General features: G+C 37.3%; 1 protein-coding gene across 1 annotated transcript; it reads left to right on the top strand.

Moving 5' to 3' along the window:
• Positions 1 to 15,291: 15,291 nt before the first annotated feature.
• On the top strand, positions 15,292 to 48,929 carry LOC127677636 (vomeronasal type-2 receptor 26-like). Its single transcript, XM_052172675.1, has 6 exons — positions 15,292 to 15,506; positions 16,673 to 16,970; positions 25,821 to 26,630; positions 33,468 to 33,692; positions 37,906 to 38,029; positions 48,037 to 48,929. The coding sequence occupies exons 1-6, from the start codon at positions 15,292 to 15,294 to the stop codon at positions 48,927 to 48,929; spliced, it is 2,565 nt and encodes an 854-aa protein (XP_052028635.1).
• Positions 48,930 to 72,089: the final 23,160 nt, after the last annotated feature.

Here is a 72,089-nt window from a genome sequence, read left to right as displayed (position 1 = left end):
ACTACTTTTAGTCTCTGCTCTACTTTTCCCCCCTTCCTTTCCTTTGGACAGTCACATTTATGGGTTAAAAACTTTGAGATTGGTGGGTGGCCCCTTCCTTTGACATATCTACTGCAGGTGGTCTCTACAGGTTCTCTCTCCCATTTTCTGTGCATTTCGGCTATAGTGATCAACTTTGGGTCATGGGAGCCTCTCAGTTCTCTGGCGTCTGTGATCCTCCAGTGTTCTGCTTTCATTGAATGCTAGAATGTCTTCAAATTCCTTATTTTTCACCTGAACAAGCGATAATAAGTAGAGAGTTGTTTAATTTTTCTGAGTGTGTAGGATTTTTCATGTTTCTGTTGTTCGTGAAATTCAGCTTTAACCCTAGATGATCTTATAATCTACAAGGCAATGTTTCAATTTTCTTCTCTCTATTGAGGTTTGCTTTGTAACTATGAGGTCAGTTTTGGAGAAGGAACCATGAGGTGTTGAATAGTGTTTGTGTGAAATTTTCTGTAGATATCTGTTAGGTCCATTTGATTTATACTATCTGTTAGTTTCATTATTTCTGTTTATTTTTGTCTAGATAACCTGGTAATTGGTGAGAGTGGGGAGTTGAAGTCTCCCACCATTTATGTGTGGAGTTCAATGTGCAACTTAAGCTTCATCAATGTTTCTTTAAAAATGTAGGTGTCCTTGTGGTTGGGATTTCAGGGTTTAGTACTGAGAGTTCATTTTGGTAGATTTTTCCTCTGATGAGTATGATGTGTACTTCTCTGTCTCTTTTGATTAATATTGGTTCAAAGTCTATTTCCTTAAATATTAGAATAGCTACTCCAGCTTGCTTCATGGGTCCATCTGCTTAGAAAATTTTGCTGTAGCCCTTTACTCTGAGGTAATTTCTATATTTATTGCTGAGGTATATTTCTTATATGCCACAGAATAAATCCTTGTTTTCATATCCATTCTAGTCGCCTCTGTCTTTACTAGGAAATTAAGTTCATTAGTGTTGAGAAATATTAATGACCAGTGATTGTAATTTTCTCTATATTATGATGGTTTTGGTGGTTGTGGTGCTGGTGCTGATGCTGGTTGAGGTAGTGATGTGTGTGTAAGTGTGTGTATGTGTGTTTCTTTATGTTTTGCTTCCTTGGTTTTGCTGGTATAAAATTACTTATTTACTGGGTTTTCCTGCATACAGTTATATTCCTTGGGTTAGAGTTTTCCTTCTAGTATTTTCTGTAGGTCTCATTTGTGGAAAGATACTCCTTGAACTTAGATTTGTCTTGAAATATCCTGTTTTCTCCATTTATGGTGATTGAGAGTTTTGCTGGATATAGTATTCTATGTAGTCACCTATCATTTTTAGAGGTTGCAAAATATCTGTTGAGATCCTTCTAGTTTTTAGAAGCTCTGTTGAATAGTTAGGTAAAATTCTGATAAGTCTGCCTTGTATGATACCAGCCCTTTTTCCCTTGCTGTTTTTAATATTCTTTCATTGGTCCATATATATATATATATATATATATATATATATATATATATATATATATATATATATATATATATATATATATTGGTTATTATATGGTAGGAAGGTTTTCATTTCAACCATTCTCATTGCTGGTCTACATTTCTTGTATGTTTATAGGCACTTCTTTTTGTTTGGAAATTTTTCTTCTATGACTTTGTTGAAAATGTTTTCTGGACAATGGCGGTGGGATTCTTCAAATTCTTTTACTCCTATTGTTCCCAGGTTATGTCTTTTCATGATATCCCAGCTTTCCTAGATGTTTCCTGCCAGGCATTTTTTTAGATTTAACATTTTCCTTGGCTGATATATCATTTCCTTCTATTGTATCTTCAATGCCTGAGATTTTCTCTTTCATCTCCTATATTATATTGTTTATGCTTGCATCTGTTTTCCTGTTCTCTTCCCTAGTTTTTCCATCTCCAGGATTCCCTCAGTTTCTTTTTTCTTTATAGTATCTATTTTCACTTCCATGTCTTGCACAGTTTTATTTATTTCATTCACCTGTTTATTTGTATTTTCCTATTTGTCATTAAGAGATATTTTTTCCTCTTTAAAGAACTCTGCATGTTTGTATTTTTCTGTATTTCCTGAAGGTATTTATTCATTTTCTCTTTCATGACTTCCATCATCTTTAAACAATGGGTTTAAAGTTATTTTCTTGGGCTTCAGCTGTGCTTGGATGTAGAAGAGTGGCTGGCCTCTTAAACTGCCATAATTGGTGAGAGTGGGGAGTGGCTTTATGATTGTGTTCTTTCTGGATCTTTGGCAATTTTTTTGTACTTGGTTCCTGGATGTTCCTGCTATAGTATGTGTGGAAGAGCGTTTAACGTTGATGGCCCTGGTGTGTCAGGCCTCTGATGAGTACTTTGAGTTATTTGGTTCTAGATGTGCAGGCATGCGTGGTTCTAGCTCATTGTGACTGATCAGAGTCAGAAGTATTTCCTGCATGTTATGAAATGATCATGTAATTTCTATCTTTGAGTGCATTTAGCAGATAAAATGTCATTTATTGATTTATGCATGTTGATTTATCTCTGCATCTCTCCATCTTCGTCAACTTGACCATTGTGAATGAGTTTTTGATATGATCTTAAATTCTGTTTCCAAGTATTTCATTGACAATGATTTTATCTGTGTTCAGCAAGTAGATAATACTCTATTTTTTGCTTTTCTGTTGTCTTTATGTAGGCATGTTATGAGGGTAATGTGGTCTTCATAAAAGGCTTAGGAAGGATTATTTCTCATTTGAAGTGATTTGAATAGAATTTCATATCAACTAGTCCTTGAATTTCTCATAGAATTTACCAGTGATCTATGTGTTCCAAGGCTTTCTTTTGCTTGAGAAATGTGTTTTGTTTTTATTATAATAGCTTCAAGTTTGCTTCTCATTATTGATTTATCTACTTGTTTAATTTGAGTAGGTCATATACATCTCAAAATTTATCCATTTCTTTTATCCCACTTAGTGGCATAAAATTTTGGAAATATGTCCTTGTGGTTTTCTGAATATCATTGGTGTCTGTCACAATGTCTAACTTTTCATCTCCAGTGTTGTTCAGTTGAGTCTCTATTTTCTTTCTTTTTGTTAAATTGCCTAGGAATTTGTCAACCCCAATTTTCTCTTCTATGGAATTTTTTTTTTCTGTGATAGTTATTGTTACTATTTTTCACTAATTATAACCCACCCTAACTCTTTGGGCTCTTGTTTGTTTTTGGTTTTCCAAGGACTTAATAATTTTCATTAATTTGTTTATTGAGTTCTTTCAAATATTTTGATATGGATAGTTTGTGGTATAAACTTTCTTTGTCCTCTTTGTGTCATAAACTTTTGAAGTATTTTTTGGTTTAATCAGTTCTTGGAATTTTTAAATATTTATTTATTTATTTTACATGTATGAGTGTTTTGCCTGCATGTATGTCTATTCAGCATTTTGTGCTGTTTTCCACAGAAATCAGAAAGGGTGTCAGACACCCTGGAACTGGATAATTTGAACCAACCTCTCGGTGCCAGCAACTAAATCCAGGTCCTCTGAAAGAGCAAAAAGTGCTCTTAAGGGCTGAGTCATCTCTCCAGCCCCAGTTCCAGAAATTTTATAATTTGCTTCTAGTTTCCTCAGTGTCTCATCCTGCATTCAAAGTTTTGCCATTTATTACCCTTGGGTTTGTCTATTGTCTGCACATTCTATGGCTCTTGTTATCTAGCTTTATGTTGTTAGTGACCTTTTTTAAGTGTGTATCAGGTTTTCTATTAATCCTGCTAGCTTCCAATTGAGACTAGACAATTATGTTTATTTAACAAGCTGTAAGGTCACAACTGTGCAGTATTACTCTTGTTTAATCTTCTAACCTACTATTGCTATCTCCAAGTCAACATCCCAGCAGTTCAGAACAGATTTATCCTTCTGTGCTCCACGTGTTTTCTCATGACTTCTCCTGGATTCTCTAGCTTTGGTTTATCTCCACCTCCCCCCCCTCACTTTCTTTACCCTCCCCTTGGCTAGGAGGAATTCCAGCCCTATTTTCTTCCATGTTTAATCACTGACTGACCAGCTAGCTTTATTTACCAATCATGGCATAAGCGAGGAGCAATATTCACAGAACATTGAAACAAAAGATTCTCAGAATAAGGATTGAAAGAAGATATGGGGTCACACAAATCAGTATTTGAATAATAAAAAGGATAATATTTACACAGGGCATAATAATATTATGCCTACATATATTTGTCAGATAAATGCCAGGATGCAAGTTCAATTTTCCTGTATGTATTGAGGCTTGCTTTATTTTCTAATATGTGATGATTTTTTCCAGGATATTCAGTGAGCTGCTGAGATCCTATGTTCATTACCATTTAGTGAGATGTTCTTTAGGTTCTTAGGTTTAAGTCCATTTTATTCTGATATAATTTAACTTTTATTTTTCCTAGTTTACATTTTGTCTAGATAACATAACTATAATTGGCAGTAAGGTATTGAAGTTATCCACTCTTGTTGTGTCAGGATTAACCTTTGGTTATATAATTGTTATTTTATGAATTTGGCTATATTTGTGCTTAGAGGAGATGTTCTAAACTTTTAATAGCCCCACTATAGACTTTTCCTTTAAGGAGTATAAAGAGACCCTTCTTATCAGTTCTGAATTGTTTGGTTTGGTCTGTCTTATCAGCTATTAGATTAGCCATGCCTGCTTGATTCTTATTTCCATTTCCTTAAAACTAATTTTTCTTCCCTTTACTCTAAGATGGTATCTATCTTTGGTAGATATTTTGTTGTTCTAGGAAGGGGATAAATTCTGTTTTCTAAGCTATTCTGCTAGTCTCCTTTTTTTAAAATTGGACAATTGAGACCATTAATATTTAGGGATACTAGTGGAGAAGGTCTTTATATTCCTGTCATTTTGTATTATTGATTTTGTAATGTTGATTTTCTATTATTTTCTTGGATCTTTTTTTAGTAACTTTCCTGATAGTGTCATCAGGAGACACTATCTCCTGATAGTTGGAATTCATCTTCTAGACGCTTCAGCTTTAAGTGTTTCTACTTAATGTACACTCTGTTCTTTTTCTGATGGGCATGTCTTATAAGTGACTTTACTTGTGTCTTTTACAGTTTTTTGTGTCCTTTATATTATACTTCAAGTACTTTAGCCATAGTATGTCATGTAAAGTTTCTTTTCTGTTCCTCTTTGTTTTCTGTATGCCTCTTCTACTTAACATCTCATTATGTAGATTTGGGGGCTTAACTTATATGATGTTATTGATAATAATTGCTATGCTTTTATTTTGGTATTATTCTCCTTCTTTGAATCTAAATATACAGATTGAGTGTTTTTATTGTGTTACAAAGCTCTCCCCTTTCTACGCACACACACACACACACACACACAGACACGACACACACATAACAATAAATTATATATATATATATATATATATATATATATATATATATATATATATATATAATTTATTGTTGACCATTATTAAATGATAGAATTTCTCTACCTTGTGTTTCAGTCCAGATATTGCCTCTTTAACACAATATACTCTTTCAATGAACTTTTCTACTAGGCTTAGAGAGTTTTTCATTTCCAGGTTCATTTCAACTTGACTGATTTTTCAGCAATTTTATTTCTTTATTGAACTCTATTTTCACATTTTTATTGATTTTCCTCCTGTTTTTATCTTTTTGTTTTTATTGCTATTGTGTAAATTTGTGTCTTCTTTTAGATGTTTGACACAGTTTTTTTATCTCTAGCCTTATTTTCATATTGTTTTAGTCATTTATATTCCAAATGTATGTCACCCCCTTCATAGTGTCTCTTCCAATATTCCTTTAACCCTTCCTCCTACTCTTCTTCCTTATGTAATGTTGTTGTCTTACATCTCCTCAGCAACTGGATAAGGCAGCTTGGGGAGGCAGAATATGGGGAGTTTGACTGTGCTTATTCCAGGCACCAACCTAGGGTGGGTGCTGGGCCTCAGGAAGAGCTGAGGCACTGCTAAAGTGGTAGGAAAGCACAGTCTGAGATATGGGAAAGTCTGTGCTGGCTTGAGGGTCCCTGGGCTTGTGAAGAGGCAGAGGCTATGAAGTTCTCAGGCTCTTGGACATACAGGTGGTTCTGTGAGTCACAGAAGAGTCAGGGTTGGAGGGGCTGATGCCTGGTGAAAATCTCTAGTCCAGGGCCAGGGGAAAAAGGGTGTTCTGGTTCCTAGTAGCAAGGATTGCTTTTACCTTGGCAGAAGCAGACTTGGTGGATATTGTGCCTAGAAGTGCAGAGAGACCTTCTAATGGAGATTAGGCTGCTATTCTGTAGGCAAAGGCTTTCATGGCTCCCCACAGAAAATCTTGGTGAAAAGAAAGATTCCTGGTTCTAATCAGTTTATTGTCATGTGGAAAATGCACTTCTAAAACCATACCTGACTTCTCACAATGGGCCAGATATTAAATACCTGTTGCAGGGAGGGATATCTGGGAATGGAATCTTATTGGCTAAGCCCTCTGGGCCTCATTATCATGGAGAACTCTGGTTTGAACCTACCTGACCATAGGACACTTCCTTTCCCTTGAGAACCATGGCACATGTTCCAAGCCAGGAGTCTGGCAGGCAGCTGGAAGTCACCTAGGTTTCAGGTGTATGCACACCCAATCAAGATCTGCTCTACCTTACCAAACTTCCAGCATGGTTTAATGTCCCACATGCTCCCATAGTTTTACATTTTTTTTTGGGGGGGGTGTTGAGACAGGATTTCTCTGTGTAGCCCTGTCTGTCCTGGAATTCACTCTGTATACCAGGCTGGCCACAAACTCAGAAATCCTCCTGCCTCTACCTCTGCCTCTGCCTCCCAAGTTCTGGGATTACAGACGTGCGCCACCATGCCCGGATTACCATTCTTATAAATATTTGCCTATATTCTATCAAATTGTTCACATTGGGAGCAATTACTCTAAAATATTTTTGTTGTTGATTCTTTAAGCCACTTGTTTATTTTTCAGTCAGGTATTTATAATGTTCAGAAAGTTCAGAGAGTTGAGTTAATTCTGAGATCTCCTTCTCCTCCCTGGGAGTTGTGTATATATATTCAAAATTGAGTATATATGATTCAAAATTCTACCCCTAGTTTCTCTGTGAAGTTAGCTACTGTCCTGTTTCAGTTCTCCCCTCCTTCCTGGTTCATACTTTCTGGCATTAGTTGTAGGTATCCTTGTGCCTGTATATCTAGTCTTGCTTCAGCTCTCATCTTTCTCATTGGTCCACAGCTTCTGATCTGATTTGAATCTCTATTGCTATACCTGGATCAATGTCTCTCTTCTCCCCAGGTTCACAATTTGTTATGTATAACATATGTATAAAATATGTTATGTATAACAATGTGTTATAGAACTCTACAGTCCTATATGCACTTCTCTGAGTCAGCCTCAGTTTCCTCCCTGGTTCTGCACTCAATTGAATTGTAGACCTTCCCATACCTCTGAAGTACTCACAATTGATCTACTCTTTATCATCTGGCTCCATAGCTTCCCCTACTAATTTCGAACTCATCATACCTAGATGCCTTACTCTGGCTTAGTTTGCTTCTCCTCTCTAGGTTTGCAACTACTGCCATTTGTTACTGAATCCCCCAACTCTGACACCTATTCCCTTTACCTTAGGTCAGCACCCTTTCTTTACTTGAGACCATGGCTTCTGTCTCCTATTGGTATGCATAGTCTTACAAGGGTCCTCTAGCCTGCATCAGCATTGAATTCACTTTGAGTTGTGGAACATGCTTACCTGAGTCTTTGCTCTGGATGGCCTCTGTCCAATTGCCAGACACTATGCCTTTTCCAAAAGTATGTTCATTTTATCTTACAGGTTCTGGTACATCCCAATATCTTTCTGCCCAGTTATTTTTGTTGTATTCCATTTCATGTTCTGTACTTATATAATTATTCATTTTAGCTTCCTACTGTTGCCCTTATTAATTAATTTGGATATATTTTTAATCCTTCTTTAGAATTCCTGTTCTAAAATTTTTTTTCTAAATCATTCTCACCTCCCTTGTGTTTTTGCATTGGGATTTTTGCCTCTGGATAGGGCCTTTTTGGCCATTTTTCATCTTCTAGTGGCAATGTTTGCAATGTTTTACAATGCGATTTATAGAGTTGAATAATAAAGGAAAGGCCTAGCATTAGGAAGGGAAGTAAAACTATCCTTATTTGCAGATGACTTTATTTCATATTAAAAAACCCTAAGGTTCCACATAAACAAACAAACATCCATACATGCAAACAAAAATCCCCTCCTAGATCTGATAACTCATTAAGTTCTAAAGTCAATATACACACCAGTAACTTGTCAGTTATAAGCATATTTGAGAGATAAATAAGGCAAACAATTCTACGTATAATCTTTTCAAAACAAACATGCCAAAATTTTTGTTACAAAGGCATCAGAAGCAGTAAAATATTGTGGATTTGGTGTTTTGTTTAATCAATTTACTAATTATTGTACATCAATCTTCTATCTCTTTATTTTTTTTTTTTCGAGACAGGGTTTCTCTGTCTAGCCCTGGCTGTCCTAGAAATCACTCTGTAGACTAGGGTACATTCAAACTCAGAAATTTACCTGCCTCTGCCTTCCAAGTGCTGGGATTAAAGGTGTGTGCCACCACTGCCAGGCTCCTATCACTTTCCTCCTCCCAGTTTACTCCAACCCCTACCTCTATCCACTCCTACTTACTTTTTGTTAGAAAAGGTCAGGCCTTCCATGGTTATCAACAATCCATGTCATATGAAGTACAGTAAGAATAGATACCTCCTTTTCTACTAAGGCTACACAAGACAATTCAGTATGGGGAAAGTGTCCTAGTGGTAGGCAACAGAGTCTGTGTCATCTCCTGCTTCCACTGTTAGGAGTCCATAGGTGATGAAGCTACACAAATGGAACATATGCAGAGAGCCAAGGACAGTTCCTTGCAGATTGCTTGGTGTTTTGTTCAGTCTCCGTGAGCCTATGTGAGTTGATTCTGTGAGATTTTTATTATGGTATACTTGTTCCCTCTAACTTACCATCCTTCCTTACCTTCTGTAGGATTCACCAAGCTCCTTCTATGCATTGGATGTGGATCTCTGCATGTGTTTCCATTATGTACAAGGTTAAGCCTCTCTTATGACAACTGAATGTACATTAATCTTTGTATATAGCAGATTATCATTAAGAATGATTTTATTGACTTTGGGTTGCTTTTTTTTTATTTGTTATTGGGGTTTGTTTGTTGGCCATTTCAATTTGTTTTTATTGTTGTTCTCTAGGCTATACAGTCTCTAGATCATGTCTCTCTAGGAAGTGTCAGGAATGGGCTGCCTCTGATGGCATAGGTTTTAACCTTGACCAGTCATTGGTTGGCCCCTCCCATAATTTCTGTGTCATGATTACGCTAGCCCATCTTCCAGACAGGATAAATTGTAATTTTAAAGGTTGGTGACTATGTTGGTGTTCCAATCCCTCCCATGGAAGTCTTGATTGGTTATAGGAGATAACCAATCAAGACTTCATATCTCCCATTGCTACGAGTCTTAGCCAGGGTTACCCTCATTGAGTCCTGGGATTTTCCATTGCTCTTGGCTTCTTTCTTGCCTCAGAGACACCCCTCCCTATTTTTACTCTCTCATTTACTCTCTCCTTCTGCCCTCCTAACACATAGTCCCTTGTATTCCCCTTAAACAGAAAATTATTAAATCCCTTAAATATATCCAGCAAAATACTAATAGATGAAGGAAATTAATAAGATTTTCAAAACCTGAAAATGGATATAAAAACAATAAAAAAACCACACAAAATGGAAAAATACTTGAAATGTAAAATTGTGATAACCAAAAAAAAATTTCAGATACAATCATCACCAATAGATTCAACAAATGGAATACAGAATCTAAAGCATAGAAGGTATGATAAAAAATTGGAACATTGGTCAAAGGTATTGTTGAATTTAAAATGTTTCTGACAAAATTTCCAGGAAATCTAGGACTAAATGAAAAGACAAAACCTAAGAATAATAAGAAGACAACATGGAAAGATTCCCAAATAAAAGGCCCAGAATATATTTTCAATAAAATCATGGAAGAAACTTCCCATTACCTAAAGGAAGAGATGACTATGTGTGGGATCTGTGCCCTACATGGGGATTGGCACAGTGAGTCACTCCCTGACATCATCTCTACTGCCTGACAGAGCAGAAAGGCAGCACCAGGTACTGATATATCCTGAGTTTAAGATCTCTGGGGGTACAAACCACTAGGGGTCTGCCTGTGCCCAGGATCTGGGTAGATAGACGGTTCATCTGTGTGTCAGCCTGTCGAGGAGCCTGCTCCCTACGTGGTAATCAGCATTTGTAGTGATTCCCCACCACCATCTTTGCTCCATGCCAGACCAAAAAGGGAGCTCCAGGATCACTGAGACAACCCAAGGATTCAACATTGCTTGGGGCAAGACACAACAGGGATCCAATGGCACCCAACAGGAGGGCAGCACATCAGCAATCTGTACCAGGGGAAACCAAGTCATCCAGTGTTGTGGAAATAGCCTTAAAGGCTCACAGTCGGTTGAAGCACCAGACAGTGACAAAAAGACCAACTAACATCAATGAGAACTAGATGGCTAAAGGCAAATTTAGGAATGTAACTAACAGAAATCAAGGCAATATGGCAGCATCTGAACTCAATTCTCCAACAACAGAAAATCCTGGATACCCCAACGCACAAGAAAAACAAGATTCGAATTTAAAATCACTGGTCATGGTGCTGTTAGAGGAACACATGAAGGACATAAATAAATTTCTTAAAGAAATTAAGGGGAAAATGAATTAAAATTTAGAAGCCCTTCCAAGGGCAACACAAAAATCATTTAAAGAAATTCAGGAGAATATGGGTCAAAAGATAGAAGCTAATAAGGAGGAAATGCAAAAATCACTTAAAGAAATACAGGAGAACTTTAGTCAGGAGGCAGAATCCATGAAAGAGGAAATAAAAAAATCTCTTAAAGAATTACAGGAAAACACAAACAAGCAAGTGAAGGAGCTAAGCAAAAACCATGCAGGATCTAAAAATGGAAGTAGAAACAACTAAGATATTGCAAAGGGAAACAACTTTGGACATAGAAAACCTTTGGAAGAAATCAGGGGCCATGGATGCAAATATCAACAACAGAATACAAGAAATAGAAGAAAGAATCTCAGATGCCGAAGATACCATAGAAACCATGGACACAACAGTCAAAGAATATGCAAAATGCAAAAAGCTTTTAACCCAAACCATCCACGAGATCCAGGACACAATAAGAAGACCAATCTTAAGGATTATAGGCATAGATGAGAGTGAAGGTTTACAGCTTAAAGGGCCTGCAAATATCTTCCACAAAATTATGGAAGAAAACTTCCTTAACCGAGAGAGATGCCCATGAATATACAAGAAGGCTACAAAACTTCAAACAGACTGGACCAAAACAGAAATACCTCCTGTCACATAATAATCAAAACCCCAAATGTACTAAACAAAGAAAGAATATTAAAGGCAGTGAGAGAAAAAGGTCAAGTAACATATAAAGGAAGACCTATTAGAATTACACCAGACTTCTCACCAGAGACCAGGAAAGCTAGAAGATCCTGGGCAGATCTCATGCAGACTCTAAGAGAACACAAATGCCAGACAAGACTACTCTAGCCAGCAAAACTCTCAATCACTAGAGATGGAGAAACCAAGATATTCCAGGAAAAAAAAATTACACAATATCTTTCCACAAACCCAGCCCTACAAAGGATAATGGGAAAAACACCAATACAAGGAGGGAAACTCTATTCTGGAAAAAGCAAGATAGTAACCTTCTTTATCAAACCCAAAAGAAGATAACCACTCAAATATAAATTTAGCATCAAAAAATGACAGGAAGCAATAATCAGTACATCTAAATGTCTCTTAATATCAATGGACTCCATTTTTCAATAAAAAGACAGAGACTAACAGACTGGATAGAAAAACAGGAACCTACATTTTGCTGCATACAGGAAACACACATCAGTGTCAAAGACAAAAACTACCTTAGAGTAAAAGGATGGGAGACAATTCTACAAGCAAATGGTCTCAGGAAACAAGCCGGAGTAGCCATTCTAATATCAGATAAAATTGACCTTAAGTCATCAAAAGAGACAAGGAAAGACACCTCTTGCTAGTCAAAGGAAAAATCCACCAAGAAGAACTCTCAATTCTAAACATCTATGCTCTAAATGCAAGGGCACTCACACATATAAAAGAAACTTTACTAAAGTTCAAAGCACACATTGCAACTAACACAATAATTGTGGGTGTCTTCAACACTCCACTCTCCTCAATGGACTGATCAGGAAAACAGAAACTAAACAGGGACACAGTAAACTAATTGAAGCTTTGGACTAACTGGATTTAACAGATATATATAAAACATTTCATCCCAAAGCAAAAGAATATACCTTTTCTCAGCACATCTTGGTACCTTCTCCAAAATCAATCATATAATTGGTCACAAGACAGACCTCAACAAACATAAGAAGATCAAAATAAACCCATGACTCTTATCAGATCACTATGGAGTAAAAATGGTCTTCAATAGCAACAAAACCAAGAGAAAGCCCACATACACATGGAAACTGAAAAATATTCTACTCTATGATAGCTTGGTCAAGGAAGAAATAAAGAAAGAAATCAAAGACTTTTAAGAATTTAACAAAAATGAAGGCACAACATACCCAAATCTATGGGACCCAATGAAAGCAGTGCTAAGAGGAAAACTCATAGCCCTGAGTGCATCCAAAAAGCAAATGGAGAGAGCATACGCTAGCAGCTTAACGACACAACTGAAAGCCCTGAAAAAAAAAAGAAGCTAATTCACCCAGGAGGAGAAGAAGACAGGAAATCATCAAACTCAGGGCTGAAATCAATCAAGTAGAAACCTAGAGAACCATGCAAAGAATCAACAAAACCAGGAGCTGGTTCTTTGAGAAAACAACAAGATCAATAAATCCTTAGGCAGACTAACCAAGGAGCACAGAGACAGAATCCAAATTAACAAATTAGAAATGAAAGGGGAGATATAACAACAGAAACTGAGGAAATTCAAAAAATTATCAGATACTACTACAAAAGCATATACTCAACAAAACTGGAAAATCTGGAGGAAATGGACAATTTCTTAGACATATACCTAATACCAAAGTTAAATCAGGATCAAATACATCATCTAAACAGTCCCATAACCCCTAAAGAAATAGAAGGGGTCATAGAAGGTCTTCCAACCAAAAAAAGCAGAGTACTAGATGGTTTTAGTGTAGAATTCTATCAGTCCTTCAAAGAAAACTTAACACCAATACTCTTCAAACTATTCCACAAAAGAGAAACAGAAGTAACACTACCAAACTCATTCTACAGAGCCACAATTTCAATGATACCAAAACCACACAAAGATCCAACTAAGAAAGAGACTTTCAGACCAATTTCCCTTATGGATATCGATGCAAAATTACTCAATAAAATTCTTGCCCACTGTATCCAAGAACACATTAAAACGATCATCCTCCTTGATCAAGTAGGCTTCATCTCAGGGATGCAGGAATGGTTCAATATCCAGAAATCCATCAATGCTATCCCCTACATAAACAAACTCAAAGACATCTTTACAGATTCTCTAAAAGTCAGAATGGCCTGGAAAAATGTCAGTCCGATTCTAAGAGACCACGGGTGTTAGTCAAGACTCAAAAGTTTCAACCACCACAATTGAAGAACAGAAAATAATTTCATGAGAAATCTAAAATTAAACATCCATCTACAAATCCATCCTTTCAGAATGCACAAGAAGGAAAACTCTAATCCAAGGACCTTAACTAGTGCATGAAAATGCAGGAAATAGATAACTGCATGCTAGCAAAGCCAAAATGGAAAAATCATGAAAGTACACACACACACACACACACACACACACACACACACACACACACACACACTCACACACACGCACGCGCACACACACACACACACATACACACACATGTGCATACACACACAAAGAAACACACACCCATATACAAATCTACACACTATTACCACAAACATCACAATAAGATGTAACAAACAGTCAACAAATGCAGATACTATTGTGGATGCCACGAAGCACATGCTGACAGGAGCTGATATAGCTGTCTCTTGAGAGGCTCTGCCAGAGTCTGACATGTAAAGAGGTGGATACTCACAGCCAACAATTGTAATTCTCACAGGATCCCTAATGGAGGAGTTAGAGAAAAGACTGAAAAAGCTAAAGGGCTTTGCAACCCCATAGGAAGAACAACAATAAAAACCAACCAGACTCCCCAGAGCTCTCAGGGACAAAACCATCCAGCAAAGAACACACATGGAGGGACTCATTGTTCAAGCTGCATATGTACCAGATGATGACATTGTCTGGCATCAATGGGAAAAAAGGTCCTTGGCCCAGAGAAAGCTTAATTCTCCAGTGTAGTGGAATGACAGGTCAGTGAGTGGGAGTGGGTGGATCAGTACACTCATAGAAGCATGGGGTGAGGGAATGGGATAGGACAGATCTGGTGGGGAATCTGTGAAAGCGATAACATTTGAAATTGAAATACATAAAATAGCCAATAAAAAATACACAAGTGGATATTTGACCCAATATAGTAATCAGAAATAAAGTTTTCTAATGTAAACCTTTTTCTTTTCCTTACAGAAATACTCTAACATGAAACTGATGTTAAATAATTAAGAGTCCAGTCCTTCTCACAAACACTGAGCCCTTTGATGCCTCCTTCAGATGACTCTTCATGACTTAATTTTGTTTACTCTGGTTAGTTTCTCTTTACCCTGAGAACTGGACAAGTCTCAACTCAGTGAATGTACATACCCCAAAGGTGTTTTACAAGACTTCACACTTTTTCTTAAGTGTGTGTTTTCCTGGGAATCAGGATTCCCTGGTGCCAAGAGAGAGGTTCCTGAACCCTTGGAGACTCACAGTGACTCTGTGAAGGGGCCATAATCTAGGGCTAAGAAGGCATAAAATAGATTGGACTCCAGGGAACTGAGGGAGTGTTTGGATACTGGTGGGCCTGGACCAGGACAAAACAATACTTTATAATCTTGATCCACATGTATCAGCCAGACATATTTTACCAGTTTGTTCATGTGCTCTCGGGGATGATTAGTACAAGATTCTCACCTGAATAGATATCGGGATTTTATCCATTATTTATCAATGCAATTATGAAATTACTCATTGCTTTCTCTCTCCTGATTTTTCTCATTGTATTCCAGGAACAAATTTCTTGTTTCTCCTTAAGTATACCAGGTTCACCTGGTTACTATCAAGATGGACATTTTGTTATTGGAGGAATCTTTTCCCTCAGAGTAACTGCTAGAGATAGTAGAATTAAATTTGGCTTTAATGATGCAATGAATATACCTGAAGCTGTTATTTTGTAAGTACTTGGCTTCTCTTTTTTAAAAAAAAATATTGTTTCAGGATTTCATAGATGTAAACAACATATGTTGATCTCACCCTACTCTACTGCTTCCCTTCCAATGTCTCCTGCCTTCAACTTCATGGGGTCTTTCTGTCTGTCTTTCTTTCTCTCAGTCTCTCTCAAACTTTAACCTACTGAGTTTATTTAGGCATGCCAATACTGCAGGAGTATAGGGCATTATCTAGAGTCTAGGTAAGCTACTAGACAAACCTCCTAATGAAACTGACTGTCCCTTCCCTAATAGCCACCAAATGCCAATAGCTACTCATCCATGACTGTGTGTCTCTCCCATACACATGCTGAATTCTCTTAAACATGTAAGAATTTTTTGAAAGCACTTTGGTTGTAAAAAAAATTTTTATTTTTAGTTGTTTAGTGTATTGTATTGAGAAGATTTTAGTTTTCCTGTTTTTAGTTACGTTTGATACTATTTTTTCAACTGATATTGGTGATCAAGTGCTATGTATTTTCCTGAGGTTTATTCTATTCTTTGAAGACTGCATGAAAAACTAAGAGTTAATGTTTACTATTTCCCACATGCTTTACTCTTCCATTTTATTTTTCAGACACAAATTCTACAGTAAATTTTGAAAAATGTATATTTGATAGTATATGGTGGTACAAAACTTTAAACCTAAAACTTAAAAAGCAGAGGCAGGTAGATTTTTGTGAGCCTGAGTTTAACCTAGAATACATAAGGAGTATAAATTAAACCTTGTTTGAATAAGTGAGAGACTGCCTCAAAAAATTCAAAAACAAAAATAATGTATTTAATAACAAGTTGTACTATGAATATTCTTTTTAGCACAATTTTCTCCATATTTGTAATATTAAATATACTTACTGTTTCTTGGAATATCATGTAAAATTTTTATATGAATTATGTGGTTATAAATAACAATGCGGAATTTGAGAGGTAGAATCGGGGGAGCTACATAGAGAAAAGAGAGGGAGGTAAAGAATGTAATTGCATTTTAATTATAATATTAAAATATATAAATTAATATAAATATTTATATTCTATACATTAATATAAAAATACAAAGTAGTTAAAAGAAAGAATTAATATAATTAATTAACATAAAAACACAAAAAATGATCTTTCCAATTTTTTCTCCCAGGAACTTAATCAAAAATTATCAGCACATGTTGGCAATGGTTTTTGCTATAGAAAAAATCAACAAGGACCCAAATATTCTATTCAATATGTCCCTGGGATTCTATCTCTTCAATGTTGACTTTTTTGAAACAAAGGCTATGGAAAGTTCTATGGCTTTGGTCTCAGGAGAGAGCCCCCCAATTCCTAACTACAGCTGCAGGCCTGAGAAGACTGATAAGCTAGTTGCAGTGATAGGAGGCATTTCAGCAGGAATATCAACTCAGATCTTCAGAGTTCTAAGTCTCTACAGTGTCCCACAGGTACACAAAGCATGCTGCTTCTTAGGTTAAAGATAGTAAGATAGTAATAAATGCTAATTAATCCAGTTATTGATTGTTGATGAGGTATGGGAGTGCTTAATAATTTACTATCTTGTTATCATTCTTAACTCGAAGAATAATTTCCTCTTAAGATGAAATAATGTTTGTAAAATAAATTTAATTTCAAAACCTTTAAAATTAAAAAAATAAGTAAAAGTAATAACAACCTGTATTCTTACCACTCCAAGAATATTTCTTTTGCTATTTGCCATTTTTAATACTGTCTTTCTTTTGTATCCAGTTTTAGAGCCTCACAAATTATGAGGGTTAAAATAATTCTATGCACATATGTACACAATAACTACTATGAACATATTCCTGATTATTTTACTGTGGTATCAGCTCATATTGCCACAGAACATTCATATATAATAAGAACCATGGGTCAGACTTACTCTAGTTGAACATTTGTACTGTTTGTAATTTTCTCCTGTTAATAGGAAAGTGTTTAATTTTGTCTTTGTTTAAAACTCGTTCTGTTGATCAATTATGATTTCTTATAAACAAGGCTACAGAGGTAACATTTATAAGTCAATTGCATATTAGTCATAAATTTGGAAAAGTTTATTTAGAAATACATTAGTTAGCAGATAACAGTGATCCAGTGGTTAATGTTTCCTACTACCCTCAGTGAAGTAACATAAATCTTAGTAAAATGAATTAGGCTACCATGCTGTTTCATTTTTATTATTAATTTTTACTTAGTTGATTATTTTTGAGACATTCTCACAATGAAAATTTGCCCAGTCTTGAACTTCCTTTGTAGCCCAAGGTAGCATTAGAAAGATCCTCATGCCTTAGCTTGCCCAGGGTTGGGTTTAATATCAGACTCCATCATGCTTGACTAGATTTTTATTTTTATAAGATTTTTATGAGTTATTTTTAAAATATTTGTCTTTATATTTATTTACATTTCAAATGTTTTCTCCCTTCCTCGTCTCACCTTCCCAAACCACCTACAGCATCCCCCTTCCCCTTTGACTCTAAGGGGGTAATTCTGCAACCACCTACCCACTCTGCCCTCACTCCTCTAGCATCCTCCTTTCCTCGGACAACAAGCCACCACAGGACCAAGTGCCACCCCTCCCTTTGGTGCCAGATAAGGCATTCCTCTGATACATTTATAGTAGGAGCCATGGAGCTACCATGTATATAGCTGTGTCCATGGGATATCTCCAGAGTCCAATAAGTTGATACTGTTCATATGGGGTTGCCATCCCTTTCAGCTCCTTCAGTCCTTCCCCTAAGTCTTCCACTCTGGTCCCCTGGTTCAATCCAATGGTTGGCAGTGAGGTTCTTCATCTGTCTTCACCAGGTGTTGGCAGACCTTCTCAGAGGACAGCTGTACTACCTCCTGTCTGTAAGCATTTGGCATCAGCAATAGTGTCAGGTTTTGGTGTCTACAGATGTGATGGATTCCAAGGTGAGGCAATCTCTGGATGGACTTTGCTTCAGTCTGTGCTCCATTTTTGCTTTTTTGCCCCAAATTTCCTTTATACAGAAACAATTCTGTGTTAAATATTTTGAGATGGGTGAGTGGTCCCAGGTCCCATCCCTCAACTGGTAGCCATACCTATCTTCTAGAGGTAGTTGCTTCAGGATCAATCACCCCCTCCCTTGGGTATTGCAGCTAATGTCATCCCAATTAGGTCTTAGGAGCCTTTCACATCCCTGGAATTTGGGACTCTCTGGTGGTTCTTCCCTTCCATGGAATATTCTGAATTTTGGGGCTAATATCTACTTATCAGTGAGTGTATACCATGCATGTCCTTTTGGGTCTAGGTTATTTTACAGAGGATGATATTTTCCAGTTCCACCCATTTGCCTGCATAATTTGTGAAGTCATTATTAAGAGCTGAACCGTATTACATTTTGTAAATGTACTACAGTTTCTGCATCCATTCTTTCAGTGAAAGACATTAGGGTACTTCCCTGCTTATGGCTATTATAAATATGGCTGCTATGAACATAATGGAGCATGTCCTTTTATATGTTGGAGCATCTTTGGGGTATATGCCTAGTAGTAATATAGCTGTGACTTCAGGAAGTTTATTTCTTCTTTTAATATATTATTTTTGACATGTTTATTGTGACATAATGAATACAATTATTTATAAGAAATGTGTATATAACTGTACTTGGCTCGTTTTGGCCACAGATTTATTTATATTCTAAATGCCCTTTTCCTGGTCTCCCCCTCACCAGAGTTTTTAACCCATTACCCCTTGGCCTCTGAGATTGTGCTTATCCATTCTTACCACCAACATCCTATACCCCATCATCTCCCTTCCCTCCAGCATCCAGTCTCTACAGGAATAAGAACATCATCTCCCACTGAGGCCCGAGTAGGCAGTTCTCTGTTATATATTGGATATGGGTCCATAGACGAACCCATGTATGCTCTTGGGTTGGCAGCCAAGTCTCTGGGAGTTCCCAGGGATCTGGGTTAGTTTGTATTTTTAGTCTTCCTATGTTGTTGCCATCTCCTTCAGCTCTTTCACTCCTATCCCTATCCCCTCCATAGGGTTCGCCAATCTCAGTCCAATAGGTGGCTGTTAGTATCTGAGTCTGTCTCAGTTAGCTATTGATAGAGCCTCTCAGTGGATAACCATGCTCGATTCCTGTCTGTAAGTACAACAGAATATCACTAGTGTTATGGTTTGGAGGCCAACTCTGAGATGGATCCCTTGTTGCCAAATCACTGAATGGCCTTTCCTTCACTCTCTGCTGCATTTTTGTCCCTGCCTTTCTTTTAGACAAGCGCAATTCTTAGTCAAAAATTTTGAGGGTAGTTTAGTGATGCCATCCCTCTACTTGGGACCCTGTTTCTTTGGATAATTCTAATTCAAAATAATTCTGTACTTTTTGGCTAATATCTAGTCATTACTTGGTATATATCTTTTCAGTATGTTCTATTGGGTCTGGGTTACCTTATCAAGGGTGAATATTTTCTAGTTCAATCCATCTTCCTGTAAAATTCATGATGTCCTCCTTTTTAATAGTTAAAATTCAAATTTTTCCTTTCCAATGATGGCTACCTTGCTGCCTGTGGCTATGGAAGTTAGGCACGTAGCCTAACACAAGTTCAATATAATTACAATGTCCTGAGACATTTTTATAATTTCTTTTAAATGAATAATACCCTCACACACTTCTTAAGCATGAACTGTGGAGCTGGCAGTGCTGTATTGTTGACCGTATTCTATTCACTTTTCTTTGGTTTTATCATATTGGTATTTTTGTTACAGTTTTTCTGTGTAGAATAAGTACACCATCTCTAGTGTAGGTAAATGAATCCCTAGTATATATAAATCATTCCAACTTTACCTGTGACAGATAATCCCTTCTTTCAATTTCTTGTCTTCTCCAGCCTAAGTGCTGTATGTCTGTTCTCAACTAGTTCTAGGTGTTAGGTCCTCTGTATGCTGAGTCTTACATCTTTCTTTCTTGATTAACTTTCACATTTTCAGAGCACATTCTTGAGCTGAAGAAAATTTACAATGGTTGTTCTGTAGTGGGTTTTCATTTGACTTACTTGAAAAGTAACTTTCAGTAGGTTTATTTAGTTATCTCTTTTTACTTTCAGTTTTTTATCCACATTTTAAAATTTCTCCACCTAATGCCTGTTTGCTAAGTTCTGTTTAGGTTCAGAATTGATTCTCTTATTGCATGTACCTGTTTATGTGAGCATTGTTTATGATGTTTTATGAATATTGGTTGCTCTATGTAAGAAAGTAAGTTATGCCATTTTTCTTACTCTCTTTGATTTTTAATACTGAGGAATTATGGCCTCATAGTGGTGTCATAGTTGTTTGTTCTGTCTTGCTCTCTGAGTCACCCTCTCCTCCTTTCTGTCTCTGTCTCATTTTCTGTCTCTCTCTTTCAGTATGTTTGCCTTTTGCTTGTGTATGTATGCATGACTGTGTGCTTGTGTTTGACCACAGGTATTAATATTTGTGTGTGTGTGTGTGTGTGTGTGTGCATGCTCATGTGGGTGTACATGAGTGTATTGTGTTTGTGTGGCATATGTGTCACATATGCTGTATGCCAGTAATGCGTAGGTAGGCATGTCAGCACACCTGACATTCTTCCTTCATTACTTTCTCCACTGTTGTTGGAAATCAGGGCACTGAATCTGAAACTTAAGATTCTGAGCTGACTAGTCAGAAAGCTATAGGGATTTGCCTGTCTCCACCCTACTATGTTAGGATACAAGCACACAGAGCCAAGTCTGACTTGTTATGGGGATGCTGAGGATTCTATTGCAGGCCCTTCTGCTTGTAGAGCTAGCTTTCAAACCCACTTAGCCAACTTTCAGCCTAATGATTATTTAAATATACATATTTATGTATATATATATGTATGTATAATATCATACAATATAATGAATTTGTCATAATATCTTCATGTATGTATAGCATTATATACATTATTCTTCAGTCTCCTCAACGCTGGCTTTGGCCTGCTGGACTCTATAGTTAAAATGTTGAGGTTAGCTCCTATACACCAAAACAGTGAACTAAATCTTCCCTCCATAAACTACCTGACCCAAAATTCTTCTTACCTAACTATTCAGTTTCTTGGCATTGTGACCTTCCATTTTGACCCCTTCCTCTGCAGCAACCTAATCTAGGCCTGTTCACTTTCCTGCAGACTCTGTGAGGTACTGTTACTCAACATTCTCAGCACCAACAGTAGGTCAGTGTTAAATGATCAGTTCTCTCCTGAGAGGACAGTCAGCCATAGACCTCTTAGTCATAGGGAATGACAAAGTATAGTTCTTCAGTCTTCTCAGCCCATCTCCCTGATGAACAGCATCTTCCTGAGAGTCACACCTGCATTGGAAGCCAAAACTAGCCTGGCCTTGTCCTGTGAGCAGGACAACTCTCTCCAGCATAGACACTTGCCATTTTTTTTTAAATGTCATCTGTCACAATCCAGACATACTTTTTAAATTTATGGTTTAAAAGTAGTACATTCAGATTTTTAGAAAAATGTTGAGTTAAAATATTTTCTTAATTATGAAAACATAAATCAAATAATGTTTTATTAATTAATTTGTTTTTAATACTTACTAACTTGTTATCTGATTTTATTAATATAAAAATTGTATTGTCATGATTCATCTATTTAAATTTCTTACTTTTGTGCATTTACTAAATATTGAATATTTCTTTATGCAACTGTTTCCTTCCTCAAACTACTCATATTGTGTTTTGTGATTTCTTGTTTTTATTACTTTTTCTTCTCCCCATTCACTCCTCTCTCCCAGTTAATTAACATATATATTGAGTGTCTGTATTCGATTATCAAGATTTTGGATTCAATAAAGTGAAATGTTTACTAAATATCTAAACTCAGATGCCTGGGTAGAAGTCAGTGTATAGAACCAGTGCATGAACTATGGTTTAGGGTATGACCTAGTGGGCATCTGATTTTAGGAGATTATTTTTAAGGGAATTTGTGTGGAAAGGAGACCAAGTTCCAGTCTGAGCCATGGATACCAGGATATTCTTATATCAAGTGTAGAGAGATCGAAGATTCAGTAAGCCAGACTGTTAGTGTTGGCCAATCCTTGGAACTCATAAAAGAGGACATATTTAGGAAAAGGACTGTTTTATGCCAATATTAGATTAAGAGAAGTGAGTAATTTTGTTTTTTTTCTTTTTTTTTCTTTTTTTTCGATGTATTTTTATTTTAATCGATATATTTTTATTTACATTTCAAATGATTTCCCCTTTTCTGGTCCCCCACTCCCCAAAAGTCACAAAACCCCCTACCCTCCCCCTGTTCTCCAACCCACCCCTTCCCATTTCCCTGTTCTGTATTTACCTTATACTGCTACACTGAGTCGTTACAGAATCAGGGGCCACTCATTTGATGTGTGGTTTTTGTTTTGGGTATTCCAGTTTTCCAGGCTAATATCCACTTATTAGTGAGTGCATACCATGATTGATCTTTTGAAACTGGGTTACCTCACTTAGTATAATCTTCTCCAGCTCCTTCCATTTGCCTAAGAATTTCATGAATTCATTGTTTCTAATGGTTAAAAAGTACTCCAGTGTGTATATATACCACGTTTTTGGCATCCATTCTTCTGTTGAGGGATATCTGGGTTCTTTCCAGCTTCTGGCTATTATAACTAGGGCATCTATGAACATAGTGGAACATATATCCTTATTACATGCTGGGGAATCCTCTGGGTATATGCCCAGGAGTGGTATAGCAGGATCTTTCAGAAGTAACATACCTAGTTTTCTAAGGAACTGCCAGACTGATTTCCAGAGTGGTTGTACCAATTTGCATCCCCACCAGCAGTGGAGGAGTGTTCCTTTTTCTCCACATCCTGGCCAACACCGCTGTCTCCTGAGTTTTTAATCTTAGCCATTCTGGATGGTATAAGGTGAAATCTCATGGTTTTTTTGATTTGCATTTCCCTGATGACTAATGAAGTTGAGCATTTATTTAAAGATGTTTCTCCACCATCCAAAGTTCTTCAGGTGAGAATTCTTATTTAACTCTGTACCCCATTTTATAATAGGGTTATTTGGTTTTCTGGGGTCTAACTTCTTGGGTTCTTTGTATATATTGGATATTAGGCCTCTATCTGATGTAGGGTTGGTGAAGATCTTTTCCCAATTTGTTGGTTGCCGATTTGTACTTTTGATGGTATCCTTTGCTTTACAGAAACTTTGTAATTTTATGAGGTCCCATTTGTCAATTCTTGATATTAGAACATATGCTATTGGTGTTCTGTTCAGTAACTTTCTCCCTGCACCACCATCATGGCCACATGACAGAAACAATTAACAGTCATAGCCCATGGGGAACTTTGCATGGGCCTTAGCCTGCCAGGCTTTTGCCTAGATTCAGGGCTTCAGCAGCTAGGCTTGCCTTGTGTTCACCAACCAAGTTGGGAGATCGCCTGCCCAGCAGAGTGTCCAGCACTCTGAAAAGGTCCTGCAGAATAGTCCATCAGCACTCACTGTAGGAGCAAACTGGCATTGTCTGGTTCACACAAACAACCTGGGGCAAGGCACACTAGGGCTCCAAGAGCACCCAAGAGGAGGACAGCACATCAGCAATCTGTAACAGGGGAAACCCAGCCACCCAGTGTTGCAAAAATATCCCTACAGCCTCACAGGAGGCACAAATACCAGCCAGAGACAAGACCAAATAATGCCAGAAATAACAAGATGGCAAAGGGCAAATGCAGAAATGCTACTAACAGAAATCTGGGCAATATGGCAGTGTCTGAACCAAACTCTCCAACATCAGCAAGTCCTGGTTACACAATCACACCAGAAAAATAAGATTTGGATTTAAAATATCTACTCATGATGCTGCTGGAAGAACACAAAAAGGACATAAATAAATCTCTTAAAGAAATACAGGGGAACATGAATAAGCTAGAAACCTGTATAATGGAAACACAAAAATCACTAAAAGAAATTCAAGAGAATAAGGTTCAAGAGATAGAAGCCAATAAACAAGAAACACACACACACACACACACACACAAACCTTAAAGAAATTCAGGAGAAAGTGAATCAAAAAGCAGAAGTCATGAAAGAGGAAACACAAAAATCTCTTAAAGAATTACAGGAAAACACAAACAAGCAAGTGAAGGAGCTAAGCAAAACCATCCAGGATCTAAAATCAGAAGTAGAAACAACTAAGAAATCAAAAGGGAAGACAACTTTGGCGATAGAAAACCTTGAGAAGAAATCAGGGGCCATAGATGCAAATATCAACAACAGAATACAAGAGATGGAAGAAAGAATCTCAGATGCCGAAGATACCATAGAAACCACTGACTCAACAGTCAAAGAAAATGCAAAATACAAAAAGCTTGTATCCCAGAATATCCAGGAAACACAGGACACAATGAGAAGACCAAACCTTAGGATTATAGGTATAAATGAGAGTGAAGATTTATAGCTGAAAGGGCCAGCAAATATCTTCAACAAAATTATGGAAGCAAACTTTCCCAACTTAAAGAGAGAGATGCCCATGAATATACACAAAGCCTACAGAACTCCAAACAGACTGGACCTGAACAAAAATACCTCTTGTCACATAATAATCAAAACCCCAAATGTACTAAACAAAGGTAGTAATTTCATATGGCAGATTAGGTAATTAATGCTCTAGCCCAAAGGTGATGCCCTACATCCATAGGAAAGACAGTGTAGACACATCAACTGATGTATTCTGCTAAGAAGCATAGCAATGTGATGTGGTTACCATAGGGTCCTGTTTAAAGAGACTTTATAACAATCACTGAGGTAGACAGTCAGCCTTCTAACCTAAGCAAGCTTATTTTAAGATACTTGACTACAGATTAAAAAAGGCAAAAGACTTAGGAACTTGAATAGTGAATTTTACAGTGCTCCATAGATTCGTCATTATTATTTCATTATGTATTGGTGACATCAAGTAAATGGCCTTTATTGTTAAGGTTTCTCCACTTCTATTATCAAGAAGATGAAAGTTTCGAAGTGAAAGAGTTGCAAATTGTTCTGTGTTTGACTGGTATTCTGTGAGTGGAGATCAGGAGATAGACACTTTGTGGCAGTTTTTCATATGTTCTATAAAACACAAAGGAAAAGTTACATTTTTTTTGTATGCAGTGAAGTGTAAGTAACATAGGTAAGAAATTGGTATTACTTGGTAAAGTTGTTTAACTGTTCAGTTTCTCCTAGAGTGCATAAGCAGAAAAGGTAAACCAAATCATTTGAAAATAAATCTAATTGTGTTGACTTATGTAGGAACTTTCTTTCTTTTCAGATCAGCTATGCTCCTTTTGACCCGAGTCTTGGGACCAGAGTCCAGCTCCACTCTCCTTACCAGTTTCCTGTGCACACTGCAGCTCTGTACCAGGGAATTATTCAACTGCTGCTCTACTTCACTTGGGTCTGGGTTGGTTTGGTGGTTCCAGATGACATTAGAGGAGAACTCTTCATTAAGGAAATCACACAGGAGATGAACAACCACAGAATTTGTGTTGCATTTGCAAAAAAAGGTCCAGTATATCCTTCTGGTGGTGGAGTAGGCTGGTACCAATTAATAGCAAGACTCATATTGACACGTGTTGTCATTGCATTTGGTGACAGTCATGATTTTTTGATGCTTGTCCCTCTCATCATTTGCTGTGCTACTTTTGGTAATATCTGGATCACAACTTCTGATTGGTATACTACCACATTACCATTAAAAAAAAATCAACTTTATACATTCTTTGATGGAGCATTATCATTTTCGGTTCACAAGGATGAAATTCTGGGATTCAAGGATTTTCAAAGAAGTGTTAATCCTAGAAAATACCCTCATGATATCTTTATCCAGAATGTGTGGTCAAATTTCTTTGAATGTCTACATTTCTATGAGCATGGAGTCAGGAAGCTAAATCAATGTGAGCAAAATCGCAGTGTGAGCACAGAATCTCTGAATATTTGGAATATGAAAACTTCACCCTTGAGCTACAAAGTCCATGTAGCTGTGTATGCCATTGCCCATGCACTCCATGAGGAGCTGTCACTCAGAGTCAATGGAGACTCATTGGATAAAGGTGGACTCCAGGCTCCTCTCCCATGGAAGGTAACAATAGCTATGTTTATTCTTTCTTAGAGTATTGGGCCCTGGCTTTTAATTTCTGCATTTTGATTCATAATCTATCATATTTAGTGTTAGAAAAACATTTCTTATGATAGCATGCTTCTTTATGTTACTATCTCCTTCTCAAAGTATTCATGTTTTTCAGGAGCATAAAGTAGCATAAAATTAGCTAGAAAAACATGTCATAGGGTTTAAAGTTGAGCTAACATTTCTATCAGAAAATAATATATGCATGATGCTGAGAAAATGGTATTCCTAGTTTAAGCAAATTCAAACAATAATAATTATGCTATTTAATTTTCACATCTCTTATTACTGCATTTAATATTCTGTGAAGTAATAATAACACACAACAGAAGAGACTTGTAAGATTATAAAAGTGGCATATTTTAAGGATTTTAGGTACATTTGATGCCAATAGTTTGTTTTGTTTTGATAAACATACCCTAGAAGAAGATATAGCATTTATGAGAGTAGACAATATCATCCTTGACTGTTTTCCAGCCTATGGGAGGCTGAGGCAGAAGGATCAGGAGTTTGAAGCCAGTCTGGATGAACATGCTCCCCTTTGTTTAAAGATGAATTCTCTGTGATGAAAACTGGACTAGGAACTGCTCTATGACTATAGCAGAATATCCTTAGAGTTCTGTTCTTTGACTTCTTGCTGTTGTGGTAGTCTGTTGTACTTGGTTCTACCTTAGGTCTCTGAGCCAACAGCCTACAATTCCTGGCAATCCAGGCAGTGTCTTTCACGGGTTGCCTCTTATGTCTTGAACCTCAAGTTTAACCAGTCATTTGTTGGTCAATCCCACACATTCTGAGCCACCATTTCCCCAGTACATCTTGTAGTCAGGACAGATTGTGAGTCCAAGGTTTGGTGAATGGGTTGGAGTCTGACATGCACAACTGGAAGCCTTGCCTGGTTACAGAAGATGGCAAGTTCAGGTTCCATATCCTCCCTTACTAAGTTCTCACTAGGTGACCCTCATAGGTTTCAGGAAGTTCCATTTCACTAGGTTTGACATCTACTGTAAATGCCCTAGTATTCCATCTCTCTCTGTGTCTCTCTGACCATACCCTCTCCCTCTGTACCTCCCTACACAATTCTTTCCTTCTTGTTCCCATCTCCACACACCCTCTCATCTACCCAACAATCTTTTGCATTCCCAGGGATATTCATTTTACCTGTCTATTCCCTACCCCAAGAACACACCTTGTTACTTACTTTCCCTGGAGTAATATTCTATTATGTTAATGTACCACATTTTAATTATCCATTCTTTCATTGAGAAACACCTACTATTTTTCTAGTTTCCTGATATTTTAAACAAAGACACTATGAACTAATTGAGCAATTATCTTTGTGGTAAGATGTAATATCCTTTGGGAACATGCTCACTAATGATATTGATGTGTCTTGAGGTAGATAGATTCCCAATTTTCTGAGGATCCCTCATAATGATTTGTCTAGTGGCTGTACAAGTTTGCACTCCCTCCATCAATGTAATTGTGTTCCCTTTGCTCTATTTCCTTACCATAATGAGCTGTCACTTTTATCATTGTTTTTAGCCATAATGACATGTATACAATAGAAGATCAAAGTAGTTGTGATTTGCATTTCCCTAATGGATAAGCATGTTGAATATTATTTTTATATGTTTCGCACCCATTTGAGATTTCTCTATTGAGAATTCTCTGCTTAACTCCATACCTAATTTTAAAAATTAGATTGGTGATTTGTTGATTCCTTGTGTCTTCAGTTCTTTATATATTATGTGAATTATATCTCTGTCATATTTAGAGTTGGTAAAACATCGTTTTCCATTCTCTTGACTGCCATTTTTTCCTATTGATTTCCTTTGCCTCTCAGAAGCTTTTTGCTGTCATGAGGTCCTAGCTGTGTTCTGTTTCGAAAGTTTCTCCTGTACTAGGATGTTTAGAATTAAATAATTAAATACATTTTGGCAGCACATTCCACAGTTCCTTCGCTAAAGCTCTGGGTTCTCAAATAAAAGACACACACTCAGCCTTTATAATTTAATATGCTTTAAACAGCTCAATGGTTGGGCTACTTCCTAATCTCCAATTGGCTAATCCACCTCCCTCTGATCATCCAGAGTCATAAGGTTCACTACGTTTTCTTCCATCAAGTTTTGGTTTCCAGCAGCTATGTACATGTGAATTTTCTTATTTAAGGTGTTTTTTGGGAACACAATTACCATTCTTAATATCAGAATATATAAATTTTCCAATGCTAATGCCTAATTATCTTCCATAAAATTTAGTGTTGCATCAAGTGCATTTTAATGTTGTGATCATCATTTGGCCTTGGTTTTTGAACAGGGCTAATATAGATCTAGTAGTATTCTTCAACTTGAAGATAGCCAGTTAGATCAGCACCATTTTTGAATATGCTATCTTTTTTTCTATTTTGTGTTTATGGATCCATTATAAAAAATAAGGTGTCCATATATGTGTGCATTTATGTCTGGGTTTACAATTAGATTCCATTGCTCACCATGTATGTTTTTATGAGAATATTTGTGGTTTTCATTACTATAGCACTATGGTACACTTTAAAATTAGGGATGGTGTTACCTCTGGAAGGTAACCATTTATTATATTATTCTACCGATCCATGAACATAGGAGATCTTTCCATCTTCTGATATGTTCCTCATTTTCCTTCAAAGACTTAAACTTTTTTCATACTAGTCTCTTGCTTCCTTGATTTGGCTTTCCCAACGTACTTTATATTTTTTGTAGTTATTGTGAAGAGTGTTGTTTCCTTGATTGTTTCATAGTCTATCATTTATATAAAGGAAGGCTACTAATTATTTCTTTGAGTTAATCTTGTATCCAGGCACTCTGCTGAAGGTGATCACAGCCATCAAAGTTTCCTGTAGAATTTGGGGGTTTGCTTATGTACACTATCACATTATCAGTAATAATGATGTCTTAAATTTTTATTTTCTTGTCTGCATCCTTTGATCTCCTTTGGCTAACTTATTGTGTAAGGCCCAATTTATTAATATCATCTCTTAGCCCCAGTATTTATTAGTTTTGTCTGGTTGACTCATGCATTTGTGATAGTGGGTTATTATAGTCCCTCACTATCAATATGTGTGACTTGAGGTTTCCTGGTGTTTCTTTTACAGACTTGGGTTTAGATGTTTGTGACATAGTTGTTAATAATTGGGATGTTATATTGGAGGATTTGTCCTTTGATGAGTTTGAATGTTCTTTCCCATAAATTTTGAGTAATTTACATTTGAAGTCTATTTTGTGAGATCTTAGAAAATCTTCTCAAAATTGACTTTTAGGTGCATTTGCTTAGAAACACTTTCCCCAACCTTTTACTCTGAGTTAACAACTATCTTGATTTTCAGATGTGTTTCATATATGCTTTAAACGGTTGGATCTTGTTTTTAGATCCATTCTGTTAGCCTTTTGGTTTTTCTACTGCGCGGTTATGTATTTCCTATGTTTTCACTGGTATACTTTATCTACTAGGTTTGGATTTTTCATTTTAGCACCATCTTTAGCAATGAATTTCTGCATAGACATTATTTAAATTTGTGTTTATCACAGAATATCTTGTTTTCTCCATCAATGATGATTGAAAGTTTTACTGGGTACAATGATCTGGCCATCTGTGGTATCTTAGAGTATACAATGCAATTGCTTAGAACTTTCTGGCTTTTAGTCTCTCCAATGAGATGTTTGTGCAATTTGAATAGATCTACCTGTATATGTTACTCGGCCTTTTCTCCTTGAAGTGTTTATTATTCTATGTTCTATATGTTCAGTGTTTTGATTATTGTATAGCAAAATGAGTTTATTTTATGTTCCTATCTATTTCGTGTTCTATATACTTCTTGTACATTTATAGGCATTTTGTCTTTATTCTTTTTCCTTTTTTTAAAGGAATTAGGTATTTTTTCTTTTCTGAGTGTGTTAAATGTGGGCCTTGGAGCTAGGATCTTCTTCTTGTTCTACTCCCATTATCTTGAATTTTATTTCTATTAAATTTGTTCTTTCTCAAAAAACATTGTTCATTCTCAATGCCCCATATTTCCTGCATGTTTTGTGTCAGGGACACTGACTCTCCCTGTGGATTTCATGGTAACTATCACAAAGTCACGTCTTGTCAGCTTTGTGTGTGTGTTTGAGTCTAGTGTTTTACTCTAATTTGTTTCTGTTTTACATTTATGTATTTAGTGAACTCACCTTAAATTCACCATTAATCTTTTTAATAATGTCTATTATGTGAGAATTTTCTACTTGGGGCAGTTGACCCCTTTTGTTCATCTTTTTATCTGACTTCTTTAGATTCAATTGGATATGCTCCATTCAACATTTTCTCTAAGAATATCAGTTATACTTAAAATATTCCGTTGTTTTTCAAACATGTTCTAGACTCATTTACAAATACTACTTATAAGTAATGCTGGCACATCAAGCAACTCTTCTGCTTCCTCTTTTCTATGTGTTGAATAAGTGTTGTCAAGTGTTTCATTCACCTAAATATGCACCCAGGTGTTATTGCATTCACTTTGGGGTTTTGAGCAGATTATTGCATACCACAAAGATAAGGAAGATACAATGCTCAATTTAGCTGTGTTATTCTGTTTCTTTGCTGTTCTTGTCTATATGTCAATTTATTTTATAGATAACAGAATTTTCCTTTTCTGTGAAAATTTCCTTCAACTTTTCTGCAAGGACAAAACATGAATAAAATTTTACTTCCGAGTATTTTTAAATGTAATCATATTCATTTTGCCATCAGTTTAAGAGGAGAGAATTTTGCTGATTCAACCTTAAAAGTAAATTTTCCTCCTCTATAAGGATGGGATATTTTTCACTTAATTCTTCAGAGAATCAGTTTTTTGTTTCTTTGTTTTTAGTTTAAATTATAAGGTATATGTAGCTTTTTTATATCCACCGCATATAATCTATTAATGTATTCTTTCACAGCTAAAACAAGCATACAAATAACGCTTTACTTCACACCCATTTCTCTCAGGATCTTAGCTCTCTGCATACTCACAGATCCTCTTGTCTCTCACTATCTCTCTATTCTATATTCATGTCTTTTGATTTGTTTTTTCTTTCATGACCCACTGGATTTGTGTCACACAGGTCCTTCCATATCTGCATGAATATGCAGATGTCCAATGAGGCAGAAGGAATTCAAAAGTGTTGGTATTTCTGACAATGACCTCCTCTCCTTTAGAATCTTTTAATTTCTAACGTTGTACATGTGATGGACTTGTCCCCACAAGCCTCCTCCCTCATCTGTGGTTAAACATTTTTATGAGCTCGAACTTGTTCTGTTCCTATACGGGCAAACTTAGCTACCATAAGCTCCTGAGTGCCATGAACATGTTACACCTAAAATACAGTATTTCATGGACCTCCTACCCAGCATCTGATTTGTGCATTCTCTCCATCCCCTCTTTCCCAATGTTTCCCATGATTTGGGAATCCTCTTATTGGTGTCCTATTTTGATAGGAACAATCAATAGTCATTTTTTTCTCAAACACTGATTTTCTTGGCATAGAGACATTCTCTGATATAATCTGACAATAGCAGGACTCTATGTATATAAATATTCAGGAGGAAATTCAATAATGTGTGTTCTTAGCTAAACAGAAATAGTAGGCAACTCAAAAGGCTTCTGGTCTCCCAAGGCATTGATATCACATAGGTTTGTAGTAGCAGGCATGAGTTCCTCTTGAAAGGACATCCTCAAATACCATGAGCAAGAAGTTGTTAATTCTCACAACAGTTGTGCCAGTATTTCCCTAGTATGCATATCATGTCTGGAAAGTCAGTATTATAGAATGCAAGGTCTACAGTTGGGAAAAGGCCTTTGCTGACTTTACTTCCTTAGAAGCTTGTAGTTCACCTTCTGCCAGAGTGAAATGTGTCAGACAGACAGACAAGCAGACTAGAAAATAGGGAGATTATTTTCACATTAATTCTAGCCTCACTGCTTTGTTCTGTAGCAAAGGTGTGTGTTGTCTTGAGAAGTAGGTACTTACCATATTGTTCTTATGTGAAACCAAAGGCAATCATCATAACACGCATTGTGTTGGGGTCTTTTGGGGGCTTCTTAACTGCCACAAAGATATTTTATATATAATAAACTATAATACCTCTGTTTAATTTCTTTTTAAATTGCATTTTCCTTTGAAAATATCTTAAATTTGTAGCTATATATGACTTCTTCATAATCTTTGGGTCTGGTTAACTTACCTTACTCTATTCTCTCTGACTCCCATCCACCATTGCAGGTCTCTATCACATGTTCCTATACATTTCTGTACCACAGGTGTTCTTCTTTTGCCTCCTTCCTTATTTACAAATTTCATATTTTAAAATATGATAATTTTATTTAATTTGATCTTTCTTGAGTTATTTATAGTGGTGAAAAGATGTGTTTTTTTTTTTTCTGAAAAACTCTTATGGAAAAGTTTAAAACACCTCATTCAAATTGTTTTTTATATTTCATAATTTTTCAAAGTGTAGTTTTCAAAATTTACAGTCTGGATACTAGAGTCATCACTAAGTGACTGAGAACATTTCAGAAAACAAATCTGAATAGTGGTGGTAGAGTTGGTGGAAACATCTATCTATGTTAGTGTTTACCTATAGCCTTACATGTACTAGCCTTATGATAAATGCTTGATAAATGAAACAAAAGTCAAAAATTCACAACATACAGTGAGTAAAAGTAAGAGTAGTTAAATTAACCAGATTTATTTGCATTTCAGTGAGTTATACTGCAATTTCTGGCAGTTATTTCTCTTTCAGCTCCATCCTTTCTTACAAAAGGGCCAACTTGGGCGAAGCATCACTGAGGAGAACACTGTTAACAAGGAAGTTTCAGCAACCAAGCTTGACATCTTTAATTACCAGTCTCTACTGAGAGGTACCAAAGCTCAAGTGAAAGTTGGCGAGTTTGTCTTTGAATCGCACAGTGTTCATCATCTTTCCCTAAATGACACACTCATAAATTTGGGTGAATACCACCATCAGGTGAGTATCTTTAAAGTCAGCACTTGTGGGAAAAAATGGAGGAGTGTGCAGGCGATGGTGGCAGTAGGTCCTTCATATGAGAGCTCTAACAACCAGATCCTGAATGGAAAGGATAAGCAGCAGGACCAAACTTATCAAAGGTCCACAGGATAGGAGATGCACAACTAGCAGGCTGGGCTGTTCTCACAGTCCTGAATACCTGTTATGGGTGAAGCTGCTGAGCTGTGAGGTGGCTCTGCAGGTTGAGAGAAAGCTTCCTTGGATCCTTTCCCATGGCCTCTGGAAATGCTGAGACTTGTTCCTTGCTTTTACTTGGCAGGTTTAATAAAAGAGACAGTTCATAGTTTTATACTTTATTGTAAAATGAATAAAATGAGAAAAGTAGAAAGAGAAGATCGAGAGATGAGAGATGGCCATGACCATGTAAAAGAGAGAATAAGAAGAGAGAGAGAAAGAGAGAGGGGGAGAAGGAGGGAGAAATAAGGAAGCTAGATAAAAGAGCACTAGGAGGGGCAGGAAGTATCCATTTATAGTAAGCTGAGTTAAGCTTGAACTTGCCAGGTAACTGAGGGGCAAGGAAAGCCTGGCTGGAGCAAGGTGAATACAGAGATAGAGTCCAGCCAGAATACAAGGGAATGGGATATGACACATGTGACTGTTGGCCACAGGATTATGGAGTTGAGTTTCCAGAGTGGCCATGCCCTACCAAGCTACACACACCACAGTCCCACAAGCTTTGTGTGCTGTGCTCAGAGTGGAATTCCTCATAGAACAGGGTTAAGGGAATGATGAGTGACATCAGGCTGAGAGTGCCCTTATATTGTCCTTTCTAATGCTGAATACCAGAACATTCTGCCTACGAATCATTGTAAGAATTACTGATTCATTTGGATTATTTCTTTAGATGGTTTTATTCTTGTATTGATCAGACACACCCATGGCCTACCTAGAAAGAAAAAAGAAAAAAGAAAAAATAAACAACATCTTGGACAGCTATTTGGATGGATCATAGTGGTCAAGGCTTTAGTGGAAGTAACTGCCTTCAGTAAATAAATAAAATAAAGACATGTGGATAAAATCAGTCTCCCCAAATAAGGGCTTACCTTCGATTTTTGTGAAGTTAATTGCCCTCTCTGAGGCTTACTGCCTACATCTGCTATCGTAATTCTTCTTCAGGATACTTCTAGACTCCTATAGGCTATTCTAGTTCTAGAACATTTGCAGCCTTTGAGACTTAATGCTGAAGAAGTTCTCCATCTCTACCTCTTTCTGAGTTCTGGTTGGCTGGTACCTGGTTCAAAGAACTCAGGTATTCTGGCTCAATGTCTTCTTCAAGCTGACTGTTTCAATCTGATTTCTCTCAGTTTCTGACTGAATTTGCTCTGCTTTCCTTCGTACTAAAATTGGCAATATGTTCTAATCTTTTGGCTCCTTCTCAAGTTCTCCTGGTTCTGTCATTACCAGTGTCTAGCTTGTACGCTCTACAACCTGTCTCTGTACAAGTTGTGTAAGTAAAACTCATTGCCCCCCAATCCTCATGCACTATTACTTTATGTTTCTAACAGATGCCATCTAGGAAATGCTATGACAAGTTAGAGAAATTTCTGGAAATAGTCCACAGTTTTGGGTGGTTGTAATGGGGGCACTGAGAGGTAAAGACCCCAGAGACTTTGACTTAGGTATTTCTCCTCTTTCCTCACAGTATTACGTAGCTTAATGATTTCCCGTGTATTTACCCATTCTATTGGGTACATTTCCTTCAGAATCAATATGAAGATGTACTTTCATGGAATAATGCTGTTTTGATGAATTGATGATTTTCTAATTGCTGATCATGATTTCAAAGAACTCCTAAATTGGTACAAGTACTCTCAAGGGCCCTATAAAATAAAAGTTGCAAATAGAGCTCTATATGTGTTCATGTTTCTTGGACTAATTGTGCTAGGAAAAAAACAGGTTTGGAAAAAAATTAATGATCAATGAGGAAACATTCAATCAATGACAGATCTAAGAAATATACCATATGTCTTTACTTTGCAATAGTAAGAACCTAAGAAACTGGTGCTTTGAACTTATAATGAACTGAGAGAATGAAACACTGCTTTGAATTTATGATCTCCTTCCTGCTGTAATTCCCCCCTCTTTTTTTTTTTAACATTTTATGTATTAGGTAACTTTTTTTACATAGATTTTTGTAACAAAAAAAGCTATAAAAAACTGAAAGGAAAAGTAAAGGCTTGGAGTCACCTCCTTCTGCTTCTCCCAATGTGTGTTTGTCTGTCTGTGCCCCTTACCTGGATTTTAATTTTTTTTCCTTTCTTGCATTTCTTTTTCTCTTCTCTTCTCTTCTCTTCTCTTCTCTTCTCTTCTCTTCTCTTCTCTTCTCTTCTCTTCTCTTCTCTTCTCTTCCCTTCCCTTCCCTTCCCTTCCCTTCCCTTCCCTTCCCTTCCCTTCGCTTCTCTTCTCTTCTCTTCTTTCTTCCTTCCTTTCTTCCTTGTTTCTTTCCTTCCTTCCATCCCTCCCACCTTCTCTCTCACCCTCCTTCCCTCTGTTATCTTTCTTTCTTTCTTTCTTTCTTTCTTTCTTTCTTTCTTTCTTTCTTTCTTTCTTTCTTTCTTTCTTTCTTTCTTTCTTTCTTTCTTTCTTTCTTTCTTTCTTTCTTTCTTATCTGGCTTGGGAAGAATTATCCAAATTTGAGCCTCTTGCCTGCCTAGGAAGAGGTCTCTAAGTCAATGTCTAATGAGCCCAAGTAACTAAGTTTCTTGTCCTAATCACCTCCTGCTGCAGCAGGAGTCAATTGAAAAAAGTCATCAGCTTTTGGCCTTGGATAAGCACAACCAAGTTAATTGCCAAAAGCCTTTAGCATCTACTACCAGAATAGAGAGAAATACCCAGAAGCCATCAGTTTCTGGGCCCCAGTACAGTAAGAGAGTGTTAATTGCCAGAGGTCTTCATCCTTTGTCCTTCATCTGACACTGTGTCCCACCACAGTTCATGATTATAGAAGCTAGCACCCTAGCAAACTGCTTCTCTCTCCTGTCTATTCTAATGAGAGTTGGGTGTTTCCTATCTCTGACTCATTCTGTCAAATTTTTCTCTGGTTTGTCATTTTGCATGCCCTTCAATTAGAAATTACTTTTAATCATGGTGCTTTATTTTACAAACTAACTCTACCTTCTTTAGTTGGGATTAAGGATATATTCTAGGACTGAACCATAACACAACTAGAAACAGATTTTTCAGTAAATAACATAATCTCAGGGTCCACAGTGTGATCAGATATCATGTGAAATGTAAAACTAAATGCACACTCATATCCTTATCATTGTAACTGTTCACCATAAACACCTCTGCGATGTGATAAAAAGAAGCACGGCAATGTGGAACAATATGGTTTTCAAGAGACCTGATATATCGTTTTTATTTTTTAATGCAAAGCACTGGGTACATCAACCAGCCCAGGGCAGGTCTCATATCCAGGAGTAGTTGGCCAGCACTAGAAGGGAATACATTATATATACATATATATATATATATATATATATATATATATATATATATATATATATATATATATATATATATATAGTGCTGTTATATTTTATTTTCAAGGTTTTGATGCTTAGTTGAATTTTGGGGATTTCAGTCTGTTTCTTTTGAGAACTAATTCAAATTTGGACAGGTTGAGAGAGGAAGAGGGCATGGACCGAGATGTGGGAGGGGAAGGACACTCCCTGCCACCACTTCCTTAGAAGTTCAAAGCCACCCCTGACTACCCAGTGAGACCTGACAGAAATCCCAGCTCTGGAAACATGTGATTGGTCCAAATCTTTGTTTCTCTCACTACACTTTCCAGCTAGAGTCTGGAATCCTCATATCTCTAGTGTACTCTGCAGGGTTGCCTCAGTCAAGACTCTGCAGTGGTTCTATATCCAAAATAAAAGCCTCAGAGTAACTCATTAAAAATATAAAATAAATAAAATAAAATAAATGAAAGCAATAAAATCAATTAAACAATGAAACAAGATAAAGCAAGAATTCAAAAAGAGAATTAGGGAAAGGAAAAATAGACACTTTGGCTTCACACTTTCTAAAAGCATGGTACTTCTTGGTTGTTACAGTACACAGAAGTTTCACCGAAATTTACTATCTGGATGCTAATACTGAATGTCATGAGCTGCTAGCCTTTGCTCCTTCCATGTCTCCTATACAGAGTTTTTCATCTCTTTGCAGTAAAAGTTGTCTACTTGGATATAGGAAAACACCTGTCAATTGGAATACATTCTGTTGTTATGATTGTGTCCTATGTCCAGATGGAGAGATTTCAAATGAAACAGGTATTTATAAAATGGTTCTGAATGTGGAAATTTCTAGAAATGGTTCTGAATGTAGAAATGATGCACACGGGAGAGGGGTGATAACACAACACCTGAAGACAGTTATGTTTATGTAGCTGACTCTCAATACTTTAAAACAAACTACTGTTGTGTGGGGGTAGCAAAGCTCTTAATGCCAACTCTCAGTATATAGATCTCTGAGCTCAAGGCAATCCTGATACACAGACTGAATTCCAGGACAGTCAGTGCTGAACAGAGAAAACCTGTCTGGAAAAACAAAACAAAGAATGAACAAAAACCTAGATCTCAACCCAGTCATTTTTGTTACTGATATTTATCTCTTTTGTTTACTATGCTGTGTATATTGGTCTCAAGCTCCTGGACTCCAGCAATTCTCCAGGTTTAGCCTCCTGGGTGACTAAGTATCTCCTGTATCTGGTCCAGCTATGTCTTTTGCAAATCTGCTTTGAGTTTAAGTGTACTTTCTTGTATCCCTGCTTTTCACTACTGGCTCTATTACAGCTATTGCAGTAATAATGAGTAAAGTTAGCAACCTTTGTATCCTGTAAACAGTTCATGTTCCCTGTATACCCTAAACTATGAGATGCATTCTAGAGCATGACCTTATGTCATGCTTACAATAAATATTAATATAAGCAATAATTTTATACAGAGATTAGACTTTTGAGAAACAATATACATTGCTATGATCATAAAAGCTAGAGACAGCTGAGAAAAAAATAGAGACTTGTCAAGTGAGAGGAAGTGCTAAAAAGAAAGTATCAGATGATGTTGGTGGCAAATAAAGCAGTCCTTTCCTGGAATCCTGGGACACTGGAATCCTGGGACCCTGGTCCCACCTCCTATGGTGAATTGTAGAAACTCCATACGCATTTGTTTATGATTAAATAAGTATTTCCTGTATGATTTAAGAGTTTCCTTTGGAAATAATTTGATTCTTGTAGGAGCTCTTATTATGTATTCCCTGGTGTGGTAAGTCAGAATGAGGTCACAGTATGACCAAGCACTGAGAGATCCCAGGGGATGAATGATGTGTGGGCCTGTGTGTATTGTTTGGGGCTGTGAGTGATCTGCAGGGTTCTGAGTGATGTGTGGGGCTGTGAGTGATGTGCAGGGCTGTGAGTGTTATGCAGGGCTCTGAGTGATGTGCAGGGCTGTGAGTGATGTGCAGGGCAGTGAGTGATGTGCGGGGCTGTGAGTGATGTGCGGGGCTGTGAGTGATGTGGGGGGCTCTGAGTAATGTGTGGGCTGTGAGTGATGTGCAGAGCTGTGAGTGATGTGCAGGGCTGTGAGTGATGTGCAGGGCTGTGAGTGATGTGCGGCGCTGTGAGTGATGTGCAGGGTTGTGAATGACGTGTGGGGCTGTGAGTGATGTGCAGGGTTGTGAGTGATGTGCATGGAGGGCTGTGAGTGATGTGCAAGTTTACATTTCCTGAAAAATCAGGAGTTTAATTGGGTGATACGATTCTAGTTTACTAAATAATTCTGAGAAAAATATGTCTATCATCATCATGCATTTAACACATTTTTGTGCTGGGAATAGAACCTAAAGCCTTATAGGCAGACCTAGACTCAGTTGTATCCACAATGTATCATGCAATTGTATCATGCAATTATCACCATAAATTTTTTTCCAGTGATAAACTTCTAATCAGAGTTTAATCCAGGATTTTGAGGAACTCATCCAAAACAAGTGTTTTTTACCCTAAGAAAAACTATCCACCTAAAATGTACTCGCTTCAGCATTATTTCTAGAACAACGATACATCCTTGGATAAAAACCATCATGAAAGAATCAAAAGAAAATAACACAGTTCCTAATCATAGATCTCAGTGAATTTTAGGATGTTTTAGTTTTTTTTCCTGTTAGAGGCCTGCTCTGGTAGTCTGTTTCTCTCTTGGAGGTAGCTAAGTTGTTACAGAATTGGGTGGTGGTGGGTAAAGAGCAAGGCTTAATCTTGTGAGACATTTATAGAGGCTTTTCAATAATAAAACATATACCTGACTTAAGTCTAAGTTACTTTGCAGTAGTACCTGGCCTGCCTATCAGTTCCTCTAGAGGCCAGAAACTATAGCCTCTGGCATTTAGCACCCCTTAGTAAAACAGCTGGGGATGAAATCAAGTAGACTTTGTTCTTACCTTTGCAGGAACTTGCAGGGTGGGAATCACAGCCTGCTAAGGAAAGTGTCTGGAAGAAACAGGGACACTCTGAAAGTGATTTTAATAATTTCTAAGTTCTTCTCAAAATAAATCTTAACTCCAAAACTCTCTCTTTAAAAAGTTCTTCCCAATTTCTAAGTTCCTTTTTAATCACTAAATTCACTTATAATTTCTAAGTTATTTTACTGTGCTGTTCTTCTCCTCCCCATCTTGTTTTCACCTCCTGCTTTGATGTAGTATTGGCCTCCAGCGTATTCCTTCCTAGTGTTTTGCACTCTTTCTAGGGAAATAGACCAAATTTTTTTTTCAATCAAGTCCTTTTTATTTTTTTTTATAGAAGTTCACTTAAAGTACAAACATAAATGTAAATCACGTTTTGATTAAGTTTACAACAGAGATTGTTTACATATGTATCCTTTAAAAAACAACATATGTTATCTGTCATAGCACTATAGGTTCATTGAAATTTAAAATCCATAATTTTTTATTAAGTATATTCTTTATAATCATTTCAAATGTTCTTCCCTTTCCTGTTTCCCCCCTCACCTAAAAATCACATAAGCCATCTCCCCTTCCCCAATCAATCCTCCCCTGCTTCTTTGTCCTGGTATTCCTCTACACAACTGCATCAAGTCTTTCCAAGACCAAGGGACTCTCCTACCTTTGGTGTCTAACAAGACCATCCTCTGTGTCTGGTGCTGTGGGTAACTCCATGTGTACTCTTTGGTTGATGGTTTTCTCCCTGGTTCCTTTGGGAGTACTGGATGACTGATATTTTTGTTCCTCCTGTGGAACTGCAAACCCCTTCAGATCCTTGTGTCTTTTCTCTAGATCCTCTATTGGGGACCCTGTGATCAATTCCATGGCTGGCTGAGAGTGTCCCTTTCTGTATTAGTCATGCACTAGGAGAGGTTCCCAGGTGATAGCTATATCCTGCTCCAGTCAGCCAGCACTTTCGCGCATCCACAATAGTGTCTGGGTTTTGTAACTGTGTATAGGATGGATCCCTAGGTGGGGTAGTCTCTGGATGGTCTTGCCTCAGACTCTGCTCCAACTTTTGTCTCCGTATCTCCTTCTGTGAGTACTTTTTCCCCTTTCTACAAAGGACCTAAAGATCCATACTTTGTTCATCCTCCTTCTTGGGCATGATTTGATATGTGAAAGGTGTCTTGGGTATTCCAAGCTTCTGGGCTACTATAGACTTATCAGTGAGTGCATAGGATGAGTGTTCTGTGATTGAGTTTCCTCACTCAGGATGATATTTTCCAATTCCATCCATTTGTCTAAGAATTTCATGAATTCATTGTTTTTAATGGCTGCATATACCATTGTTTATATATATATCATATTTTCTGACTCCGTTCCTCAGTTGAGCGCTATCTGGGATCATTCCATCTTCTGGTTATTGTAAATAGAGCTGCTATGAACATACTGGAGCATGTGTCATTATGACATGCTGGGTAATCCTCTGGGTATATGCCAGGAGTGGTATAATGGGGTCCTCTCGAAGTATCATGCCCAGTTTTCTGAGGAACAGCCAGACAGATTTCCAGAGTGGTTGTACCAGCTTGCAAACCCACCAGCAGTGGAAGAGTGTTCCTCTTTCTCCACATCCTCACCAGTACCTGTTTTCTCCTGAGTTTTTGACCTTAGCCATTGTGAGTGGCATGAGGTAAAATCTCAGGATTGTTTTGATTTGCATTTCCCTGATGACTAAGGATGTTGAACATTACTTTAGGTACTTCACAGCCGTTCAATATTTCTCTGGTGAAAATTCTTTGTTTAGCTATGTACTACATTTTTAATAGGGTTATTTGATTCTCGGGAGTCAAACTTCTTGAGGTCTTTGTATATATTGGATATTAGCCCTCTGTCAGATATTCGGTTGGTAAAAATCTTTCCCCAATTTGTTGGCAGCTGTTTTGTCCTATTGACATTTTCCTTTGCCTTACAGAAACTTTGTAATTTTATGAGGTCCCATTTGTCAATTCTTGATCTTAGGTCATAGGCTATTGCTGTTCTTTTAAGGATGTTTTCCCCTGTGCCTATGTGTTCAAAGCTTCCTCAGTTTCTTATTATTACTTTCAGTGTGTCTGGATTTATGTGGAGGTCCTTGATCCACTTGGACTTGAGCTTAGTGCAAGAAGATAAGAATGGATCAATTTGAATTCTTCTGTGTGTTAGCCATCAGTTGAACCAGCACCATTTAGCCAGCATCAAACTAAATGGAGAGAAACTTGAAGCAATCCCACTAAAATCAGGGACTAGACAGTTCTGCCCCCCTTTCTCCTTATCTTTTCAATATTGTACTTGAGGTACTAGCTCGGGCAATTCGACAACATAAGGAGGTCAAAGGGATACAAATTGGAAAGTAAGAAGTCAAACTATCATTATTTTCAGATGACATGATCGTCTACCTAAGTGACCCAAAAGACTCCACTAGAGAACTGCTATAGCTGATAAACAACTACAGCAAAGTGGCAGGTTATAAAATCAACTCAAGTAAATCAGTGGCCTTCCTATATTCAAAGGATAAGCAGGCTCAAAAAGAAATTAGGGAAATGAACCCCCTTCACAATAGCCACAAACAGTATAAAGCACTTTGGGGTGACTTACCAAACATGTGAAAGATCTGTATGACAAGAACTTTCAAGACTCTGAAGAAGGAAATGGAAGAAGACCTCAAAAAATGGGAAAACCTCCCATGCTCATGGATTGGCAGGATCAATATAGTTGAAATGGCCATTTTGCCAAAAGCAATATACAGATTCAATGCAATACCCATCAAAATCCCAACTCAATTCTTCACAGAGTTAAAAAGAGCAATTCTCAAATTCATCTGGAATAACAAAAAACCCAGGATAGCGAAAACTATACTCAGCAACAAAAGAAATTCTGGGGGAATCAGTATCCCTGACCTCAAGCAATACTACTGAGCAATAGTGTTAAAAACTGCATGGTATTGGTACAGTGACAGGCAGGCAGATCAATGGAACAGGATCGAAGATCCAGAAATGAACCCACACACCTATGGCCACTGGATCTTCGACAAAGGGGCTCAATATATCCAATGGAAAAAAAGATAGCCTTTTCAACAAATGTTGCTGGTTCAACTGGAGGTCAGCATGCAGACAAATGTGAATTGAATTGGGTAGTATTCCTTTTGTTTCTTTTTTGTGAAATAATTTGAAGAGTATTGGTGTTGGGTCTTCTTTGAAGGTCTAATAGAATTCTGCACTAATACTAAAAGTATCTTGGCCTCGACTATTTTGGTTGGAAGACTTCCAATGAAAACTTACATTTCGATAGGGGTTATGGGACTATTTAGATGGTCTATTTGATCCTAATTTAATTTTGGTTTTTGGTGTCTGTTTAGGAAATTGTCCAGTTCGTCCAGATTTTCCAGTTCTCTTGAGTATAGGCTTTTGAAGTAGGATCTGATGATTTTTTGAATTTCCTCAGTTTCTGTTATTATACCTCCCTTTTCAGTTTTGATTTTATTAATTTGGATACTGTCCCTGTGCCTTCTCGTTAGTGTGGCTTAGGGCTTATCTATATGGTTGGTTTTCTTAAAGAACCAGCTCCTAATTTGTTGATTCTTTGAATAGTTCTTTTTATTTCCACTTGGCTGATTTCAGCCCTGAATTTGGTGATTTCCTGCCTTCTACTCCTCTTGGGTGTATTAACTTCTTTCGGTTCTAAATCTTTCAGGTGTGCTGTTAAGCTTCTAGTGTATCCTCTCTCCAGTTTCATTTTGAAGGCCCTCAGGGTTTTGAGTTTTCCTCTTAGCACTGCTTTCATTGTGTCACATATGTTTGGGTCTATTGTGCTTTCATTTTCAATAAATTAATAAAATTAATAGATCTTCTTTGTAGATTTTTTCTTTGATGAGTATGATGTGTCCTTTTGTGTCTTTTTTCATGACTTTAGGTTGAAAGTCTACTTTATCCAATATTAGAATGACTACTCTAGCTTGTTTCCTTGGGCCATTTTCTTGGAAAATAATTTTCCAGCTTTCTACTCTGAGGTAATGTTTGTTTTTGACAAAGATGTATGTTTTCTGTATGCTGCAAAATTCTTGGTCCTATTTATGTATCCTGTCTGTTAGTCTTTTGTCTTTTTATTGGGAAATTGAGTCCATTTATGTTAAGAGATATTAAGGAATAGTGGTTGCTGATTCCTGTTATTTTTATGATATTTTTATGTTTGAGTAGTTATCTTCTTTTTGGTTTGTTGAAAGAAGATTACTATCTTGCTTTTTCTAGGGTGTAGTTGGCATCCTTGTATGGGCATTTTCCATCTATTAGTCTTTTTTAGGGCTGGATTTGTGTAAAGCTATTGTGTAAATTTCGTTTTATCATGGAAGATCTTGGTTTCTCCATCTATGGTGATTGAGAGTATGGCTGGGTATAGTAGTCTGGGCTAGCATTTGTGTTCTTCTAGAGTCTGCACCAGGTCTGCCCAGGACCTTCTAGCTTTCATGGCCTCTGGTGAGAAGTCTGGTGTAATTCTGATAGGTCTTCCTTTATATGCTACTTGGCCTTTTTCTCTTACTGCTTTCAATATTTATTCTGTGTTTAGTACTTTTGGTGTTTTGATTACTATGTGACGGGAGGTATTTCTGTTCTTGTCCAGTCTGTTTGGAGTTCAGTAGGCTTTTTGTACATTCATGGGCATGTCTTATTTCTGTTACGAAAGTATTCTTCTATAATTTCGTTGAAGAAATTTACTGGCCCTTTAAGTTGTAAATCTTCACTCTCTTCTATACCTTTAATCCTTCAGTTTGGTCTTCTCATTATGTCATAGATTTCCTGGATGTTTTGGATTACAAGCTTTTTCATTTTGCATTTTCTTTGACTATTGACTCAATGTTTCCTATGGGATTTTTAGCACTTGAGATTCTTTCTTCTATCTCCTGTATTCTGTTGTTGATGTTTGCATCTACGATACCTGATTTCTTTCCAAGGTTTTCTATCTCCAAATTTATCTCCCTTTGTCATTTCTTAGCTGTTTCTTCTTCCTTTTTAGATCCTGGATGGATTTGCTCAGTTCATTCACTTGTTTGTTTGTGTTTTTCTGTAATTCTTTAAGGGATTTTTGTGTTTCTGCTTTCAGGTCTGCTGCCTATTGTTCTGTTGACTATTGTTCTCATGTATTTCCTTAAGTGATTCTTGTCTTTTCTCTTTATGGGCTTCTATTTGTTGACCCATGTTCTCCTCTATTTCTTTAAGCCATATTTTGTTTCCTTTTTATGGTATTTTACCTATAGACTTATGTTCTCCTGTACTTTAAGGGAGTTCTTTATGTCCTTCTTGAAATCCTGTATCAGCATCATGAGATGTGATTATTAAATTCAGGTCTGGCTTTTCTGGTGTGTTGGGGCTTCCAGGACTTGCTGGTTTTGGAGAACTTAGTTCAGTTGGTGCCATGTTGCCTTAGTTTCTTTTCGTTATGTTCTTTCATTTACCTTTTGCCTTCTGGTTATCTCTCGTGTTAGCTGGTGTTGGTGTCTCTGACTGTGGCTTATCTGTGCTCCTGGGTGACCCATTTTCTCTATGTACATCAGTATGTAGACAGTCCCTTGAGACCAGCATTTTTTGGTTGTATTTGCAAATGTAGCTCTGTGGCCCAGATCAACTCTTGGTGCAGGTGGGAAATCTGAAAACTCCTGTCCCAGGCTGTTATTTGGCTCTTGTGTCCTCAGGGTTTCTGACCATCTCCTCTGATCAGCAAGAGTGGTTCTACCAGTGCTGCCTGTCCTTTCTGCATTTGTGAGTATTTAGCTACCTGCATGTGTCATTTGGATAGGGTACAGAGGGTGGTCCCAAGCCAGAGAAGGAATCTAGAGGGTTCTCACCTGAAGGTTCTGGGTGTGATCACTCTAGTGAGTGTGGTTCTACCTGTGCAGGCAGGCCCCTCTGCACTCCTTGGTAGATCGCTAACTTATTGTGCTAATTGGAGATGGCAAGCTGTGGCAGAAGATGGTCCCAAGCTGGAAACAGGAACTGGAAGGCTTCTGCCAGATGGTTCTAGATGGAAAACTCTGAGATCCAGTGCAGGTCTCACCTGTGCCAACTGTCTGCTCTGTGCCACTGTGTGGGTAGCTACCTTCCTGTGACACTTGGATATGGTGCACTGTGGCAGAGGATGGTCCCAAGCCAGAGACAGGAACTGGAAGGCTCTGCCAGATGGTTCAGGAAAGGATCATCAGTGTTGACTGTCTGCTCTGCCTAAAATCCAGAATTTTGTGACTGTTGTTATTTAAGTTTTGGATAGATAAACCCAGTCAATATTTTCTTACTGTTTTTGCACCTACACTATAATATTAGTTCCCTTTTCAAGACTTTTGTTTTATTTTTTTACAACTTCTTAAAATGTGTTCTAGTTGTAGATGTCTGCTTTCTATCTCAGAATCAATTTACTGGTGACAGTTGTAGACTGGCAGAATTCTCATTGTAGTTTTAATATCAGAGAGGACTTGCTAGCAGTCCTATTGTATGGGGCTTAATAATTAGTAAACTTTTAGGGATTCTTATGGGATCTTCATTACACATTAAGGAACCATGTGTTTCTCCATAGAGAATCATTGCAGGAGAGTAAATCTTCATTATTTTGCATAAATCTCCCCGAAAGGTCTGTTATATGTGATATGTGTATGTGTGTGGGGGAGTGGGTGTTTGTGCGTCTTTCTCTCTCTGTGTATGTATGTATGTGTATTTATGAGTGTGTATCTCTGTATCTCTGTGGGTGTATGTATACACAATAACAGGAAGAGCATATTAATAGCAGAGACCTTTCCTCTTTAGAAATTCCTTCAGTCTTGCCTAGAAGGGCAAATCCATGTTGCCGTACAGTCCACAGTGAAACCATCTCAGAAGGTCACGTGCTAGTCCTTAGGTTTTTCTAGATATTCCTGGCACTTTCCGTAATAACAACCAATAGCTCTCAGGGATTAGAGCTTCATGATAGAGAAGGCAGAAAGGTCATAAGAGTCACAGAGAGGAGATCTGTAGGGAAGCATTATTTGGCAGAAATGACAAGGTCTTGGATCACTTAAACTCACAGAGGCATATACCAGATCAAGCCAGACAAATACCACCATGAATGGAGGACAGGATCACAAACTCTTACTTCTAGTTAGAAGCTATTGGTAGTTCATTGCTGTTGAAGTGAAAGAGTGAGATCTGTCTGTCTGTCTGTCTGTCTATCTGTTTGTTTCAGACATGTGGTCCTGCCCATCCTATGGTCAATGGCCCTATTTTGCTATGCATAAAGGTAGCAGGAAGTGAACTCAGTGGGAAAAAAACCGAACAGAAATAAAGTTGGGAGAAAAAATTCCTGGAAGGAGAGAGAGAAGGAGTTGTTGGGGAAGAAATTGGGGTAGACTTGATTAAAAACACATGATATGCATACATGATGTTCTCAGGTAATAAACAATATTTGATAAACAAGTGGAACAAAGACAAAAATAGAAAAAGCTTCAAAGCCAACTTTCTTTTTCTTTCATAAGTAATCAAATATACTTTCATATTGTCTGATTTCCCCTCAACATCATTTCAACAGCTCTCATTCTCTTATATTATTCAAGTTCACTCACTTTCTGATTATATTATGAATATAGTGTATCTGGAATTTTCTCTCAGATAAAAATTACTTATTCATTTATTGTTTTTCAATATCATGGACCAGTGAATGTATCCACAGATATTTTCTTGAGAAAATCCAACAGAATTCAGCAATTTCTCAGTTCAAGATATAGGGCTCATATGTACATTTGGAGATCTACGGGTTGAATGTAATAAAAAAAAATCTGCCTCATTTTCAGGAATGGATCAATGCTTTAAGTGTCCTGAAGATCAGTATCCAAATAAGCAGAGGAATCATTGTCTCCATAAAATTATGACATTTTTGTCCCATGAAGATACTCTGGGAGCTGTTTTGGTTTCTGTTGCCATAAGTTTATGTGTGTTTTCAGCCATGATTTTAGGATTATTTATCTGCTATCGGGACACACCTATTGTCAGAGCAAATAACAGAAATCTCACTTATCTCCTCCTTGTTTCACTAATTCTCTGTTTCTTTTGCTCATTGGTATTCATTGGCCAACCTAGTAGAATCACTTGTATCTTAAGACAAATGATTTTTGGGGTTGTATTTTCTGTTGCTGTTTCTGCTATCTTGGCAAAGACTTTCATTGTGGTTGTGGCTTTCAAAGCCATCAAACCAGCAAGCACCTTAAAGATGTGGATGGTGACCCGACTCTCAAATGGTATTGTCTGCTGTGGTTCCATCATTCAAGTGTGCATATGTGCAATCTGGCTGGGAACATATCCCCCCTTCCCTGATGTTGACATGCAGTCAGAGTATGGACATATCATTCTTTTGTGTAATAAGGGGTCAACCCTTGCTTTCTATTGTGTTCTGGGGTACTTGGGCTTTCTGGCTAGTCTCAGTTTGCTTATTGCTTTTCTGGCTAGAAGTCTACCTGACAACTTCAATGAGGCAAAAACAATCACATTCAGCATGATGGTTTTCTGTAGTGTATGGATTTCTTTTATACCAACTTACCAGAGCTCCACAGGCAAAACCATGGTGGCTGTGGAAATTTTTTCTATTCTGGCCTCCAGTGCTGGTTTACTTGGATGTATGTTTCTTCCCAAATGTTATGTGATCCTACTGAGGTCTGGTAGCCATTCCAAAAAGAAGTTACTTAAATGATGCTAACTAAATCTTTAGACATTCAAGTATGTTGTAAATGATTACATTGTATCAATCACTGTATGGATAATGGAGACTCTTCATTGTCCAGTAATTTCTAAAACCAATATAAATTTACTGCTTGATTTTGACTTATGAGTACATGGAGGAATAATGCATTAAAATCTCATAAATCTGCGATGTGACTTCCTAAGACCTTTTCTCTGGGACGGATGAACAGGCCTGGGAGCACTGCCTAATAAACCTGCCTTTGTATGCTTTTAAAAAAGTCTCATAAATCCTTTAGAGAATTTTCATTGTATAAACAATCATTTTGTAGTACTTTCCTTGGGGAAATCATTTGAAATGTAAATAAATTATATCGAATAAAAAAAAAAGAATTATTATAATGGTTTAAGCCCACTTTTCCCCTTCTTCAGTTCCCTTTGTTACAGTTCTTCCAGAGGGAAGCCTCATTGTAAGCTTTGTGTTGATTTCTTTGCTGTGCCTTAAGTAGTTATTTCCAATCTACGTTATACATTGCACAATTGTCAGTTTTTATTTTATTTAAATGTGGCCTACTTTATGTATTCTCCTATTTACAGTTTTTCTTAAGGCAGCTTTAGGAGTTTACACATGTAATGGTCTATGATGTAGCTATATTCAATCTTTTCCACTAAGGGGTATTAAACCTCTGTATATAAAATTATTTCAATAAGCACCTGGTTCTCTTCATCATAGAAATTGGAACTTTTATCATTTTACTATCACAAGTAAAATTTATTTCTAGATTCGTCAAGTCTACTGGTATATACACATACAGATTTTCTAGAATTTTACTTTATAATCATTGTAGTGAGAAATGTTAATTTGTAATCACCTACCAAATATTTTCTAAATTTTATTTGAATAATCAGGTCCTCAATAAAGTCTTTAAAAGATGCAATCTGTACTTAGTCATTGTTAGAGTTAGAGTCTTTCCCATTGTGTTTATGAAATGATCCTACATTTTGCTTTAATTTACACTGACATGGTTAATAATAAGATTGCAATTTATACCCTTTTGAAATTTTACAGTTGCACAATGATATAAAAATAGTTTTCTTTATTCATCCCACCTAGGATTTTCTGGATTTCCTCATTTCAAATAATGTTCTCTTTCATGGCAGTTTTCTGGCTTCATCCTTCAACGTTTTCTTTTCCTTTTTCTCTATCTGCAACTCACAGGATGTAACAATAAATAGTATTATTCAATGTTTAATGTCTCTTAAATTATACTTTATATTTTCTATGAGAGAAATAGCATATGATTATCTCTATGAATAATGTTAGTGTCTTAGTTTCTTATTACAGTTCTATATTGAGTCCTAATAAAAGTGTTTGGAAAATATGACCTGATGTTTTCATATATCATCATCAATTTTAGTGGGAATTTCAGTTGGAGTTCAAGTCCTGGGCACATATGTTCTGTATTTTCGTTGCACCTTATCTCTGAATTAGAGACAGCAGCCACTCTATACCTTGTGTTTTTACAATATCTTCATATAAGTAGCTACTCCATGTTGAACACATCTTACCTTCCCCTCACATCAATCCTTTAGTTTTTCAGGTCAGACTTGACTCTACTTTAACCAATGAGGTTGTACAATTACCAAAATATTAATTTATATAGAATATAATTCCTGTACTTTAATATTACTTTTATTTTGATGTTGTTTGTTCTAATGGTGTGAAGAATGTCAGTGGAATTTTATTGGGTTACACTGAACCTGTAGATTACTTTTGCTACAATAATTTGTTTCTACACTTTTATTTCTATGAATACATGAGTACAAGAGGACTTTCCATATTTCGGTGCCTTCTTTAATTTTGTTTTATTTTTTCAATGCTTTAAAGTATTTATTATTGATGTCTTTCACTTTCTTGGTTAGATTCAGTCCAAGAAATGTGTTTCTAATTTCCTCAGTTTCTGTTATAATATCTCCATTTTCATTTCTAATTTTGTAAATTTGGATACTTTCTTTGTGCCCTTTGGTTAGTCTGGCTAAGGTAAAAATCTATCTTGTTGATTTTTTTTCAAAGAACCAGCTTTTGGTTTTGTTGATTCTTTGTATGGTTGTTTTGGTTTCTACTTGATTGATTTCAGCCCTGAGTTTGATGATTTCCTGTCTTCTCCTCCTCCTGGGTGAATTAGCTTCTTTTTGTTCCAGGGCTTTCAGTTGTTCCACTAATCTTCTAGTGTATAGCCTCTCAAATTTCTTTTTGGAGGCACTCAAAGCTATAAGTTTTCCTCTTAGCACTGCATTCATTGTGTCCCATAAATTTGTGTATGTTGTCCTTCATTTTCATTAAATGCTAAGAAATCTTTGATTTCTTTCTTTATTTCGTCCTTAACCAAGCTATCATTGAGTAGAGTATTGTTGAGTTTCCATGTGTATGTGGGCTTTCTGTTGTTTTTATTGTTATTAAAGACCACTTTTACTCCATAGTGATCTGATAGGAGGCATGGTATTATTTCAGTCTTCTTATATTTGTTGAGGTCTGTCTTGTAACCAACTCTATGATCTATTTTGGAGAAGGTACCATGAGGTGGTGAGAAAAAAGGTATATTCTTTTGCTTTGGGATGAAAAGTTATATATATATATATATATATATATATATATATATATATATATATATATATATATATATATATATAATGTATGTTAACTCCAATTGGTCCAAAGGTTCAATTAGTTTCACTGTCTCCCTGTTTAGTTTCTGTTTTCCTGATCGGTTCATTGGTGAGAGTGCAGTGTTGAAGTCACCCACAATTAATGTGTTAGGTGCAATGTGTGCTTTGAGGTTTAGTAAAGTTTCTTTTATGGATGAGGGTGCCCTTTTATTTGGGGCATAGATGTTCAGAATTGAGGGTTCTTCTTGTTGGATTTTTCCTTTGACCAGCAAGAAGTGACCTACCATGTCTCTTTTAAGACATTAGGTTGAAAGTCAATTTTATCTGATATTAGAAGGGCAACTCCGGCTTGTTTCCTGGGTCCATTTGCTTGTAGAATTGTCTTCCAGCCTTTTATTCTAAGGTAGTTATTGTCTTTGACACTGAGGTGTGTTTCCTGTATGCAGCAAAATGTAGGGTCCTGTTCACGTAACCAGTCTGTTAGTCAATGTCTTTTTATTGAGGAATTGAGTCCATTTACGTTAAGAGATATTAAGGAGTAGTGGTTATTGCTTCCTATCATTTTTGATTTTAATTTTATACGTGTGTCGTTATCTTCTTTGGGTTTGATGAAAGAAGCTTAATATCCTGCTTTTTCCAGGGTATAGTTTCCCTCATAATGGTGTATTCAAAAAATCATCAGATCCTACTAAAAAAAACCTGTACTCAACACAAACAGGAGAATCTGGAGGAAATGGACAATTTCTTAGACAGATACCAATTACCAAAATTAAACCAGGATCAAATAGACCATCTAAACAAACCTATAGCCCCTAAAGCAATAGAAGGGGTCATAGATAGGATTCCGACCAATAAAGCACAGGACCAGATGGCTTCAGTGCAGAGTTCTATCAGACCTTAAAAGAAAACTTAACACCAATACTCTTCAAACTTTTCCACCAAATAGAAACAGAAGGAACACTACCCCACTCCTTCTTCGAAGCCACTATTATGCTGATATCAAAACCACACAAAGATCCAACTAAGAAAGAGAATTTCAGGCCACTTTCCCTTATGAATATCGATGCAAAAGTACTAAATAAAATTCTTGCCCACCGAATCCAAGAACACATCAAAACAATCATGCACAGTGATCAAGTAGGCTTCATCCCAGGGATGCAGGGATGGTTCAATATAAGGAAATCCATAAATGCTATCTACTACATAAACAAACAAACAAACAAAAACCACATGATCACTTCATTAGATGCTGAAAAACATTTGACAAAACTCAGCATCCTTTCATGCTAAAAGTCTTGGAAAGGACAGGAATTCAAGGCCCATATCTAAACATAGCAAAAGCAATATATAGCAAACATGTAGCCAACATCAAACTAAATGGAGAGAAACTTGAAGCAATCCCACTAAAATCAGGGACTAGACAAGGCTGTCCCCTCTCTCCATATCTTTTCAATATTGATCTTGAAGTCCTAGCTAGAGCAATTAGACAACATAAGGAGGTCAAAGGCATACAAATTGGAAAGGAAGAAGTCAAACTATCACTATTTGCAGAAGATATGATAGTACACTTAAGTGACCCTAAAAACTCTACTATAGAACCCCTACAGCTGATAAACAACTTCAGCAAAGTGGCTGGCTACAAAATCAACGCAAGCAAATCAGTAGCCTTTATATATTCAAAGATAAGCAGACTGAGAAAGAAATTAGGGAAATGACTCCCTTCACAATAGCTACAAACAGCATAAAGTATCTTGGGGTGACTCTAACTAAACAAGTGAAAGACCTATATGACAAGAACTTCAGATCTCTGAAGAAGGAAATCGAAGAAGATCTCAGAAAATGGAAAAATCTTCCATGATCATAGATTGGAAGGATTAATATATTTAAAATGGCCATCTTGCCAAAGGCAATCTACAGATTCAATGCTACCCCCATAAAAATCCCAACTCAGTTCTTCATAAAGCTAGAAAGAGCAATTCTCAAATTCATCTGGAATAACAAAAATACCAGGATAGCTAAAACTATTCTCAACAATAAAAGAACTTCAGGGGGATTCAGTATCCCAGACTTTAAACTTTACTACAGAGCAATAGTGATAAAAACTGCATGGTATTGGTACAATGTCAGGCAAGCGTATCAATGGAATAGGATTGAAGACCCAGAAATGAACGCACACACCTATGGTCACTTGATCTTCGACGAAGTAGCTGAAAGCATCCAGTGGAAAAAAGATAGTGTTTTCAACAAATGGTACTGGTTCAATTGGAGGTCAGCATGCAGAAGAATGAGAATTGACCCATTATTATCTCCTTGTACTAAGCTCATCTCCAAATGGATCAAGGACCTCCACATAAAACCTGACACACTGAAGCTAACAGAAAAGAAACTGGGGAAGACCATTGACAACAGGGGCACAGGGGAAAAGTTCCTGAATAGAACACCAATAGCTTATGCTCTAAGATCAACAATTGACAAATGGGACCTCATAAAACTACAAAGTTTCTGTAAGGCAAAGGACACTGTCAAAAGGACAAAACGGCAACCATCAGATTGGGAAAGGATCCTCACCAACCCTAAATACAACAGAGGGCTAATATCTAATATATACAAAGAACTGAAGAAGGAAGAACCCAGAGAACCAAATAACCCCATTAAAAATGGGGTACGGAGCTAAACAAAGAATTTTCACATGAAGAACTTCGAATACCTGAGAAACACCTTAAGAAATGTTCAACATCATTAATTGAATGGCTGAGAAGCACCTAAAGAATTGTTCAACATTCTTTGTCATCAGGGAAATGCAAATCCAAACAACCCTGAGATTTCACCTCACACCAGTCAGAATGGCTAAGGTCAAAAACTCAGGAGACAGCAGGTGTTGGCAAGGATGTGGAAAAAGGGGAACATTCCTCGACTGCTTGTGGGATTGCAAGATGGTGCAACCACTTTAGAAATCAGTCTGGAGGTTCCTCAGAAAACTGGGCATGACACTTCCTGAGGACCCTTTTATACCACTCCTGGGCATATATCCAGAGGATTCTTCAGCATACAATAAGGATACATGCTCCACTATGTTAATAGCAGCCCTATTTGTAGTAGCCAGAGCTGGAATGAACCCAGGTGTCCTTCGTCGGAGGAATAGATACAAAAAATGTGGTATATTTACACAATGGAGTACTATTCAGCCATTAGATACAATGAATTCATGAAATTCTTAGACAAATGGATGGAGCTGGAGAACATCATACTAAGTGAGGTAACCCAGTCTCAAAAGATCAATCGTGGTATACACTCACTGATAAGTGGATATTAGCCTTCAAATTTGAATACCAAAGACATAATCCACCTATTACATGATGTCCAAAAGGAATGGAGGAGTGGCCCCTGGTTCTGGAAAGACTCAGTGCAAGAGTATAGGGGAATTCCAGAACAGGGAAGCGGGAAGGGGTAGATGGAGGAACAGGGGCAGGGAAGAGGGCTTATGGGACTTGCGGGGAGTGGGGAACCAGAAAAGGGGAAATCGTTTGAAATGTAAATAAAAAATATATCAATAAAAAATTAAAAAATTAAAAAAAATTAAAAAAAGAAACGTGTTTCTAGGAATTTATTTGTAAGTAATATTTTCCTGGTTTATTTTTTAGTATATTGGTTATTGGCTATGGTTGATATCAGTTTTTATAATAATATGTTTTTTCTTGACCCACTGCTAAACTTTGTAGAAAGTCTAAATGGAGTGGAATTTTAGGATCTGGCATTCAGAGAAGCATGTCAACTGCATGTAAGGATATGCTAGCATCTAACTTACTTCTCTGTATTCTTTCAATTGCTTTCTCATGTCTTATTCATAACGTTCTATATTCATTCGGAGTAGAGAAGACAGACACCTACATTTTTCCTGATTTTATTAGAAATGCTTGAATTTCCCCTATTCAGTATGATCTATAGATAATTAGCTTTATATTTATTATTCTTACCTTTTACTTTGATGAAAATGTTTCCTTCTCTTTTGAGTGTCTTCAGAGGTTTTACTTTGAAGGAGTGTTGGTTATTATCAGAAACTTTTTTTGGTCTAATTGTTTGATTCTGGGATTTATGTGCTTGAGCTCATTTACTCCAGTTCCTAGGGATCTGACACGCTCCTCTCACCTCTGTGGAAATGTACAAGGGATAGGCCACACACACACACACACACACACACACACACACACACACACACACGCACACACGCACACTCACATGCACACACGTGCACACACATACACACACACACACACACAGAGAGAGAGAGAGAGAGAGAGAGAGAGAGAAAGAGAGAGAGAGAGGAGGGAGACTCTAATAATGAATTAAGATCATCAAGAAAAAATAACAAGGTATGTTGGTGCATATGTTTTACCTCAGAACTTGTGAAGAAGATATACATGGATCTCTATGAATTTACATCCAGCCTAGTCTACATATTGATTTCTAGGACAGACAAAGCTGCACATGAGACAATGTGCGATATTTGGGGATCACCTACATTTTCTCATAGGTTTTTCTCAGTTTATTTCCTGCTACATAGCAAGCAATGGCAGTGAAGAGACTGCTTGTTTGAAAGCTCATTAGTGTAGTTTTTAAAAGGAGAAAAAACATGTTTCAGACAATATATTGCCATAGTGAGTATCATTGGCTAGCCTGGAACTCACTGTGTAGACCAAGCTGGCCTTAAATTAACACATGCCTGCAGTCCTCTGCCTGCCAAATGCTGGGATACAAGACATTTATTATGAAGAAAGAAAATGCCTAGAGGCTTTAAACAATGTTTTAAATATCTAATAAAAAAGGAATAAAATGAAAATGTCATACAAAAAATACCTAGAAGCCTAGTAATTGCAAAAGAAGATACAGAAATATGACTGTTTGTAAATTACATAAAAATTGTTCTGCAGAAATCTAACATAAACTGTGATAAGACAACAATAAGATAAAAATTTTAGAAGATGTCAAATATCTCAAATTCCACATGATATGATAATATAAAAAGGGGTCTCCAAATATTCTCTGAGAGAACAAATATAGCTGATAAACAATTCCAGCAAAGTGGTTGGAAACACAGTAAACTCTAAGAGACAGATATATATATATATATATATATATATATAATTTAAAATAAATATATATTTTAAATAAGTTGAGAATGAAATTTGGAAAGCAACACAGTTGATAACAGTCAAAAATAACATAAAATATCTTCTGTAAGTAACCAAGCAAGTGAAAGGCATATATGACAAGAACTTCTAATTCCTTTAGAAAGAAATCAGAGAAGCTATCAGAAGATGGAAAGATCTCTTGTGCACCTGGATAGGAAGGATGACAGTAGAAATTACCATCTTACCAAAGCAATCTAATGATTCAGTACAACCCCCATTAAAATTCGAATACAATTTTTTATAGACCTTTAAGGAAGTATCCTCAATTTCTTAGGCAAAAGCAATACAAAGAAAGAGAAAAAGAAAGAAAGAAACAAAACCTCAGGAAATCTGAAGAAATCCTGAACAAGAAAAGAATTTCAGGAGAAATTACAAACCATCATCTCAAGTTGTACTACAGAATAATAGTGGCAAAACCTGCATGTTATTGGTAAAAAAAAATACATTCCTTTGTCAATAGAATTGAATCAAAATTCAAGAAATAAACCCACACCTACGTGAACACGTGAGTTTTGGTAAAAAAGCCAAAACCATACAATGGTAAAAAAAAAAAAAAAAAAAAAAAAAAAAAAACATCTTCAACAAATGTCCTAACTTGATGATTCCATGTTGAGGAATCATAATAGATCCATTTTTATCATGCTTCACAAAACTCAAGTCCAAGTGAATGAAGGATCTCCAAATAAAACTGGATATATCAAATACCATGGAAGAAGAGACATACCCTTAAAGCACTGGTGTACGAGACAATTTTTATAGTAGAATACAAATGACACTGGCTCTAAGATCACCAATTGACTATTATAAAGAAGGCTGCTATGAACTTAGTGGAATATGTGTCCTTACATCTTAGAGCATCTTCTGCTTACATGCCCAGACATGATATAGCTGGGTCTTCTGGAAGTCCTGTGTCAAATTTTCAGAGGAACTGCCAAAATGATTTCCAGAGCAGTTTTTCCAGCTTGCAATACCACCACCAGTGGAGAAGTGTTCCTCTTTCTTCACATCCCCACCAGCACTGTTTTCACCTGAGTTTTTGATCTTATTGATTCTGACTGGTGTGAGGAACAATATCAGGGTTCTTTTGTTTTAGTTTTATTTAGTTTTTATTTTTATTCAATATATTCTTTATTTACATTTCAAATGATTTCCCCTTTCCTGGATCCTCCCTCCCAAAAAGTCCCATAAGCCCTCTTCCCTCCCCTGGTTCCTCAATCCATCTCTTCCTGCTTCCCTGTTCTGGTATTCCCCTACTCTGCTGCACTGAAAGTTTCCAGGATCAGGGGCCTCTCTTGAGCAACATTTGATATGTGAATTGTATTTTGGGAATTTGAAGCTTCTAGGCTAATATCTGTTTATCAGTGGGTGGATACCATGAATGATTTTTTTTTTTTTGATTGGGTTACCTCACTTAGGATGATATTCTCCAGTTCCATTCATTTGTCTAAGAATTTCATGAATTCATTGTTTTTAATGGCTGAATAGTTCTCTATTGTGTATATATACCACATTTTCTGTATCCATTCCTCCGTTGAGGGACATTTGGGTTCTTTACAGCTTTTGGCTATTATAAATAGTGCTGCTATGAACATAGTGGAGCATATGTCCTTATTACATGCTAAGAAATCCTCTGGGTATATTCCCAGGAGTTTTATAATGGGGTTCTCTGTAAGTATCATGCCCAGTTTTCCGAGGAACAGCCAGACTGATTTCCAGAGTGTTTGTACCAGCTTGCAACCCCACCAGCAGTGGAGGAGTGTTCCTTTTTCTCCAGATCTTCTCCAGCAACTGTTTTCTCCTGAGATTTTGGTCTTAGCCATTCTGACTTGCGAAATCTCAGGGTTGTTTTGATTTGCATTTCCCTGGTGACTAAGGATGTTGAACATTACTTTAGGTGCTTCTCAGCCATTTGGTATTCCTCAGGTGAATTCTTTGTTTAGCTCTATACCCCATTTTAATAGGGTTATTTGGCTCCCTGGAGTCTACCTTCTTGAGTTCTTTGTAGATCTTGGATATTACCCTTTGTTGGATGTAGCGTTGGTAAAGATCATTTTCCAATTTGTTAGTTCCCATTTTGTCCTTTTGACAGTGTCCTTTGCCTTATAGAAACTTTGTAATTTTATGAGGCACCATTTGTCAATTCATGATCTTAAAGCATAAGCTCTTGGTGTTCTGTTCAGGATATTTTCCCCTGTACCCATATGCTCAAGGCTTTTCCCCAGTTTCTTTTCTGTTAGTTTCAGTGTGTCTTGTTTCATGTGGAATTCCTTGGTCCACTTTGACTTGAGCTTAGTACAAGGAGATAAGAATGGATTGATTTGCATTCTTCTGCAAGCTGACCTCCAGGTGAACCAGCACCATTTGTTGTAAAGGCTACATTTTTTCCACTGGATGGTTGTAGCTCCTTTGTCAAAGATCAAATGACCATAGGTGTATAGGTTTATTTCTGGGTCTTCAATGATATTCCAGTGATCTATCTGCCTGCCACTGTAGCAATGCCTTGCAGTTTTTAACACTATTGCTGTGTAGAACTGCTTGAGTTGGGGGATACTGATTTCCCAAGTTCTTTTTTTGTTGAGAATTGTTTTTACTGTCATTTTCTTTTATTCCAGATGAATTTGATAATTGCAGTTTATAACTCAATGAAGACTGGAGTTGGGACTTTGATGGTGACTACAATGAGTCTGTATATTGCTTTTGGTAAGATGTCCATTTTTACTATATTAATCCTTCCAATCCAAGAGAATGGAAGCTTTTTTTTTTTACATCTTCAGAAGTATTCTTTTATTTCTTTCTTCAAAGACTTGAAGTTGATATCATACATGTCTTTCACTTCTTTGGTTACAGTCACATCAAGATAATTTATATTGTTTGTGGCTATCAAGAAGGTTGTCATTTCCCTAATTTCTTTCTCAGCCTCTTTATCATTTGAGTATAGAAATACTGCTGATTTGCTAGTTAATTTTATATCCAGCCACTTTGCTGAAGTTGTTTATCAGCTGTAAGAGTCCTCTGCTGGAGTTTTCAGGGTTGCTTATTTATTCTATTTTATCATCTGCAAATAGTGATTATTTAATCTCTTCCTTTTCAGTTGATATTCCTTTGTCCTCCTTTTGTTGTATAATTGCTTGAGGAAAACTTCAAGTACTATATTGAATAAATATGGAGAGGGCAGCCTTGTCCAGTCCCTGGTTTTAGTGGGATGACTTCAAGTTTCTCTCCATTTAGTTTGATGGTTGCTACTGGTTTGTTGTATATTGCTTTTACTATGTTTAGGTATGAGCCTTGAATTCCTGTTCTTTCCAAGACCTTTAAAGGATGCTGACTTTTGTCAAATGCTTTTTCAGCATCTAATGAAATGACCATGTGGTCTTTTTCTTTGAGTTTGTTTATGTAGTGGATTGCATTGATGGATTTTAATATATTGGATGATCCCTGCATCCCTTGGGTAAAGCCTACTTGATCATGGTGAATGATCATTTTGAGGTGTGGTTGGATTTGGTTGGCAACAATTTTATTGAGTATTTTTTTCATCCACATTCATAAGGGAAATAGGTATAAAGATCTCTTTCTTGGATCTTTGTGTGGTTTTGGTATCAGTGAAATTGTTTCTTTATAGAAGGAGTTAGGTAGTGTTCCTACTGTTTCTATTTTGTGGAATAGTTAGAAGAGTATTGGTGTTAGATCTTCTTTGAAGGTCTGATAGATTTCTGCACTAAAACCATCTGGTCCTCTGCTTTTTTGGTTGGGAAATCATCAATGAACACTTCTATTACTTTAGGGGTTATAGGACCATTTAGATGGTCTATCAAATCCTTATTAAACTTTGGTAGTTGAAAATTGTGTTGGAAATTTTCCATTTCATCAAGATTTTGCACTTGTGTTGAATATAGGCTTTTCTAGTAGGATCTGATAACTTTTTTAATTTCCTCAGTTTCTGTTGTTGTTTTTTCACTTTTTATTTCTTATTTTATTAATTTGGATACAGTCTCTGCCCTCTCCTGATTCTGGCTAAAGGTCCATATCTTGTTGATTTTTTCAAATAACCAGCTCCTGGTTTTGTTGATTCTTTGTATAGTTCTTTTTGTTTCTACTTGGTTGATTTCAGACCTGAGTGTGATGATTTCCTGCTTTCTATTCCTCTAGGGTGTATTAGCTTCTTTCTGTTCTAACACTTCCAGGTGTCCTGTCAAGCTGCTAGTATATGCCTTCTCCAGTTTCTCTTTTGGAGGCACTCAGAGATATGGATTTTCCTCTTACACTGCTTCCATTGTGACCCATAAATTTGAGTATGTTGTGCCTTCCTTTTCATTAAATTCTAAAAAGGTATTGATTCCTTTCCCTATTTCTTCCTTGACCAAGGTATCATTGAATAAAGCAGAGTTTAGCTTCCATGTGTATGTAAGATTTCTGCTGTTTTTGTTGTTATTGCAGACCACCCTTACTCCATAGTGTTCTGATAGGAGGCATGAGATTAGTTCAATCTTCTTATATCTGTTGAGGACTGTTTTGTGACCAATTATTTGATCAATTTTGGAAAAGGTACCATGAGGTGCTAAGAAGAAGGTATATCCTTTTGATTTATGATGAAATGTTCTATAGATATGTATTAAATCCATTTGGTCCAAAACTTCTGTTAGTTTCACTGTGTCTCTGTTTAGTTTGTGCTTCCCTGATCTGCCCATTGAGGAGATTGGGGTGTTGAAGTCACCCACATTTATTGCGTTGGGTGGGACATGTGTTTTAAGCTTTTGTAAAGTTTCTTTTATGAATAAAGTTACCCTTGTATTCGGAGCATAGGTGTTCAGAATTGAGAGTTCTTCCTCGTAGATTTTTTTTTCCTTTGATGAGTATAAAATGTCCTTCTGTGTCTTTTTTGATGAGTTTTAATTTGTTTTATTGGATATTAGAATGGCTATTCCAGCTTGTTTCCTTTTACCATTTTCTTGGAAAACTGTTTTCCAGCCCTTTACTCTGAGGTAGTGTTTGTCTTTGACACTGTGATGCAATTCTTGTATGCAGCAATATGTTGGGTCCTGTTTATGCATCCAGTCTGTTTGTCTATTTCTTTTTGTTTCATTGAATATTGTCTTCATTTACATTGCAGGCCTTGTTGGGGCCTTTATGGAGCCTTTTTCTGACCAAGGACCTCTCCTCCCACTGATGTCCAACAAGGCCTTCCTCTGCCACATTTTTGGCTTGAACCATGTGAACTGCTTGGCTGATGGTTCAGTCCCTGAGAGTCTTGGGGAGACTGGGTGTCTGAAGTCATTGTTCTTCCCATGGGGCTGTAAATCCCTTCAGATCCTCTGAACCATCCTCTTGCTCCTCCATTGGGGATCCCATGCCTAGTCCAATAGTTGTTTGCTAGTTTCTGCTTCTGTATTTATAAGGCTCTGGCAGGGTCCCTCTGCAGACAACCATGGCATGCTTCTTTTGGTATATGCTTCTTGTCATAGTGTTGGTTTTGGTGACTGTTTAGAGGATAAATCCCCAGGTAGGGCAGTCTCTGGGTGGCCTTTACTTCAATCACTGCTCCATACATTGTCTCCCTTATTGCTCCTGTGAATATTATGTTTCCATTGTTAGAGGAATCAAAGAAATGTCACTTAAGTCCTCCTTCTTCTTGGGCTTCTTGAGCTAGGTGCATTGTAACTTGTTTATTTTGAGCTTTTGGGCTAACATCATTTATTAGTGAGTGCATACCATTTGTGTTCTTTTGGGACTGGGCTGCCTTGCTCAGGAAAGCACTTTTTAGTTCCATCCATTTGCCTAAGAATTTCATTAATTCATTGTTTTTAATAGCTGAATAAAAACTCTATTGTGCATATATACCACATTTTCTGTATCATTCCTCTGTTGAGGGACATCTGGCTTCTCTCCAACTTCTGGCTATTATAAATAAGGCAGCTATGTACATAGTGGAGCATATGTCCTTATTACATGTAGGAGCACCTTTTGGGTATATGCCAAGCCAAACTGATTTCCAGAGTGGTTTTACAATCTTGCAATCCCAACAATGGAGAATTGTTCCTTTTTCCCCACACCCTCTCTAGCACCCGCTGTTCCCTGAGTTCTTCATCTTAGCCATTCTGGCTGGTGTAAAGTGGAAGCTCAGTGTTGTTTTGATTTGCATTTCCCTGATAACTAAGGATGCTGAATATTTCTTTAGGTGCTTTAGAGCAATTTGAGTTTTGTCACTTGAGAATTCCCTGTTTAGCTCTGTACCCCATTTTTTAATAGGTTTATTTGATTCTCTGGAGACTAATTTCTTGAGTTCTTTGTATACATTGGATGTTAACCCTCTATCAGATATAGGGTTAGTAAAAATTTCTTGGTTGCCATTTTGTCCTATTGACAGTGTCCTTACAGAAGCTTTGCAATTTTATGAGGTCCCATTTCTCAATTCTTGATCTTAGAGCATAAGCCATTGCTGTTCTGTTCAGGAACTTTTCCCTCTGTGCCCATGTGTTCAAGATTTGTCCCTACTTTCTCCTCTATATGCTTCCTTCTGTCTGGTTTTACCTTGATCCACTTGGACTTCAGCTTTGTACAAGGAGATTTTCTGCATGCAGACCTCCAGTTGATCCAGCACCATTTGTTGAAAATGCTGTCTTTTTTTTTTAGCTCGTTTCTCAAATATCAAGTGACCATGCATGTGTGGGTTCTTTTCTGTGTCTTCAATTCTATTCCACTGATCATCCTGCCTCTCTGCATACCAATACCAAACAGTTTTTATTACTACTGTTCTATAATAGAGCATGAGGTCAGGGATGATGATTTCCCCAGAATATCATTTGTTGTATAGATTGTTTTTGCTATCCTGGGATTTTTGTTAGTCTAGATATTTGAGAATTGCTCTTTCTAGATTAATGAAGAATTGATTTTGGATTTTGATGAGGATTGCATTGGATCTGTAGATTGCTTTTAGCAAGATGGCCATTTTTACTATACTGATCCTGCCAATCCATAAACATGGGAGATCTTTCCATCTTCTGATACTTTCTTCGATTTCTGTCTTCAGAGGCTTAAAGATCTTGTCATATAGATATTTCACTTGCTTCCTTATGGTCACACCTAAGTATGAAATATTATTTGGGACTATTGTGAAGGGTACAATTTTCCTAATTTCTTTCTCTTCTTGTTTATCCTTTGAGTAGAGGAAGACTACTGATTTGCTTGAGTTTATTTTATATCCAGCCCCTTTGCTGATATAGGGGTTTATCAGCTTTAGGAGTTCTCTGTTGGAAGATTTGAGGTTGCTTGAGTCCACAATCACATCATCTTCAAATAGTGATATTTTGACTTCTTCCTTTCCAAGATTTCTACCTTTGCCCTCTTTTTGGTGACTGAGTGCTGTGGCTAGGACTTCAAGTACTATATTGACTAGAGTGGGCAGCCTTGACTGGTCCCTGATTTTAGTGGGATTGCCTCATGTTTCTCTCCATTTACTTCGATATTGGCTACCAGTTTGCAGTATATTGCTTTCACTATGTTTAGGTATGGGCTCTGGATTTCTGATCTCACCAAGACTTTTAACATGAAGGAATGCTGGATTTTGCCAAAAAACCTTTTCAGCATCTAATGAAATTACCATGTGATTTTTTCCCTTTAGTTTGTTTATATAGTGGATTACTTTGATGGATTTCTATATATTGAACCATCCCTGCATCCCTGGGATAAAGCCTACCTGATTGTGGTGAAGTATAGTTTTGATGCCAGAATTTTGTTCAGTATTTTTGCATCAATGTTCATGAGGGAGATTGGTCTGAAGTTCTCCTTCCTTGTTTGGTCTTTGTTTGGGTTAGGTATTAGCATTATTGTGGCTTCATAGAATGAGTTGGGTAGTGCTCCTGAGTTTCTATTTTGTAGAAAAGTTTGAAGAGTATTGGTATTAACTCTTCTTTGAAGATCTGAGATAATTCCGTGCTAAACACATCTGTTCCTGGGTTTTATTTTGAGGGGAGACTATTAATGATTAATGCTATTTCCGCAGGTCTTCTGGGACTATTTAGGTGGTTTATCTGATCCTGTTTTAACTTTGGCACCTGGTATGTATCTAGAAAGTTGTCCATTTCATCCAGGTTTTCAAACTTTGTTGAGTTCCTTTTGTAGTAGGATCTGATGATTTTTTGAATTTCAGCAGTTTCTGTTGTTATGTCTCCCTTTTCATTTCTGATTTTATTAATTTGAATACTGTATCTGTGCCCTCTTGCTAGTCTGGCTAAGGGTTTATCTAACTTGTTGATTTTTTTTTAAAAGAATCAGCTCCTTGTTTTGTTGATTCTTTGTATAGTTCTTTTTGTTTCTGTTTGGTTGATTTTGGCCCTAAGTTTGATTACTTTCTGCAGTATACGACTCTTAGGGTATTTGTTTCCTCTTGTTCTGGATCTTTTAAGTGCACTGTCAAGCTGTCAGTGTAAGCTCTCTCCATTCTCATTTTGGAGACAGTCAGAGCTATGAGTTTTCCACTTAGCACTGCTTTCATTGTGTCCCATAAATTTTGGTATGACGTGTCTTCATTTTCATTGCATTCTAAAATTTATTTCATTTCTTTCTTTCTTTCTTCCTTGACCAAGATATCATTGCGAAGAGCATTGTTCAAAATCCATGTGTATGTGTGTTTTCCATTGCTTTTGTTTGAGCTTAAGACCAGCCTTAGGCCATGGTGATTTGATAAGATACATGAAATAATTTCAATATTTCTGTCCCTGTTGAGGCTCATTTTGTGACTCAGTTTTGGAGAATGTACCATAAGGTGCTGAGACGAAGGTATATTTCTTTGGTTTAAGGTGGTATGTTCTATAAATATCTGCTAGATCCATTTGTTCCATTACTTCAGTTAGTTTCACTGTATGTCTGCTTAGCTTCTGATTGCATGATTTGTCCATTTTTGAGAGTTCGGGTGTTGAAGTCTCCCACTATTATTGTGTGGGGTGCAGTGTGTGCCTTGAGCTTTAGTAAAGATTCTTTTGTGAATTTGGGTGCCCTTGCATTTGCAGCATATATGTTCAGAATTGAGAGTTCATCTTGGTAGACTTTTCCTTTGACCAGTATGAAGTATCCCTCCTTATCTTTTTTGACAACTTTTGGTTGAAAGTCAATTTTATCCCATATATGAATGGCCACTCCAGCTTTTTTCTTGGGACCATTTGCTTGGAAAATTGTTTTTGTACATTTGATTCTTAAATAGTGAACATCTTTGTCACTGAGGTGGGTTTTTTGTGTGCAGCAAAACATTGGGTCCTGTTTCTGTATCCAGTCCATTAATCTATGTCTTTTTATAAAGTAACTGAGACCATTGCTTTACGAGATATTAAGGAAAAGTGATTATTGCTTATTGTTATCTTCTTAGTTAAAGCTAACATTCTGGTTGTGTAGCTATCTTCTATTGGGTTTGTTGAAAGATTAACTTATTAATTTTCTATGGTGTGGTTTAGTGCCTTGTGTTGGTATTTTCTACCCATTATCCTGTGTAGAGCTGGATTTGCTGAAAGATATCTTGTAAATTTACTTTTGTCATGGAATGTCTTGTTTTCTCCATCTATGGTAATTGAAAATTTTGCTGGGTCTAGTAGTATGGACTGACATTTATGTTCTTTTGGGGTCTGTGTGACATCTGCCCAGGCTGTTCTTGTTTTCATAGTTTTTGTTGAGAAGTCTGTTGTAATTGTGATAGGTCTGCCTTTATGTTACTTGACCTTTTTCTCTCACTGCTTTAATATTTTTTCTTTGTTTAGTGCATTTGGTGTTTTGATTATTATGTGATGGGATAAATTTCTATTCTGGTCCAATCTATTTGGAGTTCTGTAGGCTTCCTGTATGTTCATGTGCATCTCTTTCTTTAAGTTAGGGAAATTTTCTTCTATAGTTCTGTTGAAGATATTTATTGGCCCTTTAAGATGTAAATCCTTGCTTTCTCCTATTCCAATAATCCTTAGGTTTCTTCTTCTCTTGTTTCCTGGATTTCCTCGATATTTTGGGTTACAAGCTTTTTGAATTTTGCATTTTCTTTGCTATTGAGAGTCAATGTTTTCTATAGAATCTTCAGCATCCATGATTCTTTCTTCTATCTCTTGTATTCTATTGTTGCTGCTTGCATCTATGACTTCTGAATTACTTCCAAGGTTTCCAATCTTTAGAGTTGTCTCACTTTGTGATTTCTTTTTTGATTCTATTTCCAGTTTTAGATCCTGGATAGTTTTATTCAGATCTTTCACTTGTTTGTTTGTTTGTTTGTTTGTTTTTCCTGAAATTCTTATGTTTGTGTTTTCTTTTTAAGGTCTTCTACCTGTTGATCCATGTTCTCCTGTGGTTCTTTTTGGGATTTTGGGAATTCCACTTTAAGAGCTTCTGCATGTTGACCCATGTTCTCTCATAATTCCCTATGGGATTTTTGTATTGCCTCTTTAAGTGCTTTCAACCTGTTGAGCCACGTTCTCCTGTATTTCTTTAAGAGATTTTTGTCTTTCCTCTTTCAGTACTTCTACCTTTTGATACATTTTCTTTTGTATTTATTTAAGGGAATTTTTTACCCCCTGCTTCTGCCTGTTGACCCATGTTCTCTTGTATTTCTTTTAAGGGCCTTATTTATGTCTTTCTTAAAGTCCTCCATCAGTGATATGAGATGTGATTTTAAATCTAGTTCTTCCTTTTCTGAGGTGATAGAGAATGAAGGATTTGCTCTTGTGGGAGATCTGGGTTCTGATGGTGCCACGTTGCATTGGTTTCTGTTGGGAATGATCTCATGTTTGTCTTTGGCCATTTAGATATCTGTGGTGTTAGTTGTTATTTCTGTCTGTATCTTCTCTGTCCTGCAGGCCTGTGTTTCTGTACTCCTGGGATTCTCTTTCTGTCCAATACCCTGTAAATAGCTGATTCTCTAGAAGTATCAGGTAATAGGGTTTCCCCTCTGGCTGACTTGGCAAGAGTCCACTGCCCTGCAGGCTGCTAGCTATGAAATGATATGCTCCTAATGGATATTGAATGCCCTGCTAATACTGTTTCTTGAATGTCCTGCTTCTACCTGTTTGAATGCCCTGCTGCTGCCAGTTCTCAAATGACGTGCTCCTGCCTATTCTGGAATGGCCTGCTCATGTAGGTTCTCTAGAGAGAACCAGGAAGTAGGGCATTTTCTGTGCCAGATGTGGTACAGGTCTACTACATCCAAGGGAAAGGGGTCATGCTGGGGGAGAAGGGAGGGGTAGAAATGGCAGAAGAGGGGTAGCGAGCTTGAGGTTGCTGGGTAGTGAGTTCCAGAGCAGAGCTACTCCAGGACTCTAGGTGTTGGGTGGTGATTCTTACCTAATACAGTGCTCCTGTCAGTTCTCTAGAGAGTATCAGGAAGTGGGGTATTCTCAGTGCCTGATGTGATACAGGTCTACTGCATTCAAAAGAAAGTGGCAGTGATGGGGGAGGAGAGAGGGGTAGAAGAGGTGGAAGGGGAGTGGCGATCTGGAGGTTCCTGGGTAGTGAGTCAAGGAGCTGCTCTGCTCTGGGACTCTAAGTGGTGGGTGATGATTCTTACCTAACACCGTGCTTCCCTAGGTTCTCCAGAGAGTATCAGGAAGAGGGGTCCCCTCCATAGTCTATTTCTTTTTACTGGGGAATTGAGTCCATTGATGTTAAGAGATATTAAGGAATAGTGATTGTTTCTTCCTGCTTTTTTATGTAATTTTTATGTTTGTGTGGTTATCTTCTTGTGGGTTTGTTGAAAGAAGATTAATTTCTTGCTTTTTCTAGTGTGTAGTTTCCCGCCTTTTGTTGGTGTTTTCCATTCATTATCCTTTGAAGGGTTTGATTTGTGGAAAGATACTGTCTAAATTTCTTTTTTTCATGAAATACATTGTTTTCTCCATCTATGGCAATTGAGAGATTTGCATGGTATAACAGTCTGGGTTGGCATTTGTGTTTCCCTAGTGTCTGTATGACATCTGCCCAGGCACGTCTGTCTTTCATAGTCTCTGGAGAGTAGTCTGTTGTAATTCTGGTAGGTCTACCTTTATGTGTTACTTGACTTTTTTCCCTTCCTTCTTTCAATATTCTTTCTTTGTTTAGTATATTTGGTGTTTTAATTATTATGTGACAGGTGGAATTTCTTTTCTGGTCAAATCTATTTGAAGCTCTGTAGGTTTCTTGGATATTCATGTGCATTTCTTACGGTTAGGGAAGTTTTCTCTTATAAATTTTTTGAAGACACTTACTGGTCTTTTAAGTTGGAAATCTTCACTCTCTACTATATCTATAATCCTTAGGTTTGCTCTTATCATTTTGTACTGGATTTCCTGGATATTTTTGGTCAAGAGATTTCTGCATTTTTCACATTCTTTGACTGTTGTATCAATACTCTCTATGGTATCTTCTGCATCTGAGATTCTCTCTTCTATCTCTTGTATTCTTTTGTTAATGCTTGGATCCATGACTCCTGACTTTGTTCCTAGGTTTTCTATGTTCTGTTTCCCTTTGTGATTTCTTTATTGTTTCTACCTCCATCTTTAGATCCTGTATGACTTTCTTCAATTCCTTCACATGTTGTGTTATGTTTTCTCTTAGTTCTTTGAGGGCTTCTCCCTGTTTACTTGTGTTCTTTAGTATTTCTTTAAGGGAGTTATTTATGTCCTTCTTGAAGCTCTCCATGCAGCCCTCCAACAATGTCATGACCTGTGTTTTAAAATTCAAATCTTGTTTTTCTGGTGTGTTGGGTATCGAGGACTTGCTCTTGTGGGAAAATTGGGTTCTGATGGAGTTATGTTGCCTTGATTTCTCCTAGTAATGTTCCTATGTTTGCCTTTTGCCATCTGCTTATCTCTGGTGTTAGTTGGACCTGCTGTCACTGGCTAGTGCTTGTCCCTCCTGTGTGCCTGCAAGCCAATCTCAGTAACCCTGGGTGACCTGCTTTCTGCATCTCCTGTGTGCAGGTCTGGCCCTGGAATACTGAGTACCAAGTGATCTTACAATTGGGTGTTCTCTACTTTCCTGGCTGCAAGAGCCTGCTCTGTCACAGGAGAGAAGATGTTGGCCTCAACTCTAGTCAAAGGACTCAATGCAGTGCAGATATGTCCTAGCAAAGTAGGTACACAGATGGCTGTGGCAGCTCTGCCCAACTCCTGGGTGCATGTGGGACCCTGATGGGGTGTGTCCCAAGTGCTCTTCTACTCATGTGATCCCTGTGTAACTGTCTGCACCTCTACATAGTCATAGGAGCAAGATAGTGGTGCCTTACCTCTAAGCGCTGAACTCCCTCTAATGGCCTCTCTGCAGGGCAGATGAACACTGGCAGGGTAGGTGCCCAGCTGGCACCTGTGGTGTTGGCAATCTCCTGGGTACACGTGGAGTCCTGGCATGGCTTGTCCCATGCAATCTACTCAGATCATCCCTGCATACCTGCCTGCCCCTCTACACAGTCACAGGAGAAAAGATGGTGGTGCCTAACCTCTAATAGGGGGATTCCCTCTTCCTCCTCCCTTCAGGGCAGATGACTCATGGCAGGGTATGTGACACCTGGCATGGTAAGTGCCCAGTTGGGTACTGTGGTGGTGCTGCTTTCCTGGGTGCAGGTGGAGTCCTGGCAGTGTGTGTCCAAGCAATCTTCTACTTGGGCTATCCCTGCATACCTGTCTGCCCCTCTACAGAGTCACAGGAGCAAAGATGGTAGACTCCTGGATTCTTTATATATATTGGATATTAGGCATCTATCCATGATAGGGTTGGTAAAGATTTTCCCTGGTATGTTGGTTACTCTTTCACCCTATTGACAGTGTCATTTCCCTAACAAAAGCTTTGTAATTTTTTTGAGGTCCAATTTGTTAATTCTTGATAATTGTACTCTGTTCAGGAAATTTTCCCCTGTGCTCATGTGTTCGAAGCTCTTCACCACTTTCTATGTTCATAGCAGTCTTATTTATAATAGCCAGAAGCTGGAAAGACCCAAGATGTCTTTTAACAGAGACATGGATACAGAACATGTGGTACATTTACACAGAGAAATACTACTTAGTTATTAAAAACAATGAATTCACAATGGAATAATACTCAGCTATTAAAAGCAATGAATTGGAGTCACTGTGCTCTGGTGAGTCCAACAGGTCCCAGGCGGGAGTCTTCAGGTGTCTGCTTTGGGATCTGAACTGCCTGGGCCACAGCACTCGGTCTCCAGAAGTGCAAGAGGCCTGGTGTGCACCAGGAAGCAGACTGGGAGCACACAGCTTGCTCCAGAGGCATGGAGCTTAGGTTCCAGTCCTGAGGCCTCTGGCGAGAGCCCTCAGATCTCTGCTTCGGGAATCAGAAAACCTGGGCTGCAATGCCACATTGCCAGGTCCTGCAAGAGGCTAGAGGGGCACGTGGGAGGCCAGCTGGGAGGAGTCAGTGTGCTCTGGTGAGTGCAGCAGGCCCCAGGCAGGAGCCTTCAGGTGCCTGCTTCAGGATCTAAACAGCCTGGGACACAGCACCCCATCTCCAGGCAATGCATGAGGTCAGCTGTGCACTAGAAGCAACCTGGGAATAGGCAGCTTGCACTAGTGAGTTCAGCATTGACAAGACCAACTAACACCAGTGAGATCTAGATGGCAAAAGGTAAATGCAGGAACATCACTAAGAGAAATCAAGGCAATATGGCAGCATCTGAACCCAATTCTCCTTTAACAGCATGTCCCGGATACCCCATCACACCAGAAAAGCAAGATTTGGATTTAAAATCACTGGTCATGATGCTGGTAGAGGAACACATGAAGGACATACTTAAAGAAATTCATGAGAAAATGGATCAAAAGTTAGAAGCCCTTACAAGGGAAACACAAAAATCATTGAGAGAAATTCAGGAGAATACAAAAGCCAATAATGGGGAAACGCAAAAATCACTTAAAGAAATATAGGAGAACTTTGGTCAACAAGCTGAGGTCATGAAAGAGGAAACACAAAAATCTCTTGAAGAATTACAGGAAAGCACAAACAAGCAAGTGAAGGAGCTAAGCAAAACCATCCAGGGTCTAAAATGAGAAGTAGAAACAACTAAGAAAACTCAAAGGGAAACAACTATGGAGATAGAAAACCTTGGGAAGAAATCAGGGGGCATAGATGCAAATATCAACAACAGAATACAAAAGATAGAAGAAAGAATCTCAGATGCTGAAGGTACCATAGAAACTATGGACTCAACAGTTAAAGAAAATGCAAAATGCAAAAAGCTTGCAACCCAAAATATCCAGGAAATCCAGGACAATGAGAAGACCAAACCTAAGGATTATAGGCATAGATGAGAGTGAAGATTTACAACTTAACGGGCCAGCAAATATCTTCAATAAAATTATGAAAGAAAACTT

This window comes from Apodemus sylvaticus, chromosome 2 (genome assembly GCF_947179515.1).
Source record: "Apodemus sylvaticus chromosome 2, mApoSyl1.1, whole genome shotgun sequence".
NCBI lineage: Eukaryota > Metazoa > Chordata > Mammalia > Rodentia > Muridae > Apodemus > Apodemus sylvaticus.
The sequence above is the reverse complement of the archived record's forward strand: the minus strand, read 5'-3'. Positions and strand labels throughout refer to the sequence as shown.

Coding starts and splice junctions, on each gene's coding strand:
- LOC127677636 (XM_052172675.1), top strand. CDS start 15,292: ATGAAATTACTCATTGCTTTCTCTCTCCTGATTTTTCTCATTGTATTC. Junction 16,971..25,820: donor GTCTCTACAGTGTCCCACAG/GTACACAAAGCA, acceptor CTTTCTTTTCAG/ATCAGCTATGCTCCTTTTGA. Junction 33,693..37,905: donor TGGGTGAATACCACCATCAG/GTGAGTATCTTT, acceptor TCTCCTATACAG/AGTTTTTCATCTCTTTGCAG.